Source organism: Acipenser ruthenus, chromosome 25 (genome assembly GCF_902713425.1).
Source record: "Acipenser ruthenus chromosome 25, fAciRut3.2 maternal haplotype, whole genome shotgun sequence".
NCBI classification, from domain to species: domain Eukaryota; kingdom Metazoa; phylum Chordata; class Actinopteri; order Acipenseriformes; family Acipenseridae; genus Acipenser; species Acipenser ruthenus.
The window spans coordinates 4,638,725-4,710,813 of record NC_081213.1 but is presented as its reverse complement, the minus strand read 5'-3'; positions in this window follow the sequence as shown (position 1 = coordinate 4,710,813).

Below are 72,089 nucleotides of genomic sequence, written 5' to 3'. Positions count from 1 at the left end.
ACATTAAACTGCTAACTCATGCAGAATTAATTTTCTTTAATTAAACTCCACAGCAGCTTAGCAGCATGGCATAATTCAGAATATTGTATGTGTATATATACACACATATACATACTGTTAACAAAACACTAACAGTTAACAAAATGAATAGCTTAATTTATGTTTAAATACATTTTATTTTAATAGAGATTGGATGCAGTCTGTGTGCATGCCAGGGAAATACTTATTGATTCTCAAGAGCACTTCAGCAGATCTTCTAAGTGTAACAGTTTCACTCTCTGTGACCTAAGCTGCAGTCATTACGAAAGTTGAAAATCTGATAAGAAAAAAAAAGAGAAACCTTTAATGCAATAGACTGGTTGATGGATTGCCTAGCTGGTACATATACGGGGCAAGCAGGAGAAGTAGAAAATTGCTTGGTTAAATGAGGGTGTTATTGGGCATGTTCACAAGAAATAATTAGCCAAGCATGCATAAAAAGCAAAAATCCATTCATGTCAAGGACCAGACAAAATTATTTTAAAAAATCTATCTATCTATCTATCTATCTATCTATCTATCTATCTATCTATCTATCTATCTATCTGCTCTCCCTGTCGCTGAATTATCAATAATTGACAGATGTAATAGTTTGTATCCATGAATAATAATGTATTTTAATACTGAGATCAAAAGCATTTAGTTCTTAAACTCTTTCACTGTAGTTCTCTCTTCTATTCGGAATGCTGAGTCAATTTTAAAATCTAATATATATATATATATATATATATATATATATATATATATATATATATATATATATATATGACTATCCTTTTATTATCCAGCAGTTTAGAGCTCCTTTTAGTCTGTTATGTTTTTTGTAAAGCACCACGGAATGCTTGTACATTAAGCAACTATATAAATGAAATTAGTATGGTATATATCAAGCAATAAAAAAATAGAAAAATACATACGCAGCACTCCACAGTCGTGTTTATGCTAAAACTGCGTAGCAGCTAGCAGAACTATTAAAAATGAATGTTGTACAATCATCACATCCACTTTCAAACTCTCCTGTTCCAATAACTGTGCAGTCAACAGAGATTGTGCATTGTTGTTTTTTTGTCTGCTAATCTGTGGCTGGTGCAACTATAATGAGAGGACAGTCCTGAATTAAAGGTGGTAGTGAATCACATTTTTGAGTTTATTTAAGAGGGGTGACTCTTTTAAAGAGCCTTGAATCACAGGATGTAGGTCTGCTGCAGCTGCCTAAGATCTAAATTCAAACTTTGCCCCCAACCTCTACAGTATGTACATTTGTTTATACGGATATTTCATAACTAAATGGGGTACGTGTTGAGGTTTTAATTGCTAATCATACAATTATTGGTACGGCTTCATTTGAATTGAACACTACGTACAGGGGTTTATGTATAAACAATTGGGCAGTTTTCTTTGGCATGCATGAAGATATAGATCTAGATATATTTGCAATCTTGTACATAAACCAAACACACTGCAGTATGGTTGTTAATGTTTTGCAACAGTGTTGGCAAGGCATATGTGGAGTTCATCACTTAAAGTATTTTGTTAAACATTATATATATATATATATATATATATATATATATTAATCATGACACATTGTATTATATTTACTGTGACAATGAAAAGGGAATTTCTACACTGTAAATATTTTAAAGTTATGAACATGAGTGCAGTTGAAGGGCAAACGCTGCACGTTCCTCATATGGGCTGTCATTATTCCAAATCCCTGCTTGAGGTAAATCCATTTAAGCTACTCTTATTGCCTTTCCAGCTGCACATATGCATTTGCAAGTCATTAAAATTAAGCTCTGTTAGATAATATTTAATGACCTTATAATTATATCATTATGCTAGTGCTCACCAAGGCAAGCGTATGCACGGGCTGCATAACATACCTGTGACAGTTAATTGGACTGAAACTTGCTGTAAAATGCTTTGATTTACTACAGCATGTTGCACAGTCATTTTAAAAAATAAATTAATTTGCTTGCAATATTATTCCATAGTAACTCACTTAATCAGCTAGCATGTTGACTTTTTTTTACATTCCCCAGTTTTGGTTTGGGGACACAACTTTCCTTCCCTGTTGAAACCTGCACAGCTATGGCCAAAAGTTTTGCATCACCCTATAGAACAAATTTAACAAATTTTACTTAATAAAGTTGAATGAAAGCTGTTGAATAATGTTACGTTAACATATTGATTTACATACCACTTTGAAGTTTTCCATATACAAAAAACTAACCAAAAAAAAAAACGTGACATTTCGAAATCTAGCAATACTGTACATCTGGTACTTTTGTGATATCTTTGTCTTCTTTGATTACATCATGTTGACATTTCTCTTGGTTTTCAAAGTTTCTGTTTAATAGGAGGCAGTGTGGTCCTGTGGTTAAAGTCCAGAGTTTCTAACCATAAGATCACTGGTTCAAATCCTACCTCTGCCACTGACTGACTCACTGTGTGTGACCCTGAGCAAGTCACGTAACCTTGTGCTCCATCCTGTGGATGAGATGTTAAATCAATGTCCTATTGTAAGTGACTCTGCTTATAATGCACAGTTCACAGCCTACCTCTGTAAAGTGCTTTGTGATGGTGGTCCACTGTAAAGATACAAATTATGTTCATAGAGTTTATTTTTTTAATTACAGTATGTCTCAATCCTAAAATTCTAAGTAATGCAGAACTTTTCATCATAGCTGTACACCATTGTCCTTGCATTAGTACAGTACATGTAACTCTAAGCTTCAATGGAGTTGCCAAATAGACATTTTATTTTAGTGGTGGAGGACTTCAACTTTCATATTTATTTTTGTCTTCAAAAATGGCAAAAATGGGAAATACCAACAACCGCTAGTCGAAATGTATGTCGTTGAATTTATTTATCTTCTTTTAGTAACTCTAAATCTAGCATTAGTTTTGTGTTTAATAGCTTATATGTTGAGAAAGACTTCTAGTCGAAACGTTTGTCATTGCATTTCTTTTAGTTTTTCTAAATGTAGTAGTTATGGATGAGTTAACTAACTACCACAGGAGAAACCAGTGCTGGCCATTGCTGGAATTCCTGACAGGGCTCTGAGGCATTGCGTCCTCCAGTATGGAATAATACAACCCTAACTATGCCTATAGGAACAGAAATAAGCCACAGTGGCTTGTCTGCATTCTCCTTGTCTTGCTCTAATTATAATTGATGCTTTCTAAATTAGGGAATAAAGGGGTTAAGATATTCCCATCTATAGCTGTGTTTTCAGGGAGTCGATCCTGAGAGGGAACTATAAAGAACCACTTAAATACTGGTTCAAGTGAATGGATGTCTAAGAAGTACACTTTTGAAAAGCCAAATTAATTTCCTGTACCAAACAATATTGTCCAAACCTAATAATGGGAGCTCTCAATTGGCTAAGACCACTTGACCTTTTGCACAGTCCCACGGTGTTGGAACCACTGCTTGTTGTGTCACTAAGGTCAACTGTTATGAAAAGCTTTCCGAAAGACATTTTTGTTTCTTAATTAAAGGTGGGGTATCGTTTTCGTTTTTGGTCTCCCTTTTTCAGGGACTGTACAATTCGAACCTTGGAAAAAGGCGACCGAAATGCCACATTTCGAGCCACATCAAGGCACATCGGAAACAATAGCGACAGTCCCTTTCCTGCTGCTTTACCGTAAAATGCTTCTTTTTAAAATCGCAGATACCAAGTTTACAATATTGCAATGCTTGTTCAGGAAAACTAAATTATGATTTGAGAATGTAAAGAAAGCAAAATTAATTAAAAGACCTAACGTGTCTAGGGCCCAACTATCGTTTTATTTGCACAAAGTCTTCCTTCATTTCTTAAATGAAGGAAAATCAGATGCATAAGTGCCATTTTCAATACCAGATACACTTCAAAATGCAGGTACATTAAGTAATTACACTATAGTTACTATTCACTGAAACATACGTTTAGCACAGTGGTTGTGAGGTTGGAACATTAACCCAGCCTGTTGCAATATAAAACAGAAACTATAATTTATCCCACTTTATCCCTATTCTGTCTTATTTTATTTATTATGTATTTATTATTTTATCAGTGTGTAAAGGATGACTTGTAATTGAGGAAGAATGTTCAACAGCTTCCAGAACCCTTTTCAGATGTATTGTTATAATCTGTCTCAGAGATATTGGGGTTCCTTGTTTGAAATAAATCATGTATAGTATAGTGTTTTGGTGCTGAAACCGTGATTATCTGATACCTCCCCTTAAATGCATCACACAATTCAGAAAATGAAGACAAGAACTTGAATGCACATGTCTTGCATAATATTATGCAAGACATATGTATTACAAAATACATCAGCAAGATTTGCCAAGTTAAAGTGTACACTCTGGTGTACAAGATGTAGTGTTTCCATCAGGATCACTAAATCATTAAATGAGATGCAACCTAAACAACAACAATAAGAATACACTAGTTTAGATATCTCTGATATTGCATTATCAAATTTACAGTGCTTGCTTGGGGAGGGCTTGTTACCTAGTCTGACTGTCAGAGCCTTGCAGTATAGTTTCTTAACAAGGGTAGTAACACTGCCTGTTCTAGTAAATTCCATTGCAGGTCTTTGCCCCAAGCAGCTTCATTATTTAAAGATCTGAAGATGCTGCAGATCAATGGAATGTTTCAGACTTGGGTGCTGCTGAAATCTAAATTATGTGTGCCACTTCAGCTATGGAGGGAGATACATGTTGGTGTTAAAACAAGCAATTGGGCGACATTGTGAATGCTCTCCTCTCATTTTGCTGCACCTTACGTTTCAGGAATTGTTTGATTTGATGCTGCGTAAGAGGAACTGCCAACTGGAAAGCTACAACAACAAAAAAAAAAACAGAACACACATCTGCCAGCATTAGATTTATTTTACCTCCAGGGGCAAACAAAGTCTTGCATGGGTTCAGCACATGGGCTGTCTTCATAAGGCACAGCATACCTCATACCCATTTATATTCGAACTGGTTCAGAGAAAATGCCATCTGTTATTTCCACAGGACAATATGTGGAAACGATGGTTTGCTAACCACACATAGAGGATACAGTTTAAGGACTTGTGGAGAACGATTAAGATAACAATGCATACGTTTGTAGCAGTGTTCTACAGTACTTCTCTAATGTACATTGTCATGCGGTATTTCTACCTATAATAATGGAGTTCTGCTTTATTTGGGTCACATATGTGAAACTATTTCAACAGATGGGTCACAGCAAGCACTCCAGACTGACAGAAGTTTTCTTTTTCTTTCAGTTCTTGATTATTATCATCTTATTCATGTGAGGAAACTAGGTCACAAATTCAAAATTGTTTGTAAATTACGAGTTGTTAATCACCTACCTGAGGTAAACTTTATTATTATTATTATTATTATTATTATTATTATTATTATTATTATTATTATTATTATTATTATTATTATTATTATTATTTAATTCTACCTGGAAAAAGTAGGTGATAATTACATGCGTGAAATATCATAAATCATATTTAATTCAATTGCTATTGGCGTTCCATTTGAAAAAGCATAATTTCAAACTGAATGTTTATATATATATATATATATATATATATATATATATATATATATATATATATATATATATATATATATATAGTGCTCCCTCGTTATTTCATGAGTCGATAATGCACACTTTGACCCAGTAAATTGCACAAACAGTATTCTTTACTGTTTAAGAACCCTTCACTAATTTATGATCTTGATAGTTCTATTTTTTTATGTGTAAGTCTGGTATAACAAGGACCACTGTATAAGCAGGAGAACTGGACAATCATGGACAAAAAAATGGGGAAACCTGGCTTAGTAATGCTATCCCTAAGGGCCCTGTCTATTCTAGGGTTGTTAATAGAGTTAAATATGAAACATTATCAGAAATATAGATATTGGCCTTACTGTTAATGCAGTATTAGCTATCCAATGCCAAGGTGTTTATTTAAAATCCAGTATTTATTCATAGTCTATTCACACTTTAGTGTTATACACATTTATTTTCACCGGGTTAATTTCTAGTTATAAAATCACATAACCTGGTGTTATATGAAAGGGCCGGAAAAAATGACATTTGATCAAATTGACACTTTTATCGGTTCTGTAATTACCAAGCCTGCTATGAATGCAGAATCCAGGCTTTTTTAATTTCATGATGCACTAAAGTAAGCAAGGAGCTTTATTTTATTATTATTATTATTATTATTATTATTTTTTAATTGCCTACAGTACAAACAAAAGTTCAGAAATACTAAATTTTGACTTACGGCAGGCTAAGACATTGATACAGTCGTCTTCCTTCAATAATGTCACAAAAGGATGGGGCCAAACAAAAAAAAAGACAGAAAAAAAAAACTGCTGGGATATTGTGGTTAAACAATCACATAAAGCTTGTGAACTTGATAGCTCCTCTGCAGGCATTTTCGAAATCCTTGAATCCAACTGTGGAAAAATGTTTATATAAAATCCTCAGCACAGCCTCACAAAAGACGGTGCACCTGTTTACACTTCTTACTTTTCAAATTCTTTCACAAGCGAGTATTTTTTGAGGGCTCTTATTCTGCTGCACTAACTGCCTTTAATTGTGTGTGTGTTTTTTTTAAAGAAACACAAACTAGAAAGAAAGAAAGAAAGAAAGAATGAAAGAAAGAAAGAAAGAAAAGCCAGCCAAAACTGGTGAATCATTCTGAAAACATTCAACAACAATGGGTTCTTAATGAGGGCCACCGTTATCTTAGCAGCGGTTTGGAGGAAGAGGGGAGAAGAAAAAGGAACATTTTTTTTATAAAACTAACTAAGACACGCAATAGAGGAGGAAAGGGCCAGACACCGGTTCTTTGTGTGCAAATTTCCCACCAGAGCTCAGAAACTCCTTACCAGTTAATTAAGGGGGTTTGGAGAACGGATCCGTCCTAACGAGCTGTCCCGTATGAATGGAGGATTTGTCCTAGGCTGAGGCGAGGGTCCAAAAATGTCAACAGCAATTAGTGGCAACAGTGGCAGCTCGGGCCACTCAAACAAACAAGGGGCTGCTGGGTAGGTTGTGCTGTTCACAGAGTTTTAGGTGCAACTGATTGACTGACTGACTGAGGGAGACAAGCTTCTGTGAGAATAAGGTGATGGCACTGAATGAGAAGCTTGTATTTGTTTTCCACAGTACAATGCAAAACTGTACGGCAGTGGTTTGGTTTAAGTAGTATTGTATAGAAGCTGCATCTCCCTTTGATAGAGGGCTGATGTAGGTGCTTGACTGCAGAAATTACTGAATATTTTCAGAAAATGTATGTTTGGCTTTAAACAAAATTTGGTAATATGTGTCTGTTATGTAAATGTAATTAAAAATAAACAAGGATATGATTTAGTATTATAAACCTGTCAGATGAATAGAACGGGGATGCTGTCTTCTGATTGGTTGCTGTAGTGGGCATTAACAGCCAGGAAATGCCCTGCCTGTTGGTCATTATTGTTTAATTAAATTCAATTGAGCTAAACTAGCACCAGCATTAATTAATGATGAATAAGCACCTTTTTTAACCTTACCAACAAGAGTATTGAACGTTTCCTGAGTTGATGCTTGCGTCATATGATCTCAATAGAAAATATGTTAGCTCAAACATAATATTTTTTTAATTAAGGACATTTATTAAGTGGTACATACAATTCCCCAGAATTAAGCCAAACAGGGTGATATTGAATGAGAACACCCTCTTATATCCATCCCCATGCAGCAGTTAACAGGTCTATTGTATGAAGACGCTGCTCCAGAAAAAGGGGCTCGCTTTTTCATGCCAAGGGAGGGCTTGGTTTCTCATGCTCAGTAGGGGCTTGGTTTTCATGCCAAGGCAGGGCTTGGTTTCTCATGCTCAATGGGGGCTTGGTTTTCATGGTTTTCCCGCCAGTTTAACTTGGCACTGGCACTCAAGAACTTCAAACTTCACAGCTGAGTACCCTGTGGAGGGGAACATTCCACTCTGGCTTGCTGGTTTTCTGGTGACCTGCAATCATGGGGAAGTGGAAAACAAATTTATTGCTTTCTTTGTGGTTACCCAGCTAGTCTATAAAACAAGAGAGGCTTACAGCAACTGGATCCATTTCAGACTGTAGATAACAATCAATCGACTGTAGAATCCCACAGTAAAGAGACATATAATTCCCTTGTCAGGGATGGAAATACCACATTAAAAAGTCAGTTTGATAAAAATAATAGTTATATTACTACAACTACTGCTACGACTACTATTACTACTATTTCTACTACTACTGTTATGAAGGAGTAGAATAATAATAATAATAATAATAATAATAATAATAATAATAATAATAATAATAATAATAATAATAATAATAATTACAAAGGCTCAGAAGTTTATGAAAATCATTTCAAATGTTGACCTTAAATTTCTCAGTGATGTACAGTAGATGTCAATGCAATGAAAAAGCAGGTTGCCATGCTTACCAATCACAATCGTTTTAATGTATGTCCACACCAAGTTGATTCACAATTGGATTAGTGGTATTTAAAACCAAAGTGTGACGTACCGATGGGTGTTCAGACATCTCCATTACTGTGTGTCTATTTAAACATATCCAGCTGCAGAGAACACACACAATGAAATATTATTCGGTGATATATGGTCTATTGTAGGTTTATCAGCTATATAAACATTTAAACATTGTAAATATGTGTATATGGATATTAAACTCTTTGACTTTGAGTGCAGCATTTTTGCAGGTTTTGAAAAATAAAAAGAACGCTGGTCTTTATGTCTGTAGTTCTTATTCAAAACAGACCTGCTTAAATCACTCCCTCATATAGCTAAGATATTCTCAGTCATGTCTAACATTGCTAATAGGAATTCATATTTTAAACATTACTGTAACTCATAGGTGGTAGAAATGTAACGAGTATAACTTAATACCATTGATTGAATATATGTTTCTTTTGATCATCCCATTGCATGAAATTATAATTGTATGCTTTTAAACATAGTTTCAACATATTTAATGAGGCTATACCTTAAAACAATGTTTAAAAAGAATATTACACCCTAATTCAGAGCAAACCAATATATTACCTTGTTCTTATGAATAATGTCAGGCTGAATAATTGAAACCACTTCTGTTATATTTTAATATTGAGCTGTCAATTACCTGAGACAAGGACACTCCACTCAAAAGCAGTATTAATACATGCATGCACCTTCTTCGTATAAGAATATGAATAGTAGGTGAGACCTAGAATGTAAAAAAATATTAACAATAAAAAGAACTAGAATTGAATTGGTATCTTTCACTTAAAATGTAACAATGCATGCAGTAGAGTAGATATCAATGCTCTGTTGTTGGAAGGCTGCCAGTGTGTGTGTGCAGTGTCAGTGTTCTGATGGTTAAGGTAAATGTATGCTTGGCTCGGCTCAAGTGTTCATGTGAGCTTGAATGTTTGGAAAGGTTCCAGCCCCTGTCTGTTTGGAATACCCCTAATTCCCCAAATGAGTTTTCAAGACCAATTTACACTCCTGGCTGGCTAGGTATCAAACCATCAGTCAATTTAATAACATTGAAATGAATTCCCCTATTTATTTATTTATTTATTTAAAAAAAAAAAAAAAAATTGCTCATTGTTAACTGCGTAATTTCTTACATAAAGCATAAATATCTTGCAATACATTTGTCTTCAATGTGAGATAAAAGTTAGCATCATTTTTTAAGCCCTGACACAAAAGTCGTTGTTGTGGTTTGCAAACTTTACTGGATGCTTTACTTTGCTAGGAACAAAAATGTGCTACAGTAGAAATAACAATTTGGAGTACAAGGCTAATATAAATGTGAATATATCTGAATACTATGCGAATTCCATTTATGAATAGCCACTCCAGTTGGGGTATGCGTGAGAGGTGAGTTCGATTTAGTGCATTTTAAAGAGTAAGTAGCTTCAGAATACATTTTGTTACTTGTTTGGCAGTCCCCTATCATTTTATGATGTTTGCTGTCATTCTGAGTGGTACTATTGCAATTACACAAACACTGTTCAGAGGCTGCTCCTCAGTTCTAGTTGCCTGTCAGACATGTATTTAAAATAGACTAGGTTAGTGTCTTTATAGAAGTAGGGACCATCTAGTGATCTGCCACATTTGGAATACATTTCCTTTCATTTTGCTAGCAATACACTGCTGTGCACTAGATGGTGCTAGTGTTAACTAACATAAGGACACTGCCTGATCTAGCCTCAGTTATATATATCTATGGCCAGGCAACAGGAACTGAAGAGCAGCTCCTGGACTCAGGTGAAAGTACCTTAAGACTACAGTATTTTAATAATTGCAATAAGAACCACTAAGAATGATTGCAAACAGCATTAACCCTTTACCACCCAGGGTATGTCCCCATGCCTATTCAATGCCTATTTTCTCAATGTCAAATATATTGGCTACTGGGCAGCAAAGGGTTAAAAAGTAACATACAAACTAAGTGTATTATAGACTTCCTTTCACTGTATTTTCATTGGCTGAGTTTTGTTAAAGGGTGGCGGTATGAAGATGCTGTTTGTTATGAAGCCTTAGTCTGGCGCTACCAAAAAATGATTAGAACTGCTTAGTACACATACCTCTGAGCGTCTAGCTGTTGTAGTAGTCTTATATGAAAGATAGATTTTTAATGATTTTCTTTGGATGGAATACTGATGACAGGCCAAAAAAAAGCCTCGTCCTTTGATGGTTAAAAGATATGGCATATGAATATATAGATCTAGGGTCATCAATCCAGATTAGATCTATATCACCCATGCCACCTGAAATGACTTTTCATCTGCCATATGTGGACATTTATTTTTAGCTGAGGGTGGATAAACGTATTCCTACTTTTCAATGACCTGCTCACCCCAAGGCCTTTTACAATTCCCAGCAGTGGTCGACAATTGATTTTGATAAAACTGGCTCATATACCGTACTGGTTAGTTTTACTCTGACCCCTATCAGCCCTGCAAATAGATTTACAACCCACCCCCTGTTCTGTTCTTAAGAAAGATCCCCTATGTTAAATAAAATGTTTTAGAAAAGTCAAAACAACAAAATATGTATTTTTTTAGGAACTGCACTATGCAACACGTCTTTGCTTATAAGTTTGCTTTTCTTATATATAATAGAATAACTGCGGAATGACCATACATTATCAAGGACCAGTATATGTTGCATACACTATGGAATTATTGTGCACTTTTCATCAAAAACCTGCTTAATTTAATAATGGCAGTAATGATCTCAAATGTGCCTATATTAGGAATTACCTGAAAGGCAATACCTCTTATAGGCATCAGCCACAGACCCCTTTGTATGGTACTACATTATTGTTGACCATTATTATGAGATGCTAGCTGAAGAGGCACATAAGTAGTAGTAGTGGGTGTAATTACGATCACAGTACTTATGCCTCACTCTGGGGATGGTGTATTTGCTGCCCATTTTAGGGCACTCAGAACGCCTGCTACTAAATGTCTCTATTAAACCTGGCGTGTAATGGCTCTCTGGAATTGCACATCCTGTGTTAAATGATTGCATGGTAGTGTTTTAAGTAACACTTTACATGAAGTGTTTCTAACTGCACTGCACTGTACTGGAGTAACACATTAATTACACATATGGTTGTGTGGTAAGTATGTTTACTTACAAAATGAAAAACATCAGTATCTTGTAATTACCATGTATTAACACATGTGCTTGTGTATTCACTATATATATAATGTGGATAAGGGATGCAGCAGTCAGGCTTTTGTGTAAGAATCTTGGGGAGGCCTTCATCCAGCAGTGGATTGAAAAAGGCTGAAGAAGATGATGATGATGATCTATCTATATCTATCTATCTATCTATCTATCTATCTATCTATCTATCTATCTATATATATATATATATATATATATATATATATATATATATAATTATTATTATTATTATTATTATTATTTATTTCTTAGCAGACACTCTTATCCAGGGCGACTTACAATTGTTACAAGATATCACATTATACAGATATCACATTATTTATTTTTACATACAATTACCCATTTATACAGTTGGGCTTTTACTGGAGCAATCTAGGTAAAGTATCTTGCTCAAGGGTATTTATATATAAACTCAAATAGATCAATGTTTTGGCCAATGCTTTCACTAGTGTAATTCACAGTCATGAAAGTATTATTGATTTTTAATGTTGCTAAATGCTATAGCAATAGTACATTGGCCAGACACTGTTTACTGAGAAGATCACTGAAAGATGTTGATATAAACACAAATAAAAAAAGATTGTGTGTGTGTTAGGATATCTCTACAACATTAAAATGAAATAGGAGTTACCAGCTGACCACTTCCCCTCCACCCCGGTCCCTCAGTTTTCTTTAGCATTCATTTATTTCCTGTGGTACCCTGACCTGGAAGTAATCTCTCTATACACTTTTTCCCCATAGAATAATAGTCTACAGGAATCTCATACACACCTACACTCACACACCCACTGGAGACAGGGGAAAGAAAGGTTTCAAACACAACAAATGGTTTCCCACACTTTACAAAAAAACAAGGTGGTAACCCAAAGTCCTGTTGCCCCATTTATCAAACTAACAACAGTGGTGTAAATAGAGTCTTGGTGGCACAGTGGGACAATGCACCCAATTTCTCAGGAGGCCTAAATTTGGATCTAGATCACAAAGGAAATACTGTAGGGTGCAAAATAACAACATTATTATTAAGTAGCCAGTTCCTGATGTGGACAGCGGAGAGGTAGAAATAGGAAAAGCAATAGCCAGTACAAGAAAGGTTTTGAGAAAAGATTTTCAGGGGAGCAGAGCAAAGGATCTGGGTGATGCTTGGTGTCTTGGTTGTTGCTGTATCTCTGGAAAGTATAACAACATCCAAAATGTGTTTACCAAATACACTTTTAACTATTAGTTATTACCGCCTATCTAATAGCTGCTCCGAAACAGCTGAATAAATTGATTACTACTTTTATTGAGCAATGGCCATTCATGAAAACATGTGCTTATTAGATTTGATCAAAGGTGACAGACAGTGGGGTGATTGTAATGTAATGAAAATGCAGGTCCTGGGAATGAAAGCAAAGCTTTAACACTGTAATACAACCAAGCTTCTTAGTTGAATTGCAGAGCCATATGTCCACCCCAGCATTAGTTCTTGACTACAGTGCCAGTTGTACCTGTAATAGCACGACAGTCCTTAGAGGTGAAGCCTTTCTCTGTGACAGATCAAGAGCCCAGTGTTTACAAACATACCAACCATTTAAAGGATAGTTGATGATCTGATGAATGTACCGAAATGCAACACATAATATATTTCCTTATATAGCATCAACCTCCAGTTTACAATACAAAATGCACAGGAATCTGATCTAGTACTGACCTTCTTGAAATGGGCACCTCCAGTTGTCCAGCCTGGACACAGGCAATTACTTTGAACTATCCAGATAAGACAATGATGCCAACCTCTGTAGTCCACTTAACAAATCAGCTATTGCATTATCTGCTTGAGAAAGCCATGAACTGTCCATCAGCTGAGAGAAACTAAGATTGTAACAAGAGCACTAGAATGACACTAGAATGATAATGCAAAGGTGCTGTACAATAACATGAGCTGGTCAGCTAATGGATCTGCTGTGGGGTTTTTTTTCAGGGTAATCCTTGTGTTATAATTGTATCCTAATGGTATTTATACATATTTCCCTGCAAGAGAATCATAAACAGTGACTACATTTTGAGTCTGTTTCCCAGTAACTTGATCAGTGACATTTACTGTGAAATGAATCTGGCTGCTGTAATCTTTATGTTGTGGAGTTCGTAAACCAGCAGGGTGTCTGTCCTGAAGGAAGTCAGGAAATGTGTATTCCAATTCATGATCATTGATGGTCAAAAGTAAGCCAGCAGACAGTTCCTGGAATCTGTAGACTGGAATGGCATAAATCAGGTCTTAAGTAGTGCAAAATGGCCATAATTGGGGATTATTATCATTTTCCACCACTTAACACTCACTTTACACCACTTCTACTATCTATTTCATCAGCAGCACTAATTCTAAGATTAAAGGTACTGTCACACAATGATGAAGCATGCCCTAGAGCTTTGAGCAGTTTAAGGTGTATCATCATTCAGCAGACCGTAAAAACAGTTACATATTCTGACGCGTCACAAGTGAAAACGTACAATTGCTGCACATTTATTGTAGCATGTAATTACCCACAATTTATTTTAATAGGAACGCTTTCACAACTTGTTTTGTAGTTTTTAGTAGGAAGCCACCTTTGACCCAAGGGATTACTGGCTGCTGTTTTTATTCCTGAATGAGACCGTTCTGAAGAAGCCAAGAAGATTCATGATGATGTAGACAAATGCTTTGTCTTTTTATCTGTAGTGTATAAGACCAGACAAATGTCTGGTGGTGGTTTCTTGAAATTATAGTGATATTAAGGCTGTCTAATATATATATATATATATATATATATATATATATATATATATATATATATATATATATATATATATATATATATATATATATATACACACACACAAATGTCTGGCTGGCTTCTACAGTAACCTGTAACTTAAGCCTTGACTCAAACAAGTTTTTGGATGGAGGTTATGTCATATGCACTATATCAAGGAAAAATGAATTAAAGTGAAAAAAAACAATACTATATCTTTTATTAACTTGGGGGAAAAAATTCCCCTTTCAGGTATTTTCTTAAGGAGCAAGTACTGCACGGAGTCAGTTACTACCGAGAGCCAGGGTTGGTGTGACAGAAATTGAGGGGGACTGGGTGGCAGATGTGGGCTGCTTGGAGCCCTGTCAGGGAGGAATGATTAATGAATGGCGGCCCCAGCTGAGGCTAACCTTTGGAGAGCTGAGCAGGACATCTGCAGAACTGTCAGCGCTCTGACAAGGACAGAGCTGAACAACCAATTATTTCGCCATCACTAAGGTGGGCTGTCAGCTTAATCCCAGCCATTCACTTAGGCAAGGACAGGCAAATTTCTCCTTTACATAGCTCCACAGCCAAAATAGTTTTAACCCTACGAGCGCCGCTTCTGTCACTGGCTGCGTACGGACAACGCGGAAAAACACATCAGAATTTCTTCAGAAACAAAATTGTGCATCATAATACACTTTATTACAGAATACGAATATATTGAGATTGGTTTCATCATCCATGGGTTTTGATGTGTTTAATTTGTAGAGGTATCATGCCTCATGTTCAGCACACTTGTTTTTATAAACACGGGGTCCAGTGAATTGATTATACTGTACATTTGATCACTTTTATTCCTGGAATGTAGCTCCCAATTTCTAGACACTCCATTGGGATTCCTTGACCTGGAGCGTATTAGAATAGGGGTGAACCATCTTTCCAACTCCGCCTGGGCCTCTGAATTGCAAATTGTCTGACTGGGGATAGGCTGACTACCAGATTAAACAATAACACAGTTTATTGATAATTAAGCAGGGGGTCAAAAACAAGGTCATTTATTTAGCTGGTAACCTGCACTCGTGGGCCTGCTGCTCGTAATTTCCTCTCAAAAGCATTTTTTTGTGTACCAGTATGACTGAGACCTTTATTAGTGTTTATTTTTTATTTTTTAATAGATGCTAAGCTTTAACCAAATAAGTTGTTTAAAAACTGTTTATCTATCATTTAGAAAAATATCAGGTGCAGCATGGTATAGTATATATTTTGACAATAAACAAACAACAAATGAAAAGAAATTTATAACCAGACAATCAATAACCAATTTGACCTTATCGAATATTGAGCAGACAATAATCGACTATGCATTGAGAAGACTTTATTAATTAAAAATAAATGTATAGGACATTTTACTGTAGAGAAGCATTTAATAAAACATATCATGTATGGTAATATTGAAATAATGTCAAATTGAATTCTAAATTATTGGGCAGCAATAGTTCTAAAAACATGATTACTGTATCTCTCAGGTCTATCACAATGTAACTCACTGGATCACTGGTACACTGAAGCAGGTATTATTACTGTGAGTTTGTTTTATTATAATTGTAAGTAAAGAGATTGCAAACCATACAACCGTACTGTACAGTAAGTGTATTTCACAATTGTATTAGTATATGTAATATTATGGGGCCATGTTTAATCCAATTTACTGTGGGGTTCAACATTTTACTTGAACAGTTTTGGAACCCACAATCCCACACTAAAAATCCTGGTATAAATATTACAAGGAGACTCTCATCAAGGGATAATATTTGGATACACTTCAAAATTCATTAACTGTATTTAGTTACACTGTAGTTATCATTTACTAATATTTACTACACCCGTCTCCCGGTGAGACATGTAATTTGTTATTGAATGCATGAAGTACACTTAGTTTACTTTAGTGCCCCAAGCTGATAGGAGTTCTGCTATATAAGGAACTTCCCATTGAAAGTGAAATTACTATATATTTTAAGAAATAGGTTTACTCAGGCTTAAATTCCATAGAGTATGTGAAACTGGGTGGGTAATATATCTAATTATAATCATAATTCATATAAATGCAATAGAAAATATGCTAGTTCATGCATCATTATACATGAATTACTGACACGTGTTAAAAAGGATAACCATTTGGTCAATAATAATACAAGATTTCATCTTGTCTTGTCTTACAGTCCTAGTTTAGTCTTTACTGGTCAAGACAGACACTCATTTGAATCCTTGTTAATCTCTGTATTTGCTTACTGTGCGCCCTGTGACCCAATTTAATAGACAGTTCAGTGTGTGTGGTGATGGGATCATCAGTATGGAATCAATCAAAGGAAAGGTGTAGACTCAGCAAACTTCCGCTGTAAAAGTTGAATAATGAATAAAGTCGACTGAAACAGAGAAGATATTAAGAATGATTTGTTGATGTTTGTCAATGTTTCTTTTAATATTACTACCATTGAGTGTTTTGTAGTCATGGAATAGAAAGTAATAAAACATTAGGTTAATTTTATTATTGGAATCCCCAGTGAAGTTATAGTAACTTTTTCACAGTCAGGAGATAAACCTGCTCTCTCCTGGCTGCATGACTCACATTACACACCAGGCACTCATGCCTTAACCACGACAGCCCCTCAGGGACCCAGGAATAAAACAGCTGCAACGTTAAAACAAAAACCCCAAAGCTAGAAAGAAATAATTGAGTTGCAGTTACATAAATAAACAAATGCAGTGTCTCTCTGTTACAGTGGCTGACACTGTCCTGAAGAGTGGAGACAGCTTGTGGTGGAATGATGCTCAGTTTCAACGGGTACTCTTCATTTCCTCATTTGAATATCTGACTGCACTTTTCATGTACCTCTACTCACTCTGTGTGACTGCTCAGCTCAGTAAAACTATTACAGAGATGGGGTTTCCCAGAGTGACAAGAGAACTACTGCTGCTGTCACACTCTCTTATGTTTGAGGGAGAGAAAAAAAAGAAACTCACAAAGCCTCCTGATAGAAGCTAAGCTGCGCTTCTTTTTACATGACAGTGACAATTGAACAATGTTCTGAGTCTGTGCCGTGTGGCTTGTTGTACAATACAAACAGTCACTGTAATTTCAGGTTCAGCAGGCCACTGAACAGGCCTTGGCCTAATACAAACTGACACTCCGAAACTAACTGAAGAAAGAAAGCAGCATATTGCAGCAGCAGCTCCAATTATTTTTATGGAGCATAAATATTGCTTGTTTAGCATGGTATATGGTTAGGCCTTCACCTAAATACAAATTGTACTCTTGCGACTGTAAGTAAGCCGAAGTTTGTAGCGTATAAAGGAGTTTATGATCTTCTTATGTCAGGAGCTCATATTTTGTGTTATTAATCACATACGGTGGAGTGCCAGACTGATGCGGCATATTGTGCTGGGCCGTTCAAGCTGCAGTAGATGTTATCTCAAATGATTAAATGTTTAGAATAAATTCTAAAGGATCTAGGACTGAATAAGCAAGGAGAGCGACTGTGATTCTTTAACTGTAAACAAGTAGTGAAGAACATTGGTGAGTTTTAATGGCCTCATATAGCCGTGATGATTCCTCAAACGAGAGGCTGCCTGGAACAGTATCTTGTTTGTCTTATGCTGCCCTTATACCAAAGAGCCAGATTGCCTCTCAGAGATTTAAGAGATTTAAAAGTATACATTGTTACTGTTTGGGCAGACATGTTAAATGAGCCTAAAATATGATTAAAACTAAAAAAAAAAACAGATCCATATTAGGCAACACTTTACATTAAGTGTCTCAAATTACTGTGTATTTACACAGTAGCATCTTAAAATACATGTGTACTTACACATAATTACAATGTTATTATGCATTGTTACAATGTACTTAATGTGTACATATTTTAGCAGGATATATGTAAGTACACAATTGTATAAGAAAAGGGTTTGGGTTAGGTTTAGGCTTAGGGTTAGGGATAGGGTTAGGGTTATCAACAATCACTGCAATGCTGAATTAATGAGTTAAGGTCTCAAACTGCTGGTATTTAATTACATCATTGGATATTCACAGATGAGCTTCAGCTATGGGCAATTTAGTGCATGGTTTGACCTCTGCCAGAACCAATTCAACATTCCACATCAGTTCTATAAGCCACAGCATGAGTGTATATACCCCAAACCAGTTTACTTTTTTATTAATCAGGTCATGGCTATTTTTTTAAGTTATAATAAATCCAGTTTACACGTTGTCATTGTATTTAATAAAACTTTATCAGTGTCTGTTTCACTACTGTTAAAAATGAACAGATAAAACAGGTGATGTTGCAGAACAAAATCCATCAACTCACAGTCCAAAACAGATAGGCTCTGCTACTTTTGCATTTGTATTCAAATTCCATTTGTTTAAAAGCATTACCGGCACAGCAGCAATATACAAGCACCGGTATTCCATTACAGATGTTGCTTTACATAACAATACAGTGTATTGATATTACTGGATAAAAAAAAAAAATACTCTGCATAATTGAAACATTAAAAATCAAATATATCTGCAACGACACCAAGCGTGAGGTATTGTTTAAATTAAGCAGCCATCCAGTCTCTTTCATTTAACATATATTTCAATACCAGACTGTGTTTGTTTTAATAGATATAAAAATTAGCCAATTTACATAAGTGACACAATTTTATCGCATAGTCACATTGCAGAAGAATTACCCATGTCATAACAGGTATTCCTTGTCAGTGATTTTAATAACAAAGAAAAGGCATGTTAATTAGGTCTTTAAAAGAATTAACATCATGCCACTTTGAATGCTTTCAGATCCATCACTGGTTTACTGTTCTATAATGGGGACTGGCATCAGTTACATTGAAAACAGAAGACTAGTTCTGACTGCAGGGTTCTCTAGCCGACTGTGTGGTAGAAATACAGCATGTTGCATACTTTTGTAGTCTCATCAGGATTTTTCTTGTACTACTGATGCATAGTCCCGGATGAGTGAAATCTAAAAATGGAAATCAACTTTTTTTTTACCTGATAAAGATTCATACAAGTACTTAAATTAGCTTAAACGATCAGTAGGCTGCTATACAAAGCTTCTTGCCTCCTACTCTGAAAAGCAAACAAACACACTTTGAGTAACAACGGACCCTACTGACGATGCTTTAAGGACTGTCTTAACTAATGTTTTGTTAAGGACTGGTTATTATTATTTTTAAAATTATAATTTTTATTAATTTTAAAGACAATACAATAAATATAAATAAATACAATACAATAAAAATATTTTTTAAAGCCAGTTTGATTAACTAAATTAAGCCTGTAATACAGGAAACAGTTTTGGAAGATTGGTATCATTTTACAAAGCACTGTTAAGAGAATGTTTTTTAAACTCATAAACTCCCTTAAAAAATGCCTTCTTAAAATAGTTCTAATGATTTGTGAAAGAGCCCAATGGAATTACATACTTAATCCAAAACCCTCCAGCAACTGTGTGGACAAATGTATTCTTCTTAAAGTAGTGTAGGGGAGTACATGGTGCAGCGGTCTAATTCACTACTTTCTTTCGCTGTTCGCCTCTGGTGGCCTGCGGCATATGACAAGTGAACTGAGTTTGATGGGCTCAACTTAGGCCCTACAAACAACAATCCACATCATTACTAACCATGCAGTGTGGTGCTAATGAAAGTGTGCTTGAGAGTTGCTCTCCTTGGGAAGTTCTCATGCTAGCACCGGTCTGAAGACAACCCCATTGTCCCTCTTAGGCCCGGCTGTGGTATCTGTTTTATCATAATGACCTCCATCCTGAGATACACCCATGGTGATGGGCTTCCTTTCTGCATTGACTAATAGCTGCTTTTGCTTCCTCCATCATCCCACCTTTGTCTCTAATTGAGGTAGATGGGGTGTAGCGAGGTAGACAGATGTCAAGTATCAAATCACTGGTCTTGCTGAAAAGGTACACTTTTGTTTCCCTTCTCTTGAGCGCTGTGTTCGTGCCACACAAACTGACGTCCATGAGTAGTGACAGAGCTTACTTTTTTCGGTCACTCTGCTTTACTTGTCTCGAGCTGAAAGCTGGTGAACTAACAAGCCAGGGAAAGAAGTTTTAAATGCAGGTTGTTTAGAGAAAGCCCTGAGGTCAAAACTGTGTTTGGTGGAGAAGCACTCAGACTCAATATGTCCCATCAAGCATTTGGCAGCACTTTTTACATGACACAGTGCACAAGCAGGGTAAGGGATAGGCCTTCAGTACAGCCCTTTCAGTCGTCCTGCAAGCTCAGCCATACTGTACAAAAGACTGATAAATTGTTCTGGATCGTATCTCAACGTTTTTTGTTGACTACGCAAGTCACTACTGTGTGGCTATAGGAAATGTCATTAAGTGTTTTCTAAATTGGCTAACTGCCTTATATTATACTACATGATATTAACTAGCGAGCATTTTTTTCAATGGGCTCATCCAGTTGATATTTCCCATATCACACGGCCATGTGATATGGGAAACATGTGCTCATTAATACAGCAACAGAGCGCTACTCCAGTGCGAGCTGTGAAACTTTCAAACAGCTACACATCTCCAGGGCTCTGAAGAAACCCCTTCAGAGCCCTCCACCAAAAAATAAAGGAAATCAAGTTGTAAATTGGAGATTTAAAATCTTTAAAATAGCAATAAAAACACTGTTTTACTGGTACCTAATCACAATAAAACCCTGATTACAGAGTATTACATTGACAGTCAGCTATCAGACTGTATTGCCCTCTAATCAGGTACAATTTCCCATCAGCATGGCCTAATCAAATTAATTAACCAATGCAGCTATACAGTTATAAAGTAATTTAAAAAAAAAAAAACATTAGTTAGTAAAATAATTACCAGGTTGTTCTATGTTATAATTTATGGTGGATTGTTTTACAACACAATTAGAAATGCAAACAAAATAAAGTAGCCATTTTATCCACAAGTATATGCAAAGTAGTGGTAATTATATTAGCCATGTCGTGACTTCCAGATAATGCATTGCTCTACATGCACGCTTCTGATTCCATCATTAGCTTTTGCTCTTGCATGGTCTCTTTAAAATCATGCACAAGACTAAACCTTCACCCTTACGAGAACGCCACCCCAAACTGCAAGAATAAATGGGCGTCGTAGCCAGATCTAATGGTCTGTTATCTGTCAGATAAACCCTCGCTAAAACTCTGGAAACTCCTTCTTTAATGAAGAAAATCACACCAGCACCTTCTGGCTTCGAATTGCATTGTAATAAGGTGTGCAATTGTAATGAGAAGACCCTTATTTCATCTGGTTGAAAATTATATATTAAATACCCAGCTTGCAGTTGGCCACCAATGGGCTGATGAATACTGAAGTGATTTTGAAAACATCCTCTAGTATTTGTGAAAGAGGAGGATCAGCTGGCTGTATTTTATCCAGCATGTTGGGTATTAACTTTACATTAATACTAGAATGTTGGAGTACTGGTTCTTAAAGTGACAGTCTCTTAATAACACAACAGTGTACAGCAATAGAATACACCTCCCAGTTTCTGCTGCATCATTTTTAACATTTTGCAACTTTATTTTTATTTTTAAATCTACAGAGCAATTGCAAGATAAACTATACCCCTGCTGGAACGTTCTTCCAATCACTGTGTCTCCTCTGAGTCATCTACTGTGACCCATACGCAGTCTTTGTATAGGATTACTCAAGTAGATTTTAAAAAGTGTTAATACTGTAAACATTTTTATATTTGTAAATATGATACTATATAATAACTTTAAACAGTGCACATACAGTAATATGTACTGTATTTATACAAGTAGTTTATTACTTGGTTAATCACATTATAATGTATTATTACTGTGCAATATGTGCAATTACAATGTAATGCATGTATATAATGCACATTATGTGTTGTTTCTAGGTAGCATGTGCTTCACACTTTTTAATTTAGTAGAACTTGTAAAGAAACCAAATCAATAGTATTGATTTGAAGAGCTGCAAGGCACCAGTTATCTCTGGTTACAATTTGAAACACTAAATTAAACCATTAGAAATATTTTAACTTTTTGCTTCTGATCGATTGTTCACCAGTGTTATGATTTATAGTGGTCTTCTGCGTGGCAGGATATCGTCTTTTCCCAAGGATACCTATATTTGACCTCCAAACCACTCAACCCTTTATGCTGCAGGGCAATGTTTTCAATGAAATCCACCCTCTGTCCCTAAGCAGTTTATTTGTGTTTTCTGAAGTATTAAAAAATATATAGTTTTTGTATTTTTTCTACTAACGCTTGCTTGAGTATTGATTTATTTATTTTTCTCCAAAAATGAAAGCCTGTATTTGCTTTAGTAATTGGTGTTAAGTAATGACTTTTGCAATTTAGCATGGACTTTTTACATTTTCTACAATACTTGAAAGGTATTTTTAATTCCCCTCGATAGACAAAGTCAAAAGAGGGAGCCTGTCAGTCTGTCTCTGATGCCTGCCAACCAGCGTGATTGACATTACGGGCTTCACAATAGAGACTGCTTTCACAGCCTCCCTGTTGTACATTTTCCTCCTTTTATTCTTGTGGGGGATGGTGTTTGTTTAAAAAAAATAAAATCAGCATTCAAAATCAGGCTTGGAACCTGGCCAATTTCTGAGAAATTATCACCATGTCTTGTTAGTGTTGAATGAGGGGAGGTCTCCGGAGACTCACTTAAGCTGCAATTGCACCTGCAGAACTCACCTCTGCGTTTGAAATCTAAGCATCATCCCAAATTCCATTAGAATTCATACGACAGGCTCTGGGGTTTGCTTGTTGAGTTTGTAAATAAGGCCTTAGAAATATAATTCTTAGTTGGCCTCGCCACAGCGAAACATTTAAATAGGAACCAGATTCATCAACTGTTCTTTGAGAGGGAAGCTTTCATTTAGACCTGGGTTTATAATAACATTGATAAAACAGAAATGGATGTTTTTATTTTAGTATTTTGTCTAAAGATCGCAGTATATGGCAGATATTTAAAGGCAGACCAGTATTAACAAGGCCTTCTCCTTTTTAGTAGTGGAAAATGAAACAATTATTAATTTAATATCATCACAAATCTTCTCGTTACTAGTTTTGTACCATTTTCCCTGAGACAAATTTCATATCGGAATCTTAATAAACCAGGCCCTATGCTGGTGTCTGTTGAAACTCGTATCCCCTTATAAAAAAAAAAAAGAGAAAGAAAGAAAGAAGTGGAAAGAGATGAAATTCATAGACTTCAAAGACAAGTTTCCCAGTTTTAAAGGGAATTATTTATGATAACGACCCTACTTATATTTTATCAAATGTTGTAGTATTAGCATGACCTTATCTGTTATTTTATCTACTGTGGTGACTCTTTCTGGGGTTCTGTGCTAGCTTTCAAGGTATTTGTATTCCGTGTATTCTTCTTCTGATAAACAGCCCACTATGGCCTAGCATTCCATTTTAGCCAGTTCTGTCTCCCTAACACAACATATAGGGTTGTCAGGTATACTTCAAAACACAAGTACAAAACACTGTAGTCACACAAGTACAGTTCTCGCACCATGTATTATATGAATGTAACACTGTTTTCTATGATTAACAGAAAAACACTGCTATAGTAGGGTGCAAACAATGAAGGTATGTGAAGGACCTTAATGGTAAGGCACCTATATACCTATATATCCATTTTCAACATATCCTCCCAAAGGCAACTTGAATGTAAAATACACATAATATAATTGATATTAGAAATATATATATATATATATATAACTGAAGTTGCAAACAATATTCACTGACTGTTGTTAAAACGATCATGTTTGATCTCTCTCCAACAGTGAGTTTATTTGGAATCCTAAATATTATCCATAAGGTTTAACCCATCTCAGCTTGAATTATATTACGCAGTTGTCAGTGTGGCGGCTTACTGCATCAGAGCGCTACAACATTGACCCTTTGTATTAGAGGGATGTGACTTTGCATACTAACACTGATGCCGGGGGGCTTAGATCAATGCTGCCGGGTTCTAGTTCCGGTCATTCAATCTTAGTGAATTTTCTTCAGTCATGAGAACAAAAGAGGAGACATTTGATTCTCACACAGTGCTTACCAGAAAACTAACACAAGGAATGGCATATGCCAGGTCCAAAGGAGCCAATTCTATAAACACACCAGTCATAGCCCATTATGAGAAGGAGAGAAAAGCACTGACATGTATTTCTGTTCTCGTAGTGTACCCTGGACCCCTTGATAACTCAGGAAGGCTGAAGGAATGTCATAGTTAATTAAGCCTGATAGCGGATCAAGTCCATCCAACAAGTCTGCACTTGTACCCTGTTGATGATGGCTACTTTCAAGATGATAAAACACCCACCTGCTGTGTCAGAATTATGCACAAATGGTTTGAGGAGCATGACAATGACTTCAGGCATCTTCCATGGCCCCCACAATCCCAGGATCTGAATCCAGTTGAGCATGTTTGGAATGCACTTGAATAATGCATCCGCCATCACATTACTCTGCATACCTCTCTGCCTTGATTGCGTGAAATAATAATGCCTGAATGGATTAACATCCCTCAAGATACCTTTCTTGCACCTTGTGGAGCCTGTGTCATGTCGTGTCAAGAGTGTGGTCAGGGCAAATTTGTGACCCAACCCAATGTTGAGTACAGGTCCAAATAAAGTGGTCAGGCAGTATATCGATAGTTAAATAACTATAGATGGACTGCAGTTAATTACATGCATATTAATTACATCAAGGTCCGTGGTACATTATAACTTACAAGATTACTGATTAAGTCACCAGAACCTCGCAATGAAAATTATAACTGAGAACAGGGGGAACGGTACTTTGTCTCATCTAGTCCATTCCATTGCAGGACTGTTCCAATCAGCTATTGTATTATTTATTTTATCCTGCAAAAGATTAATTAAACAGTTAGGGAGAGGTATCCCCCACCACCAAGAGCTCTATAACCCAGCATCCTATGGTAATCCATACCATTCTCTACCAACACAGCTAACATAGTGCATGGGAGTAATAATGCATCTGGTATAGCTGTCATCAATAGAGAACAATGATGTAGGCTTATACGAATGCTATTACAAACACTGCACTTGAAATGAGTTGAATGAACTATAAGTACAGTAGGGCTAAATTGTGGTGGATTCTTTAGCCCCAAAGGCTCCATAGCCAGGGGAACCATCCTGCTAATATGCAAACGATTTCAGAGCGATCCCAAACAGACTGCAGATTCACAGACATTGCATGGTCGATAGTGTCAAAAGCAGATGACAGATCAAAAAGAATTAATATTGATTGCAACCCTTTGCTCCTACAGCCTTCAAGGGGTCACTGTTTATATTGGCATGGAGGCAGTCTTGAATGACTGCTTTAGATTAGTCTGCATCTAAACAAGAGGGAGGACAGCAGGTATATTTGTAGGTGTTGGAGAGCTAACGATGTTAACAAGAATTACGCTAAACAGTAATGTGTATTCTATGGGTTAAAATGAGTTCAATAATGTTGCATTATTGCCACTTTAAAGGTATAACTGCCTGAAAAATAAAACTGATGGAATCTAAACCAGGCATGGAAAAGGTCTTTTTAAAACTGATTTAGAAAGGTCACATTATTTCTTAACCTTGAATGATTAAGCCTAACAATAGCCATATGTTGCATCTAACTTAACTTAAAGAAAACACAATTTATCGTAGTAGTTAAAATGGTTCATTGAGAATTATACTTGTATTTGTGTGGGTTCCAGATGTCATAATTTGCCTTAGTTTGGATTTTACTAGGTTAATTACCTATAGAAAACATCAGCCTTACGGAACTAGAGAAAACAAAATTGAATGCCTTGGATCACAGACCTAGATTATAATAATCACCTACCTAATGTTACAGCAACACTAAAGACTTTCTACAACCAATGTTGGTTTCCTTTATCACTTATCTCCCTGCAAATTGAGCTACTGGAAAGTGCCTGGTGTTTCACACTTCATATCCACTTTCAAACTCTTTATCCTAATATTGTCACTTAATCTACAATGTTGATAACCGGTGCTTCAATATCAAATGAATCTACCTACCACTGGGGTTATCAGTGTATACATATTGCTGTTTTAATACCAAGATGTCTCGGGTAATGATGGCCTGTCATTGTTCCTCTCCTGCTTTGAGATGTATTCATTATTACAAATACGTGTCTCTTCTTTGACCATTATCTGCTGCGGAATTAGCCTCGACTGGTCATGAGAATCACAGCAGACTCCTTCAACATCAATGGCATGTTCATCAGGGACATCTCATTGAATCTTGAACTTGAAATGAACCCACTCAAGACATAAATAAAATCTTTCATCTCTCATTCACTTCCTGGCACTGAATTTCATTGCAGTCTAAGGAGCTAAGTGATTCCCAATATAATATATATATATATATATATATAAAAACAGAAAGTGGAAACTTGCAATTAGTCTGTATTTACCACACAAAGACCACAATTCATTTATTGATAGAACGATCCCATTAGTTGTGTTTACCTGTCAACTCGAAGGACACTAATGAGTTGTTTTGCATGGAATAATGAGTACTGTAATGGCTAATGGATGTTTACAGCATCCCTGTGTTTTAGCGTGTGATAATGCTGGTGTGCTAGGTCCCTCTGTGCTTTTAATTGGAGCCATCAGAGATGTCTTTAATTACATATGAACAGGCAATAGAAATCACAGTCAAATCAATACAAGGATGTTGGATTTTTTTAAGGGAGTCCGGAATACTTTGGTTAGTGAATGCTTCTCATATGCTTACTGAAGGTCAACAGACCACCTTAATCGCTAATTTTTAATGAAGGTTGCCACAATCATGTTTAATTTAATTCTAACTTATCATTCATTGACAAGTTTATTATTTTCTTCCATAATTCTGTCTTCTGTGCACCCAGAAACAGCCTTTGTTGGATTTCCAGTTTACTTTCTTGTAAAAGCCCTAACAGTGTACAGGTGTTCCTGAAGCAACTTCAAGCACCAGACATTAAAAAAAAATGAAATGACTGGTGTGGACGAAGCTGAGATATGAACCTCTAACCACTTGGTGGTATCAGGGCTTTGGCCAAAACCCAAAGAATGCAGGCATTTTTCTCACTCAGGTTGGTTGGCAGTGTACCATGTGTAAGCATTAAGGAAGGTAGGTCCCTAACCATATTGGAATGCGACGAGTGTATTAAGTTTCTGTTTTGCTTCCTGAACTATGAAACTGAGCCAATTGAATTTGTTTAACCTGCAAACACTGGAAGCAGTGGCTGTAGTAGTAGCAGGAACATGTCGGAGTGACTTATATAGCATTAACACTACTTCAATAATGCACAATCATCACATGTTGAAAACATGGTTATGATTGAAGAGAATGGAAATCACATGGTGTGTTGATCGTGCATTGTTTAGGTAGATAGAGCATCCAATGGGGAAGAGGTCCTTGCAGCTAAAACTACCTTTGGGAGGTGCAGACAAACTGGACTGTCAATGCGGTATGCTTTCTGATAAATAGAGGGCTTGGGATGATAAACTACACAAGAATGAAGTCACCATTTATACTTTAATGAAAAATTGAAAATGATTGTAGAACACTGCATCTTTAATTAGTTTTGGATTAGATTTATGCATGGTGAGGAATACAACTGATTATACTAGCAGAATTCTGCTCGTGTAATGAATATACACCAACATAGATTGAATACAAGTGTCCTTTATTTTATGTGGTTTGGGAATTCATGTGATCAGCCTTTGACCGGCCAGCAGCAAGCTGAACACTGCCTTGCTAAAAGAGAAACAACTAATAACAAAGTCAATATTTCATTTCTCACTGGCAGGCAACATTTCCATACACCCTTTTCCTCTGCATGGTCATTTTGCAGTTTTACCTTGCATTTCCCATGATTACACGATGCAAATGCAGTAGTTTACCATGGTTTGTAATATACTTTAATGGAATACACTTTGCTATTCTTGTATCATGGTAAACTGAACTTCCCTCCACTCCCTAAGCGGTCCCTCTTAGACAGGGTGGTTGAGAAACTCATACTGCTGTAATTCAGGGATGCCTTGAGCACTCCAGTGTTATCAGTCCTTTTGCAAGCACTAATACCTTTACAGTTATGTCTTATGTAAATGCATCCCTAGCATGCTGCATCTCCCTGTTGCAATCGGTTTCAGTCACAATGGGAAAGACAGCAGATATGAATTAATTTGAAAGCAGGAGGTGATTTGTGTATTTTGTATACAAGGTTTTCGGCAGATTCCCACCCAGGCTATAATTACTGAATTGTCACGTATTCTTCCATAGCAATTAAAATAATTATTGTAATAGTGCTGTCCTGGCTGCCCATGATGGTCCTACTGACAGTGTCACAATAGTCCTAATTATTTGTGTGTGTGTCTCCCCCCCCCACCCCCCCCCGGGTCATGTGACTCATGTTCTGTTCAGTTGCTAGAAAGGATATGACCGCTGCCTCTTGTAAGCCTGTGGAAAGTCAGCATGCAAAATTGTGTTAAGCCCCTATTCACCAGAATAGACAGATTTACAGATAGATAGTGGGTAGGGGAGTATTCAGGGAAGATAAGGTTCGGATTTTCAAGTGCGCTCGTAGCTGGGATTTGATTACTGGCACTGCGCGGAAGCTTTGCCCTGCGTGGTGGAAAGTTATCAAAGACAAAGCCAGCAGATTAATTACCTCTGTAAAACTTCATAATGGAAACCGCACAGCTTGCCCCTCACTTACCGCCAGTAACAACCTTTCCTTTATTCAGTATGCAGATGTTTCCAAGCCCTGCTTATCAGTTAACTACTTTGCCTCACACTAACAAGTTAATTAAAACCTGCTGTCTGGAATCTCAAGGTACAATTACAGTGTAATCTGAACTCTCTTGTGCATCATCGTATCTCTATTAAAAGGGTATTCATTGTAATGATGTTGGGATTTAATTGGTTTCATTGCCAGTGTTGTAAAACATACTGATAAATGAGCTACCAGGTCTATGGATCATTATTTTTCTAAGAGATGAGCTTGTTAGCTGATTATGAATTGTTAACAATATCTACATGTAATATGCTTATCTAATTCATGGACTAGTTCAAGCTTTCAGCCTCACTGTGTGAGTGTGTGTGTGTGTTTAATCAGTGGCACTGTAGTAGTGCCAGCTATTCAGATTTATATATACACCTTTAGTAAAACATAACCTCCATTATGATCAGTGTTGTGTCCTGTTTAGATCTGAGTGTCCTGAATAGATTATATTAATTGTATTAAAGGGATGCTAACCAGTGGTTTTTTAATATATATTTTTTTTTATTCTAAAAAATTGCATTATTCAACCCCGCCCCTTGAAGACAAGTCTACATTCCGGAAATGTGTTTCTTTCTTCTAGAGTGGCCACGTGCTGGACAAATAGCTGTGCTATGAATTTCTTTGCGCATTGATTTTAAGGGGTGGAGTATTGGAGACAATTATACTGGCTAAAACATAATGGAACTGGGATAGGGCTTAAAGTGTGTAATCACTATAAATAAACAAGCTAAATTCATGTAATGATGTACATTGCAGTAACCATTGTGCATCCTTCTTAGCCCATTCCATTCTGGAACCCTATGGACAGTTTTACATCACTGTAGCCTACTTTGGTCTAAATAAATAGGGTATATTTATCAACATACTGTCAATGGCTAAGTCCAACATATATTGAGTTTATGTATCTTTTAGGTTCAATTTCCCCAGAAACTCCAATTAACCTGAAGGATTTGTAATCATCTTGTTGTGCTCTTCTCCAACATTTTTCATAGAGCTAATATTAAAGAGAAGATACAATCCATCTTGTTTTTAATGGTCACAGATAAACAGGGGGTTGACTTTGACAGAAAGGAATTATGTAAGACTGGCTATATACTTATTTTCAGATATTCCAAAGGCGAAAAGAGTTGCTATCAACTACTGCAGGCATGACAGCTCCCAAGTACATCTTTTATATAGCAAAGCCCTACTATTAAGTTAAGAAAGATTTTAGGCTGAAAACTTTGAGTTACACCTGTAGCCACAGTATAAAGAGAAACAAAGAGAGTCTTTTTTCTAAGCCAAGTCGAAGACTCTGGACCATGGCGGCTTGCTTCTCCTATAAATCCCTCCTCCAAAATGTATTCAAACCTCAAGGAATCTCACCTAGATGTTACTGAGGAAACTTCTCCCTCCACCTTCCCAGCCTCCACTTTATTTGCAGGCAGTCCCTCTGATGGTATTTATGGGGGGTTAAGGGAGCTGACCGGTGGCTTTGTCATGGTCCACCCTGCTGACCTGGCCTCTTTTGTTTCTTTTTTAGAGGGTGGTGGCATCCTTCTCCCTTTTAGATGTGGGACCAGCAGACAAATCCATGAGCACTAACATCACCAAGAAGAAGAAGAAACCATGATCCAGACATTGACACTTTCATGAGCACCACATTTCATAAAAAAAACAACAACAACAACAATATGGACACAAGCATCATTTCAAACTTGCTACAACCACAGTAGTTAGAAGAAGGTTATTAATGTCATCTACAAATTCTGTTATAGCACACAAAGCGAAACAAAAATAAAAACACGAATCAGCTTTTTTAAAATGATGTTTTTGGTAAGACAGTGACAGGATCAGTGAAGCCAGCCAAAAGTATTTTTGAAACTGTGAAGAACTAAACCTTTAAATAATATATCTGGAAAGCCTTGCTTTGTTAATATTTATGAAAGATGATAATACAATATTAAAAGCACACTGAATAAAAAATAAATAAATCCATACCATGCTGTTTTTTAAACTATTATTAGGGACTGTGCAGAAGGTTTTACACTGCAAAACATGAATATAAAAAAATGCATGATTCTGAATCTCTATTCTTTACTCATGTATTAGAAAAATACACAACAGAAAATATGTTTTGTTTTATGTTAATTGAAGAGGCTTACACAAAACTCTATTGACAGTTAACATGCCCTTCAAAGTGTTCTCCCTGGTTCAGCACTTCTGTCAAGTCTTAGGCAGTCATTTCATTTCACCTTTATTTATATGCTTGACTACTCAGAACATTACCTAACACCGTAGGCTCCAATAATGGAAAGAAGGTCAAATGTAACATAGTAGATACCCCAGATGTCAATTTTGGTTCTTTACATAAAATAGCTCAAGAATGCATTTTATTTGTATGGTTTAAACACATTTGAGGAAGCAGAGTTCAAATTTCTTGATATTTGAAACACTTTTAATTTTACTAGGCTCTCGTTGCTCAAACGACTTGCATTTTTATGCTTGTTGATTGGATAAAAAAAAAAGTATTCCTAGGGTATCATATCCATTTCCTTGAGTCGATCGGTCTTTAGAATGCATAGAGCAAAAAAAATCCCTTAAATCTTACATAATATGTTTTATTATCGCTTCATAGAGCTCACATCTTCCTATATGAAAGATACAAACTTCCTGTTAAACATTTACATTTTTAATGATTAAAAAAAACCGTTTTGTGATCTTTTAAAAACATTGGATCAACAGAACCTAGAACCACTCAACAGAACGTCATAGCAAGGTGAAAAAACACCTGCTTTTAAATGAAGTGACATCTTCAACACAGCTTCATAGGTGGAAACATCCAGCCCTTTATTACATTACATTTTAAAAACATGTGGATTTAGCTCCAGATATTGGGAAGTATCATAAAATAGGTGGTATAGTATTGGAAGTTGGGGTCCTGGTTGTTTGCACATGGTCTCTTTAAGAAGGAGTCGGAGGGAGCTTTGAAGAGCCATGGCCTCGATTCCAGTTCCTCTGCTGGCTCTAGCTCGGAGGCATTCTCTTTCTTGCTCCTGTTCCATGGTGTAATGCTTGTGCTCTCAAAGCTGGTGGAAGTGTGACTGAAGCCTGGGGATCACATGGGGTACACCACTCAGAATAAAGACAAAGTCAACAGGAATGGGAACAGGAGCATGCAAGTAAAGGTTACACTCCCATCTCCTGATCGCATTATCCTTTCACTGGAACACAGGTTTATCCCACATTTCAGCATGACATTCCGATAAGCGTGGTTGGAGTCTAAAACATGAAACGTGGCTAAACAAGGATTCAATTCCAAGAAAGCTCCTTAGTTTCTAGTTTTTACACTAATGTAATCTAGCTAGTCACAGTCCACAATACACGGCTCTCAAGATGCTTTCATATTTCTGCCGGATTTGTGGAAACAACAAGCACTTTTTTCCCCCCCAAAGCCTTACTGACACCACAACGGTTTTTGAGTAGTATTTATCACCTTCTTGGTGTTTGTCGTAAGTCAATAAGGCCAGCTGCCGTTCACAAACAATGATTATTAATTAATAGACAATTGGTAATTATCTCTTTGACTATGGGTGATTATTGTGTTGTGTTTTCTGGCTTCCCACATTTGCATACACTTATCATCCTGGTCAATAGTTATTGAGCTACTCATGAGTGTAAAATGTACGATTTGTTTAGAACTTTCACAGGTTGATCAATACCACCTGCTAGGAGAACCCCTGCTGTTCAATCTCAATCATAGCAAAAAAATCAACAACACACACTGCAACTAAATAACAAAAGAGTTTAATATTTATCAGGTTGTCCGTAGTATGACCACAGCATTTCCCAGTTGCTAGAATCAAGGACCTTCAGAGTCACTAAATACTATCCAGACAGTTACTGTGCGTTTGAATATCCAAAGTTAGATATGTGTTCAACTATTTGAAACAAAAAAAGCATAACATTCCCTGTAAAGCTACAAACCAAACTTTAATTCTTTAAAATAAATAATTACGATAAAATACACAATACAATTTTCACATGACTTGGAGAAACTAAACATGAAAGGAATACAACTTTTTTATTTGTGCAAAAACTAGCAAAGGAACAGGTAAATTATTTGCCTGAGCAAGTCCTTGCCAGTTTTATTTTCCTTATTAATTTTTTTTCTCGCTCCGAAAATGTGCTATTGCCCTTGCATTTTAGTTAAAGTAATTAATGTCAATCTGTCAAGCTATAAGGAAAATTCAAGGTAAGAACAAGTAATATATAATAAATAAGAGAATATCCATGAACGTTGATTGACTACCAAGGATATTCCACAGCGTCGTGGATTTCCATGGTTAGCTGTAGCATCCCTTGGCCCCTCAGACAGTCATTGTCATACCTGATCTAACAAGTACAATGCGGACTGAATGGTAAACTAGATTACCATAAAAATGTATGCAATTGATCGTGTCGAAGTCTTGCTCAAATAAAACCACTCAAAAAACAAAGCAGGCACTTTGAAATTATGGGGAAGTGGAGTTCAGAAGTTCCGGCAAGTTCGCTGGGCTTTTTAAAACAGTTCACAGCATCGTCCAAGGTCACAGTCTGCAATATGTGGCTGTCAAGATGATTTCATATGCGATTTATATTTCGGACGGATTTGTGGAAACAGCAGGCCCTTTATTTCACCCCAAAGCCATACAGTTTTTAGTGTTTTTTATCACCTTCTCATGTTTGTCGTAAGTCAATAAGGTCTCTTGCCATTCACAAACAATGATTATTAATGAATAGACCGTTGGTAATTATCCCTTTGACGTTAGGCGATTATTGTGTTGTTTTTTCAGGCTTTTCACATTTGCATACACTGGCACTCAGAACAATTGTCAATATCATAAAAAGGTAAGGGGAAGGAATAACAAAAATAATAATAATAATAATAATAATAATAATAATAATAATAATAATAATAATAATAATAATAATAATAATAATACATTTGAATGACAAAACTGTAACATGGCTACTAACAAGCCTCTAATTACTCATTCCTTTCAGAAAAGAATTGCTTTTGAATCTAGCCCACAGACACAAACCATTGTTACAGCATAAATACCAACTCTATTTATTTGTTTACTTACCAGGGGTGTCAGGATATTACTCACTAAGACCACTGTAAGCAAATCCAGTTGTGATTTAATGAAGTATTTATTACTCTTGATCTTAACATAGGGCAGACTCAGTCTTTACAGGGTACAATAATCTGTGGAAAAGAATGTAAAGCTGAATCAGGGTTCATTTTTCAGAAGCTGTCCGGAAACATACCAAACAGAAAAATATTTCTGTGCCTACATTCAAATGTTTTGATGATCCTATACCAAACCGTTAAAAATAAACATAAATATAAAGTTTAGGATAGTTTATGACTTGCAGCTCATTATCAGAGGGCAAACAAAAAGAGAAGGGTTCTAGAGATGGCATCAGAAATGGCAGTTTATGGGGTTCCCGAGTGGCGCATCCAGTAAAGGCGCTCTATAGCCTGCAAGTCGCGAGTTCGAATTTAGGCTATTCCTTTGCCGATCGAGGACGGGAGCTCCCAAGGGGCGGCGCACAATTGGCCGAGCGTCGCCCGGGGGGGAGGGAGGGTTAGGTCGGTCAGGGTGTCCTCGGCTCACCGCGCATCAGCGACCCCTGTAGTCTGGCCGGGCGCCTGTGGGCTTGCCTGTAGCTGCCCGAGAGCTGCGTTGTCCTCCGACGCTGTAGCTGCAGTGTGAAAACAAGCGGTCAGCGGTCAGCTTGACGGCACACGCTTTGGAGGACAGCGTGTGTTCATCTTCGCCCTCCCGAGTCAGTGCAGGGGTGGTAGCGGTGAGCCTACCGTAATAAATAATTGGCCATTCCAAATTGGGAGAAAATAATAAAAATAATTGGCAACGACTAAATTTTAGAAAAAAAAAAAAAAAAAAGAAATGGCAGTTTATCATCATTATAAGCTTGAGTTTTTATTAATTAATATTATTATTAATGGGAGTATTACGATTCTTCTTCTTAAGAATTGTATTACACTAAGCATATGTTATTATTTATAATGTATACATTAAAAAAAAAAAAAACAGAATCTTTTGATTTTTGTACAGTTTATTGTAGGCATTATATGTATTGTCCACATATTATTTTTAAACCTTGATTAAACTGTTAAATAAACAGAGTTTAAGATCTTCAACTGAATTCCAAAAATAATAATTCACATTAAAAAAACTCAATTGAGGTGCCTTTTGAATACAGTAACAGGGTAAATAAGGATTTGGAGGGACGTTTACAGCTCACTGTTGTCAATGCTGGCGACTGGAAGAAGAACAAAGACTAAATAATGCCTTCAAGACTTCACAGAACCAAAAAGGAGGCTTCTTTCAGAGGACGGTAAAATAAAACAAATCTTTGTTTACTTCCAAACCTCCCTGAAATTATCAGTGCATAAAATGATGAACCGTGCTTAGGCGACCAATGGACAGCTGAAAAACCCCACAGCCTTCTGGCTCAAAGGAAATTTGCCTCCTTATTTATGTGCAAATTTGCTTTTAGCCCCTACTAGGGTGGCAGGCATGCTGAACCTCTCTATTCTTGGCTTTAGCAGATTATCTCCATTCCCCTTAGTTGCAGAATTAAGCCCAGCTGTCCCGACCCCTTTGTCATTGAGACTTTTCATCTCATTTGGATTTCCACCACCCCCCACTGGGCCCCCATTGTATCACTCACTTTTACTGGGAAAAGACACAGAGAGGAGCAAAAGGACTAAACAACTTACACCGAATCGATGAAAGTACCCCACGTGGGGGCTGAAAGCTAATCGATAGACTTTTTTTTTCCTGCTGACTCTTACAAATCTGGTATGAGACCTGAATTAGGCAGAGAGAAAGAGTGTGAAGACACACCAGGGCCAACCCTTGATCGCCTTAACGTTTCCCTAGAGAAAAAAAAATGGCTGTCATTTCATTCTCCCACCTCCTCTGCGCCCTTCCAGCCCCACAACACAGCAGCACACATTTATTCTAAGACTGACAACATTTTTTCACCCAGTGGATCAAAGCAACGCCAGCTTACCCTTTAAGGCCATTCTGGAACTACCAACCAGATATTTTATTATTTATTTATTTAACCAGGAGATTTACCCATTGAGAGCAAATAAGACCAGTATCTATTTGTTAATGTGGACTGGAGGAGAAGCATTGGCAGGAGGGTCTAAGCAATTCTTTAATACGATCTTTAAAACCAGAGAAGGAAAGATTATCAAATATCATCTTAATTCATTGATGGAAAAATGACAAATATCAGCGCCATAAAATTAGATAATCGCCTATTCCATGTATTTAAACTTCTCTCAGTCATGGTGGCTTCCATGCCAGTAACCAATGGGTCATTAAAAATGTTATTATGACATATGTGACTGGAAGTGGTGGGATCCTGTCAGGTTAAGTGGTTCATCTGTTTTTGTATATGTGGTTTATTATTTTTTATCTTTACCTTATTATATTATTTTTATAAGTTACCAACCGTATTTAATACAATAAAGCCTGCTGCTCTGGCTTCATTTAAAAGTAAAACACTGCCAAAATGTTTGGAGTGGTCTACTCATGTGTTCCATACTCTTTTATTCCAGCCTAGCCCCCTCCCTCTTCCTCTCTCTCTCCTTTCCCCTCTACCTTTTCCTCTCCCCCTCCCTCTCCCCCCACCCCTCCCTACTCCTCTCCTTGTCCCACTTCCTCCCCCTCTTCCCCTCCCTCTCCCTCCCTCAGCCTCACCCCCACCCTCTCGCCCTCCCCCTCTGCCCCTCTCCCTCCACCCCATGTCTCTCCTCGACCTTGTTTGTCAATGCAGCTCTGTGATCAGCCAGCTGATGTGCGTCCTTCGTGAACCAGATGACAAATCCAATTCCTCCCCACAACACACACTGCACCTAAGATGGGGGAAAAATCAACTCTTGCCACTTTCTAACACAGACCCACGTTCAATAATATACATTCCAAATACATTGAAGTAAGCAATAATGGAGCGCTGCTGTAGTCAATTATATTGCTATTCTAACATCACTTCACACGACGGTCTGCCGTACTGTAAATGTGATTATCCCAAATGCTTGCTGAATACCTTTTTACGAATTTAAACAACAACAAAAGTATAGGTGTTCTCTTGACAAGTTTCATTTCCTCTGAGCTGTCTTGCACTAAGTCCAACAATGTTTATTTAATATTAATATGGTCACATTATTTTAATAAAAAACCAGCAGCACAATGCTGTCTTATAAATTCAAGTGCACCTTAATATGATTATCCAGAATTGCATAAAAGTCTATAAATAAACCAATATAGACCAATTAAACACCTATTAAATAGGCTGGTAAACCAGTGCATGAAAAGCAAGGAAATAAAATGCCAATTAACTCTTTAAATAGGCATAAAAACATGCCCTGACAGTGGGACTATTGACAAGCTTCAGTCATCGAAAAAAAAAAAAAAACGGGGTAAACGAAGAGCAGGACAATTGTTTTTGTTTCCATTAACCCTTAACCCTGCATGTAAGAGCCCAAACTGGGGCTCAAGCCTTGCAGGAGAACAAAGCCTGGGCAAAGTTGAACGACTGCCCATACCGAGAGGAAGTGGCTGGCGCTGCCATGGTAATGTGATCTTGTACTGTCTGCCTGAAACAAAGGGCATCTTTTGTTCTGTTTTCTACCCCTGGGAGTGTGTGAAACCCCCTGCTGTTACACCATGGAGGAAGTGAAAGCTGTACACTGGAAGCAGACCAAAGGGGCACAGGGTCCCCCGTTCAGCGCTAGAGCGCTGGCAAGGCGAGCACGCACCTAGCCTGCAATTCTAAAGAAGTCTTTAGCAGAGGAAAATAAATAGTTTTAAGCGCTAGTCTGGGGGACGAAAGAAACACTAGAGATAAGTATGGAGCGCCTGAGAACAACAGGTCCTCTCTGGAATTTTAGATGGCTGCAATCTAGCTAAATGTACTGTGTTAATATAAGAAATGGGCTGCTATTCTCCCTTTCTGCTCCCCCACAGCATTGACAGCTGGTGACGCTTTTTAACAAGTGCCTGTTCATTATGAATGATATTATTGTTATGGTTGAAGATGAAAAGGTGATATTGAAATTGTAAGGCCCTTTTATTTTATCAAATTTCCCAGGAACGTATCTGTTAGTAACATAATTAAAACAGGGTTGTTTTTACATACGTGTATCCAAAGCAGGGCACTGTTTTAAATAGAGTATGTAACCTGGACATTAGTGCAAAAGTGTACCCGAACATTAACCACAAAACACTGACTGCAGATTAACTTCTGTGTTTCAGGAAAGCCATGGCATAAACCGAGAATGCAACTGAGGTTTCACTTGAGTCCAAGAAGAGGGAGTTTGTCTGATTTTACAAATGGTTCTTGCCCCTAGGCCCAAGCCTCAGCTCTGTACTGAGGCTCTACTCTGAAAACTCCCTTTGCAGTAATAAAGCTTCCCTCCCTTCACTGTGGGTGTTCCAGGCAAATTAGTCTTAAACCTTTAAAAGCACAGTCTGACGTTTCAGTCAGGATTGTAATGACCGTTTGAAACGCTCCATTCCCACAGCCACTTCACTGAGGACTATACCAGGGTGAAGAGTCACTCTGTGAGCTGAATCGAAAAGGGATTTAAGAATGTTTTTTAAGCTGATCTGCCTGGTAGTCTGTGGTTCTATAAAGCACATAGAGCAAACACATTAATTCCAGTACATAACATTTAAGTCACTGTCGATTCTCCAGGTTCACATTTTCCTGTAGAAAAGATGTACACATTAGCTCTGCTTCTATAATGACCTGCGTTTTCAACGTCTGTAATCTTGAAGTTAAAGTAGAATGTCGGAACACTTTGGTAGTTTGGAATGGGATATCCAAATAGTAGTACATTTTGTTATTAGCAGATAAAAAAAAATATATTTAAAGTCAGATACACTTTTAGTAATGTGTGTATCATTTAAAATAAAATGCTAGAATTCTGAAGTGATTGCAATACATATTAGTGCACGTATTACTGGAATTATTTAGTTAGCTGTATGCACTTAGTGGTAGTGTGCATGCTTGTGAATTAACACTGGTATATATTTTCTGTTATTACTTTTAAACTTTTCCTACTCTTTTAACATGCTTTCACTGTCCTTTACTAACTGGACCATGGTTAACCATGGTGTACTATAGTAAACATTTCTTAGAAACATTTATTAAGGTATATCATGGTATTCGCATGGTCCAGTATAGTAAAGCACAGTGAAAGCATGTTAAAACCATGGGAAAAGTAAAGTAAAACCATGGGAAAAGTGTGAAAACACTATGAGAAATTCACCATGGTAAACTTTCATAAGGGTTCCTCTGTGGGCTGCGGCTGGACTCACTGATAGACAGTGGGATAGAACACAGCTAAAGAATACAAATAAATAGACACGGTTTTCACCTGCAAGGCAAAGTAAATTTAACCTCTGCACAATACCTATTTTGAAAGAAATTCTTACCATTTAGAGGAACAAATAAATGAAACTGTCAGCTGCAAGTTGGATGCGGACTTTGTTGTTGGCAACTGGACAGCATTGTTAAATGAGGCGTAAAGCAGTGGTGGAATCCTGTCAGGAAAGGGTCTACTTGCTGCGAGGATGCAGCCTAACATGGCAAGAGAAACTTGCCCCTAGTATCGTCTGTCAGGACTCATGACCACTACTTCCAGAGCCTACAGATACGAACAAAGTAGCAACCTTTTACTGGAGATTTGTATCATGGAAAAGAACGTTCTTAGACTAGTTTTTCCATCAATCAATCTTTTTATTTTTATTACTTCAGAGATTTAGGGCCCTATTTTGAAGATGTACTTGCTCCTTCCTGCAAATACGCTGTTTCTAGTTAGTTGTATACTGTTACAAGTTTTATGAACTTCCTTAATAATGACTTGCTTTATATAAAAGGCGCCTCTTTTTATTCCTGTTGATATTTCTCTTAGTTTTCAAAGTTTCTGTTTAATAAGTTGCAAGCAAAAATAAAGTGGTGGCTGTTTACTTTTTTTGTGCAATCACTTAGAATGAAGTTTATTTGTGGAGAAACACATCATTTTTAACTGCTACTGTGCTCCAGGGCCATGTACTGTTTTGAACTAGAGATATATTTTTAGACTTTACTCTTTAAGAATTACAGAGCAGTGAAAAGGTAAATGATATCCAGTATCCTCTACCATGATTTTCACATGTGACACATTTAAACTCTTTTCAAACTCTCCTATATACCAGCCAAAACAGTATCAGCAGCGTGGCTTTCTCTTTTGTAAATTATCATGTTGTTCATGTCACATTTTGTGATATTGTAGCAGCCAATTTCAGTTTCTAATTATTTCTAAATAAAAAAAAAAAATCTTATTAAAAAACATAATTAAAAAACGTTTATTAAAATAATATTATCTACAAACAAAAACGATTACTACAATTTGCCTTGGGCTGCATATACATCACATTCTCAGTAAAGAAGACACTATGCAAATGCTAGTACATGAAGCCTAGTACTTCCTGGAATTCTACATTTTCTGAAGCACATGCTCATACCACAAAAAAAGTAATTAATTAATTTATGCTTACTCTAAAATTCTCTTGCTTTTTGGGGTTTTCTTTGACTTTAATATGTGTTGCACAAGAAGTTTAGTGGAAGAATACATTTACTTTACCTGAGTAAAAATATCAGGGGAGTCTGGAGAAGTTTAGCAAAATTCTGAATTTTAAGTTTCGTCCTTCAGGAGAACAAGTGCAGAACCTGTGTACTAATAAACAACATTCCTGCGCAGTTTCAGAACAGACCCAAATTATAGTTCCCTTAACAAGCTGGTCTCCTTTTACAACTCAGACACAACTTAGAAAACCATTATACTACCAGTATGCATTTGTACAAACTTTTAACACTTATCACACAGTATTCAGTACAGGAGGTGAAATACAAAGTAAATGTGTGAACTGTACTTTCTTCATAGCACAGACTTGTATATTGTAATGGGAAGTCATGGCATTTTATATCCAAAGATACTAATGTATTCTGATTGGATCTAGATGCTCTGGGGCATGATTCTAAGCTGTCCAAAACTGTAACTGTCTCAGGCACAAGAATGTGTTATCTTGGTCCAGTAAGCAGTAGGGATTATATTGAGGACACAGGCAATTGGATAACAAATGCAGCCTCTCCCCCTCTCCTCCAACCCTCCTCCTCTTTCTCAATACAGTACGTGCTCTATTGTTTTTAGTGGTAAGCAAATCTGGAGCTACTGGAGGAAATCATCCTCCCTTTTCTTTTTCTCTCCATTGGTGTAAGTTCAAGCAGTATCAGATAAACAGGTAAATCCACTAAGTCCAGCTACTACCTTATTCAAGTGCTGAGGTTGTTTCACAGGTATAGGTAGCCTATAAAATATAAACTTGCTAAATTGATTTATATCGTAGAAAAAAAAATAAAAATAAAGATTTGGTTCTTGGGTGACCACCACTGAACTTAATAAAAGATACTCAACATTTGTTCTGTAATCATTCTTCACCGCTCAAGACATGTTCAGATTAACTTGCTTTCTAATTCACCATCACTGTACTGAACAGTACACAAAACTATGGTAGCTCATTTACATTAAAGAAAACTATAAGTGGCACACTGAAAGTGATAGATTGACGCAACCATATTCATATTCAGCAGAATTGCTTTGCTCAGATCCAGTCCGCTCTGAAGAAACACGAAGCCTAAATTACCCTGTCATCAATGCAGATGATTATACTGTCAGGTCAGGGTTAAATCACCCCTGTCTGCCCATGCTGACCCAGTAATAAATACAAAACATCCGTCTCCAGTCCTGTTACTTTCTCATTTTTTATTTTAATCAAATGCAAAGATCAGATGGGTCAAGCCTGTTACACTTGTCACAGTCTCGCTCCTTTTCTTAAAACGTAGACGTTACATTTGGCTTGAAACACACAAGCATGTGGATCAAGGCCCTTTAGCTGAGTATCACTGGGCCTGCAATAACAGCCAAATTGCACTGTGGGTAATTTAGCTAATATAAGACATTTCCTTGAGGGTGTTAAGGAAAAGTGCTGCAGATTATCCCCTAATTAGTTCTGATATATCCCCTCTGAACACTGTCCCATTTCATCATACGATTTCAATGTCTTAATGTTAGGTGATAACTACCTCCACAACATATGCCATTACTCATTAAGGAACCTTCTCAAGATAATGTCTGCAGCTTAATGACTTGTAAAAGATGGTTAACACTCACAGTTTTGCTCTTTTACTCCAAGAAGCATATGATCAAAGTTTGCCTTGGGAGATTGCTTGAACATTGCCAAGATCATTACTAAAGGGAACACTGCTGACTTGTACCCTCCATACCTTCTGTTAGGTAAATGCTTTAGTTAGCTGATCAGAAATCAAACACATTTGTTTACAAAAAAAAAAAAAACAACATCATCAGATTTGCCTTTTACCAGTGCAGCAGTTTCAGTGCATGAATTCATATTTTTGATCAAGGGGTTGTCAGACGAAAGAAAATGTTGGAATCAGCTGCATTTGAAGGTTTTATTAAATTTGCCCTACAACCTACCTTTGTAATTTACCCAAATCCAACCTGCATTCAATACTACACTATAAAATCAAGGTACAGGGCTTGGATGGGAACCAGAACAGTGCTGTATCAAGTTAGAAGCAAGGTTTTTGAGATGATCTGAGGCAGGGTTTCCCAATCCTTGTCCTGGGGACCCCCTGATCAGGGGTTCTCAACTCCAGTCCTGGGACCCCCAATGTCTTCTGGCTTTCATTCCAGCTGAGATCTCAATCACTTAACTAAACCTTTAATTGAACTAATTTGCTTAATTAGACCTTTTTTTAACTTGTTTTCAGCTCTTAAACAGTTGCACATTTCATGTTAGCTATAACATGTTATAGGTAACTTGAATCTTAAACAGTAGCAGATCTCAAGTTAACTATAACATGTTATAGGTAACGTGAGCACTGCAACTGTTTAAGAGTTAAAAAAACAATTAAAAAGGTATAATTAAGCAAATTAGTTCAATTAAGGGTTTAGTTAAGTGATTGAGAGCTGAATTGGTATGAAGACCAGAAGACACTAGGGGTTCCCAGGACCGGAGTTGAGAACCCCTGATCTAGGGGATACATGACTATTTATTTTTGATTTAAAAGCAAGTTGTGAAAATCTGCAGCATAACTGTCACTTTTGTGAAACTGCAGTGATCTTGGATATGGAACACCCGCAAACTGGGAGCACATCAGATCTGCTGTCTTACTGCCCTACTGTGACGTGTAACTGAGAGATGCATCTTTCATATATTACAGAATAGGGATTGCATGGAATATAAAAAATGTGTGTGCTACATATGGTAGGTGGTTCTATGTTTTTGCCTAAACCCTGTTTTAAGAGAGAAGAATAGTTCATTTTGGACACATCTACAGTGTAGTCATAGTAGTAGTTGTAATAATAATAATAATAATAATAATAATAATAATAATAATAATAATAATAATAATAAAAATAATCCATGAAATTGAAAATGATCATCATTTTCATTAAATTCAAATTCATTAAAAACTTCACAAAGAGACCTATGTACACTTGAATAATAAAACAGGGAAAACTTTTCTTTTTGGTTAATTCAATAATTAATGCAATTCATAAAAGGTCCTAATAAACCTTTAAATTTAATTACTGAGGAGAAAAAATAAATAATAAATAAATACATCTCAAATTATTTATGGCCCGGTAGTTTATAAAGTTACATTGAGTGCTAAAAAGCAATTTTTCTTTTCTTTTAAAAAAGCAAACATCATTATTTTGTATTTCTTGCCTGCACGTACGGTACATTTCAACCAGCCATCACCGTTGATTGAAGGCTAATGAAAAAGCTGTCCTGCCTCAGTTTATTCCTTGTATCCATTAAGAATAATTAGGGTTGAACAATTTTGATGCCTGTAACCTGCGCAAGTGTTGCTAATGGCATTATAAATTGCTCCTTGTCCTAAGACTGCGCGGCGGCCGCTTAATTCAAAAGCACTCTGTCAACAGTGCTGATTTGTGTGGCTAATGAGTGCGTTTAAAACAACAGGCTCGACTCGTGCATCCTAATGTCGATAAGAGAACTCGGGTCGATAAAGAGGCTTGTCCGTAATAATTAGCAACGACAAATGCTCGGGATTAGAGCGATCGCCGCATTAATGGCTAAGCTTTCAACAATTTCTGAAGGCTCATTCACTTTCTAAGGTGTGTTCCACCGAAAGTTGATTTCAGAAAAAAAGGTCAATTAATGTAAAACCATAAACGCAAGCCAACTTATCCTAAATAGCAGGGTTTGTGAGAGTGTTTTAACTCTTGAACTGCTGGACTTTGGCTAGTAGCTGAATTGTTATGGGACAAATTCAGTTAAAGTAGGACGTGCCTTATATCTTTAATATATATATATATATATATATATATATATATATATATATATATATATATATATATATATATATATAAACCAATTAGCTAAGCTCATGACAAAAACATAATGCAATTTTTAATATTTCCAAAAGTTAAACATCTTTGTAAGAAGGATTGAAGTATATGTACCGGTATGCATTTCAAAGGTCACCATATATCACGTTTTACATTCAGTATTACATAACTTGATTAGTTATTTATTTTCATGTGGTTATTATGCATTTACTGTAGAACTGTTTTTAGAATGTTCACAGGCTTCTGAACAGGGATACATCCAGTGACAGAAAATGTATTATTAAGCAGTGTAAAGACCTGATCTTCAAATGATATTAATCCAAATAACATAGGCAACTCAGGATTTTTTTTATTTATGTATTGGTCCAGCAGCTTGACTATTTGTAAAATGTGAGCATTATTATTATATTCTAGTAGGCCTTCAGCAAATGGAGCTGTGAGATAGAAAATTAGCATACAGACATTTAAATCATAATTTACTCATAAAACAAAGCAACATAAAACTATGCATGACCAAATGCATTTTACAGACATTGGACAACAAACACCGGCCATATGTAAATAGGATGTTTCTAAAATTTATTGAAAATATACCCCCTTATCAATAGAATATAGAAAGACATCTACATGTAGATATGTTAATTTGAATCCTTTCCATGATGTAGTTTCTATAAGACTAAGAGAAAGGGTGACAATGCCAGGGACTTTAAAAGCTGTTACATTTCAGAGTAAATGTACACTGACATGATTAATTGAGCATTACAAATTGCAAACTCTAAACCTTACATCCTTTCCTGGCTGTTAGTTCTCTCCTCAATGACATGCAGTGGCTACCACCCTACAAATTGCTTGATGGGCAGTTAAACGTTAAGGTCGGAGGTTAAATGAACATGGTTGTTTATGAGGATGCAGTGTGAATCTATTTGCATTTTAATATTCTCTCTCCGAAAGACACAAAAACCCATTTAGCGGATGACTTTTTAAAAAAATCCCATTATCAAGTTATTTATGTAATGTGCGGCCAGCTGACCCTTGACCTTGTTTTGTTAAACATGAACTGGACATGAATCTGAGGGGCCTTAAAGCCTATTAGCTGTTGTTTTTAATAGCCTTAAATGTCATGAAATTCAATCACCTCCAAGCTACTCTTTCCCTTCTTTAGTTTTATTATTGTCCACACTCTTGTTAGCCTTTAGGGAATATTAATTTGACCCCAAAGCTGAATGAATCTATCGATCTATCGATCTATCTATCGATAGCATGTGTGTACAATGGTAATAGCTGTCTTCCTCCTCAAGCTACCAGGGTAGCAGTATGTTAAGGTTCATGACTGTCACTAAGTGAACCCTCTCCAACTACAGGAGTACCAGTTAGAATTACATGGCAATGTAGTTCACTTTGCTTACACTTCACTGCTCCACCTTTATATTTTACCAGCTTTGAGAGATGCAGCCCCAAACTTGCACGCATGCAGATGTAGTTGTCCTGCATTGTTTGGTACCAGGGCCACGCACTGATTCTATGCAACAAGTCTGCAAGGTGTTTAAATCATTTCTCAGCCATTACTGCCTCTAATTCCTTCAGGGCTGTTGGGGGCAGGAAGTCTGTTCTCTGGAATGGCCCATGGACTCATCAATTGTGAGACTTATGAAACATGAGTAATGGGCAGGCTTGGTGACTAAAAAGTACTTGGAACAGAGATGCAGCTTTTTTTAGATTACAGATCAGATGTCAGGGAAGCCTTTTGCAAAACAAATGAATGTATATAAGTGTGTGCTACATATTGCAGGTGTTTTTCTTTTGTTTTCTGGATGTCCTCTCAGCCTTCCACAAACATGTTTAGGTTTTACACTAAAACATTATTCTTGGGTAAATGTGTATTTCACTCTCCCATAGTTTATATTCTGTGTACTTTGCTAACCGGACACTGTTGGCTTACCAGTTTGTTTACGTTATCTAAGGTAATTTTGGCTGTAGACACACAAGCTTCTTGAAGCTTTTTGCCGCTTTGTAAACTAAACAGCTATCTTATCCTCTTGCTGCTACGGTACCTGCAACAGTATTGGGTCTGAACTATTCATATACATTGTAAGCTTAACTAGAAAGAAAAACAACAGTCCCTTTGTGGCTCACCTTGTAAAGGCATAACCATGTGGTGTACAGATTAGTTATTTATTCGGAGTAATAATTGTAATCTTTACTACAGTAAAAATGTCTGGTCTTATATTCATTTCTGTTTTTGATCATTATTTTCATCAAAAATCAATAATAACCCTTTGAATAAAAAATGTCAGTAAATGTTGTACATATGATAATTCTGATAATTGAATCTGGTTTCTACAGCTGCTATGGGTGTATATTTCATTATGCTGTTATGGTTCATATTGCAGTTTAGTTTGAATTACGGCTCTTCAGATTAGTGACAGTGTGCTGTTTGTATACAGGGCATTGGAAGCATGTAATAAATGTTCAAATTAATTTATACACCTTTTGTTGGTTCATGATTGATCTCTTATAGCATTCAGGGTAAACTAAACAGGAGCTGAAAAAAAGAGAAACTAAAAGAGCAGTATCTACAGTGCTTTAGAATGTCTTTAAATGAATAGATGTTTGCTTGATCCTGCTGAATGCATTGTTAATGCAAAGTGTAGTCTTTGTTGAATAAGCAATGTAAAACAATACAGGAAAGGTTGAAGTGAAAAGTTTTGCGTGTGCCACTTTGTGCCTTCACTGGTTAAATCAACTTAATTAAATGAACACTCTTGACTAATGTAATGCAGTCTCATTCACACATACTGGGAACTGAATGGGAATAGAGTTTTTTAATGTTGACCAGCCAAAGACGTGTTTGTTTAGAATTAACTAAATGACCTTGTGATTGGCGCTCGTGTTTGACGTGGATCAACACCGTGGCCTAACTTTTCAGCATACTAAGAATACCAAATAATTGATTTTTTTTTTTCACATGCATGAAATTTGATCTAGTAAAAGGAATCACATGAAAAGGTTATTGGATTTGTTTCGAATTAGCGTGAATGTTGTGGATATTTTGAAGCTGTTTCTATAATGTGCACAACAAGTGCTGAATCTGTAACACAACCTACTTTTTGTTTGTATATATGTGTGTTTCTTTATATAAAACACTAGAAAAAAAAAACTGCTACTTGCTGAAAACCAATCACTTCCTTTGCTGTAGGTCACACGCTCTCAGCTACACCGCTGGAGTAAAATTGACCTGACATGACTCAATACCAAGAAGCAGCAGCATCTTTGAATCAATTTATTTGATATAGTGATAAGGCTTTAGTTTAGGGATTCGTTATAAGTGGTTATTACTATCTATTATGTATAATAGTATATACAATTCTTATAACATGTTATTGCAAAATATTATTTCAAATAAGTATTGCCATTCAGTGTTGTTATTTTCATTGTTTTATTTTTATAATGTAGAATGCCCAGCTGTTTTACTGCCTCTTTCTTCCTCAATTTATGGATCTGGCGACTTTGCACAGCCACCACTCGCCTTGCATGTGCTTTAAGCAGGTGAGCCACTCAGGGACCCCCAGTGTTAGCATGTCTAATCATAATCCCTATAGATTAAAAGCATAATTAATAACATGTTTATAGACTATATAGTCATTCATAGCGGGTGCCTAATCTAAAGAGCTAACGATGCATATCGCAATAAACTGCATATATAAAAATCAAAAAACGACAACAAATAAAATGAAAGGGCAGAGGAGGGGGGCAGCAAATATGTTACTAGTCTTAATAAGAGGAGAGAAAATACATTTTGTAATAGCTCTCCTTTAAAGGCTTTCTAAAATGCTAAAAGTTTTTTTAAGGGGAAATGGTAGACTCTGAACTCCATATGGTTTAGTGAATTAGGCGTTATGCATGTCTTGATCTTTGAAATGCTCCACAGCTCAGCTATAAACTAATGTGTTATGCAATCCCTCCAATATTCAACCAGCATGCAACCTCCGTCATAAACCAGTCAGCAGGTTTATGGTCTTAGGGGGTGGGTTGGGAGGGGGGGGGGAGTGTCTGCCCCATACAGGGAACCTTGCTAGGAACATGCAAGCATGATACCAGCATTGGGTATCTAATGAGTTATTTTTCTGTCTGACAGATCTTAGAAGTGTAGTGGGTAATCATGCTCACTCAAGAAAATTGCATGTTGGAACATAACTAGTGTGTTTTTCAGAATTGCGTTTTATTGCAGGTAAAAGTGCAGGCGTTATAAATGCACTGATTCCCACTTCATGGTTCAAAAGACCTTTAACGTTCTCGGAATTATCCAGATTTATTGCTGTTGTTGCATCTAACAGTGTCAGAACCAGACCCCAGGGTACAACACCATTGCATTCAAGAGGCACTAAACTTATACAGAATCATATAGAAAAAAGGAAACATCTATATGTTTTATTATAAGCCATCTGAGGGCATGAAAGCAGCTCAATTTTTAAAGCTGCATAAAAATGGAATATGAATATGAGTACTTTTTGGATAGTTATTTTTGGCTGACGATGCAGTTCTAGGTAAAGATGTGTATTGAAGCCATTTAAACAAAGCATTAGTGTTTCACTATCTCATTCACTTCTTCTGATCCCAGAGATTTCCAATGCAGGGGTGTACATATTGAAATTGAACATGTGTGTGGTTGACTAACTGCCTCTTTCTGCAGTTTGTTTTAACCCTTGTTCTATAATCTCACAGATGGGCACATAGGCTAATATATAAAACTAAATAAGTTACTATAGTCACAGAAACAGTATATATTTGCTCACTAATACCCTACAGGATTACGACATTTTAGATTACAAGATGTCTTCATGTAACACACTTTAAGAAATGTTGGAAAGTGCAGAATTTCCACAGAAATAAAATGGTATGCATTTTTATTTGATAATAAAGTATTTCATAAGTCTTAAGGGTATAAAAAAACAGTAATACCTTATTCAGGTGACTTCCAATACAATTTCATATAGAGGTAATGTAACTTTAAAATAATAAACATGGCATTCGTAAGAGAATTGTAAGAGAATGTGGTTTTGTATGTGGTCACTTTTATAAAGTGTTAAAGGTTTCTTACAAATGCCTTAGTTCTTATAATACTGTATTGATATGTTAATATTAGTATATATATATATATATATATATATATATATATATATATATATATATATATATATATATGTGTGTGTGTCAAAATGTTACTGTTATTTCTTGATTATTATCATTAAAGAGTCAATCATCTACTATCTTAACTTATTATTTTATGGTGCTTTGAACTTTTTTGAGCTTGCCTGGAAAATCCTGAAAAAGTGCTGGGACTGAATAGCCTTCCTCTCTCCATTCTCTGTCTCTATACATGTGGGGTAGATGGGGTTGGCACAGATTTAACATGTTTAATTTTCACATGATTTGAATTGAATGAGGAAGTTGTTCAGCCCTGCGGAAAGACAGCTTTAGAGAAAAATGATAATAACTTAATATTGGAGCAACGTAACTCAGAACCACACAGAATGGTTGCGAACACCATATGATAGTAAGGGAATGTAAAAAAGCAATTAAAATGAACTAGTTATCCAAAATTGTTGAATTTCAAAGGATGGGTAATATTATCCTAATCCTTTAACTGAAACCTTTTATTAATTTTTTTTTTTTTTTTTTTAAATGTAATCTCTTCAGGAAGCCCAGTTAATGCAGTTCCAGTGCACTGTAAAAACACCAGTTGTAATTTTCTATACCCTCTCTAAGGTATTCCAACTAGCAAACTCAGGTGCCTTCTTTGAGGGGGAAAAAAAAGACATCATCTAATGAAGTGAGACCGGGTACGAAGCTAAAAGTGCTGTAGAAAATACGTTCCCAGCGCTCACAAATCATGCTCCGAGCTGTGTCCTCTAACAAAGTTGGTCTTTTAGAGAATGAAAGAAAAAGCTTACAGTGAAAAGTGTCAAGTCTGGCTGCAATCTCCAAAGGACACAGGACTCAAGAGGCTGAGGCATTTTAAAGAACAAACGTCTATTCCTGAAACTTTAGCACCTGCTTTATTTAAACCCTGTGTTTTAAGAGGGTCTGTAAATGTTGTTTAAGGTTATCAAACTCCAAAGCCCGATCATCAATTTTTGCATCATTTTTTCTACTGTTCTCTATATGATCTTTCAATCAGTGCAAGCGGTCCTTATTGCAATTAGTCAAATATTGTGTTTAATACATTTTTTGTATAAATGTACTTGGACCTGAATTCATGAACAGTTCTCCAGCTTAGTTGCCAGACATGTGTAAAACAGACTAGATCGGCAACGTGTCTGTAAAAGCCATCTAGAATATCATGTACATGTACTACGTATAGACTGCAAAACAAAATGATACTTGATTTACTGCAGTAGGTGGCTCTTAAACCTAAACCAACATCTAGCCTGTGTTTCATTATATCTATAGTGAAATTTGGTCACTGGAACGCAAGAGCTGTCCCTGAATTCAGGTCAAGTCACCTTAACACAGTGTGACTGGAAATATCACAAATAGGGCTGATTGACAACAGGCAGTTGTGGAAATTGTGGACGGTCCATCAAACATATGTCAAAATCCTGCACAGCGACTCCTACATGGTTGAAGAAGATGGCACCTGTTACAAACAAAACCCACTAGCCACCATAATTTGTAGATGTGTATATTTTTCATGTAATTAAAAAAAAAAATAAGCCTAACATTGTTGTACTAGGCTTTTCCAAGCCGGCACTTAAAATTCAAGCGCTTGTTGTTTATACTATATTTATTACACTCGTCCATATTTATGATAAGCAGTCTGGGGTATTTCTCCTTACTCCAATGGAGACGAAGTGCATTATCTGTTAATAATGTATAAGAACGAAAAGAATTTGGTCTCTCAGCTCTGACCCAGACAGATCCAGACTTCTATTATTTATAATTTACACACACCTTCCAGCTCATTTTTATTTAAATATTTAATGTATGAGTTGTAGTGAAATCCCGTGATTTTTGACTAATAAAATAAAAAATATATATCCACGTTTATTAGGTATGCGATGCACAGGCAATTTTACCATTTGCATGTTTGTCTGAAGGATTTGGCAATGGGTCTTGGTCTCTAAAGGGTTCAGTCCTCAAGGGAATGTCTGTTTGTGTGTTTTCAAAGGAGCAGTGCACAGCGTCTTTGTGTCTGTTGGGGTCCTAGGCATCCACACTGCTTGGCACCCCAAGATTGCCTCCCCCTGCCATCGCTTGTCAACCCTCATCAGAATCACATTTGAACAGGTAAATAACACCATTTCATTTCAAGGGGTCTCATTCAAAGAAAAGAACCATATCTTGAATGCATCTGGCCCTTTTTTTACTCTTGGTATAGCACTGTATGAATAATACAATTTTTTTACAAATATATTAGATGTGTTTCACAAGGTCCTGACCTTTTTAGCATACATTCCTAAGAGATGTTCAGTATTTTATGGATTTTTCTTTCTTTCATGTAGCTACCTTTCAATTAAAACTGAAAATACAATATATAATTATACTGCCAGCAAACATATTTGTTCTAAATACAGTTGGAAAGTTTTGCATTTAACATGAAGTACAGTCAAACCTGCTTTATGCCACTCCTGTTAATGTCACCCTCCTCTTATTGAAAGTCACCAAACGTTGCTCTTTCTGTTGTTGTTGCTGGATGAATTTCGTGGGTTGAAGCTCTAAATCTATTGTGTGTTCTATAAATGTTAAGCGTAATCGCAGTTATTTTTGCTCTGTGAAAACTGGTCAATTGTTTTCTTCTGTATCATTATTTCCACAGATTTCACGCCTTTTGACCTTTAAAAGGTTTAAGGCTGGCTTGGTGATGAGCCAAAGAAATGTTGTAATCTCTGCTGAATGTGTCTTAAGAAAAAGCACAGCCAAAAGGTTGGCTTAACTAATGAACCCAGTTTTAAAAGAAGCAGAAAATGCACATGTGAAGTAGCCCCTCAACCCTAAAGAAAGCCCTCTCTCCTAAAGCATATTGGAACGGAGTTGCGGGCAGCCGCAGTGTGTTCCCCATGTTACACCTGCTCTGTAGATTGAGAGAGGCATTCACTCTCCTGTGTGATTGAGTCACTTTTCACACCCAGGTGCTTCATTTAATGCCAACATTCTTTTAGAAAGAAACACAAAAGGTCCCTCGACAATTCACAATTTTGTTGTAAATTACTTTTGCAAAGGATTTGGAGTTGTTTATATATATATATATATATATATATATATATATATATATATATATATATATATATATATATATATATATAGCTTTAGTCACCCTGTGTTTTGAGTATCTCAAAATCTTCAGCTTGTTTTCTCCATTTCTTTCTTTTCCATACGTGTCAGACTGAAGCAAATGTTCTTTTAGAGGGAAAACAAAGCTGTCACGTTTCATTATTCTACATCACTTTGTGACACAGTGACCCATATTGTCTTCTATACCATATGCATTTGTAAGCAAAACTTGAACAACGCTGATATAACAGGAGTACTTTTGACATTCCACCCCCGGAACATTTAGGATAGTTTAAAAGAGCATCAGGTCTGTAAAACGAGAATGTAATAGACAATGACACAGGAAAGTACTTAAGGGTTCGGCAAAAAATGCAATGCCTACATCACGCTTCTGTGTGTAACTGGGCTGTCCTGTACATGTTTATGGGTTTTTTCAATGGCATGTATCCTGTAATATATACAGTCTGTATCTCCTTGTTAAAAGTCAGTTTCAGTCACAATGGATATGTATTCAGGTTTTTTTTCTCATAGTAAAAACATAACAAAGTGTAATAAAGCATATTAGCATATTAAAGTTAAGCACTGATCCTATAGCTGGTTTAGTTTACTTTACTTTACTTTTCTCCTTGCTCTCTCTGGCTCTAACACACACATTCCTCCTCTCGAACACCCACCCCAAACACAGAAAAACATCAGGTTATAAACATGTGCACCTAACAATAATTATAACACTTCAACAATAATTCAATAAACGGCTCTAGCCACATTCTCACAAGTTTTTGGCAGGGATAGGAATTAAACCCATCCCTGCCAACCACCACCAACACACAAACCACACAATGCATTTAAATACAACAAATATAATATATCTAATTATTATTATTATTATTATTATTATTATTATTATTATTATTATTATTATTATTATTATTATTATTATTTATTTCTTAGCAGACGCCCTTGTCCAGGGTGACTTACAGTCGTTATCAAATAATTATGTGCAGGGCTCTCATCTGCCCTGCTACAGGATATAACACAGTTTGATAGATGGCTAGTTTTCCGCTTGCTCTTGGTTGAGAGGTGCTTCCGTCTTCAAGACTTCAAAAAGTATTAATGTTTAAAGAAATTCAGAGTCAAGAGTGAAGATGTTTTTATTTTTTTATTTAACATCTTCAAACTGTTACACCATGTGGAATATAAAGCTGAGATAATATCACATTATGAAAAAAAAGCCTTTCTTCTACATGACAACTGTTAGTTTCAAGTTTTGAATTACATGTAATCAATAGTTACAGGCAGGTCAGTTGTTGGACAATAAAAAACATTTGTATTTTTATTGGCATTTCATACTTTGCTGAAATATGTAAATAAAAGAATTCCTTGTCTCTTTAACCTCAATTAATTAGCCTTTAGTCTTGTACTGTCAAAGTCACATTATTCTAAAATCATTTTTTAATTTAAGCAGTAACAAAACTTTTTGCAGCTAATCTGACCTCAGCTACACCCAGGTCATCTTTCTCCCCCCTAACTAACACTGGCATCTCCATTCACTCCCAAACTGGGTAGGGAAACTGCAGTGCTTTTTAATGTTGTGTCACAGACAATAGGCAAAACCAAGGACCAGTAGAAATCTTACCTGATGCAGCCAGCTGAGAGCCATGCATAAGAGCTTTTTATACACCCCAAAAATCTATTATATATTGTTATAGGGCATGCTACATGTGTGAAGGATAAAAACAAATCTATTTTTAGCAGAGAAAGACATCCAGTATGGATGCAACCAAAATGATATGACAGACCAGCATAGCCTGCCTTCTCTATGGATCCATTTCATATAATTAAAGACGCTTAAATTAAGTGGGTCTTTGGAAAGTGGCTTTCAGCAGGGTAAATGCCTCAAGGAGTCTCTATGCTTTAGCACAGAAGGGACTCTGGCATTTGCGGATCAATATCATCTCTCTTATTAATATCAAAAGCGGATTACTTTGTTTTTTGTCTGGCTGCATTCCAAGCCATGGGCCTAGCCATCTCTTGGCCATTTACCAGGACCATAATTTACTTTTGTGAGTTTTTAAGGTATTGTTTTGTCAGGGCCAATCACAACTGAGTAACAAATGATTCCCAGGACCAGCAGTCCTCTCTAAGTGGCATATGTGGCGAAATTAATTTTTTAAACTTTCATGTCAATTACTCCCGTCCTTGAGTTACGGGAGGGGATAAAAGGAGCACAGGCTCCGAACAGCAAGAGTGATGTCCACCGGATGAGGTAACGACAAACACAAGCAGAGGCAGGGAACCAAATTAGACATTACACTATCTTTAATTGATACATTGAATTAAACAATGCCAGAGCCAAAACAACAAATATTTGACCACTTAGTAAAAGCAGGATTGATTTTTAAGATGTACGGCATTTACCTCATAGTGCTTGCCACCCTGGGGATTTTCAAAGTGAAGAGATGGAGCTGAAGCAGAAAAATGAACGTTTCTCTTTTTTAAGGACTTGCTTCAGAAACATACAGTACAGAAGGTGTTGGAATGTATACTACAAGCTTCCAAAGCTACCAGTAGATTGTTTTGTATTATATTATAATAATAATAAGGGGCTCACAATTGATCAAATATACTGTCGTGTTCAACATTTTACCTCAGTCTTTGGATCCCACAATCCCACGCTGTTGGCCTTGTGTTTTTTATTGATTTAAACAGTTCCTAAAAGTAAAAGGTTTAGGCTCACCAATATTCATAACAAGATAACCCATACTTGAAGACCAATATAACACGCCTAACCAAGAACAAAGACTGGGACCCCTTACATCATCAATGATTAAAGCAGACTCACCCTCAGCAGCTATGCAGGCTTACCTGTTAACAATTGCATAGTTATACGTCGTCTGAGTTAAGTACTGCTGTTAAAACATTTGTCAGTCTGGTGGAAAAAAAAACGGTGGATTACTATTATAGTCCAAAAGCCATAACTATTACATTAGTATATTTAGTCTTGCATACAGTATATTGCACAGTATGTTATTATTGCTCATCTTGCAGAACTCTCTTGAAATACGTTTTTCGTTTTAATGTATCGGTTTAAATATTTAAACAAAAGCAATACTAATATTACCTGACAGCTAATATAGGGAGAGTTCAAGCTTCACTGTGCAGCCCCACCAGTTTTATCCTACCCTGCCCTGAAGGGACCTAACCTTGGTTTCTCTTCAGAGCTTGACAACCAAAGGGCCAATTAACGCTACTATTTGTAAACAAAAAAATGCCACTGTTATTATTTGGAAAAGCCTGACTCTACAGGCACTTTCAATGTTATGATTTACCCTCAGTTTAACACTGAAAAGCAGGACTGAAAATATATCTGAAAAGCTTCTCTATGCGGGATCAACATTTTTATACTCATATCAATTCACAGGTATCAAGGGCACTGCTGTGAGAGAAGGGTTTTTTTGTGCATTATACAGTCAAACCCTTAATATCACTCCTATTCATGTAATGGGAGTCAATAGGGATAAATCCTAAAATATAACTTTGGTTATCATACGCTACTTAAAAATGTAATAGTGATACAACTGATTTCCACCCTGCCTATGTTACAAAACAACAAAAGCTGCCCAGGATTAGAAAGTCGCTGTATAGCATTGAAATGTCATGAAATGTAAAGTAAAACAATATATCTTGCATAACAATGTGTACGTTTATAGCTTCCTGTTGTTTTTTACAATTACCTTGTGATGTGCATGTACAGCAGGCTGTACTGACTGAAAATATACTGTATTAATGAACCTTGTAATCAATACACTACCGAGTGCTCAATTTCCACAGTCAAACAGGCATACTTGTATCAACACTTCCTGTGTGTTTTTAATGCTTATTTTGCCAGGTTAACTCCAGATAAAGTTGACTCCGCTTATTGTCTTTTTTTTTCAGGCGCATTAAATGATATTAAAAGGGTTTGACTGTTTATTAAGCAAGCAACTCTATCAAATAAATACACAACTAAATAAATAAACCACACAGAGGTTGGATGCTTTTCACATGCTTCGTTTATTTATTTATTTATTTATTTTACATGTAATTCCTCATGATGCCTGTCTTGTATAATTCTTACAACGTTAGCCTCCCAAATGTATAAATGTAATACATTCACATTTTAAATTGATAAAAGAATACCGGGCAAAATAATTGGCCAATGTTATCGTTTTTAAAAACGAGTATATTATAACTAATAATAAAAAAATAGGTCTTGTATAGTGCATCGTTAAGATAATAATCTAAAAAGCTCTGGATTTCAAACAGTTATAAACCAGACTCCAGGCTACCTCATGTCATGTTGATAGTGAAAGAAACTTATTGCAAAAATCCTTGTCAGTGGTGGTGAATATAGGCAAGGATGTAATTAGGGACCAAATAAGTTTAGAAACACAATTCCAGCTAAATATTCCAAAATTGCGATTCTTGCAATATGCTGTTCTGTAATGCATTTAAAAGGACACTTGCTTACCTCACTTCCAGTCAGCTTATATTGATCATACATCATTGAACGATAATGGGGATGCTTAATAATGCAGCGTGTATGTATACAGGACTGGCTCTAAAGGAGTCATTAGCTTAAATGTTTTTTTCTTTGCTTGTTTTCAATAGAGTTCATCAATTTGATTGGAGCTCCAATCCTTGCCTAAACTGTTATGTAGCTGGAGTGTAAAGAGCGAAAGGGAAGCCCAAGGTTAAGAAGTCTTTTCATCCAGGCAGAGGGCACGCAATGCTTTCCAGTATACAAATGACCTCTTGTTTGATGCTGAAATGCTGAGAGTTGGTCCAGGTTGCCTTTTCAATCATTTCCATGTACAGCCTTGAGATCGCTAGAGTAACAAGGTTCTTTCAGCCCTGATGGGAATCTTCACCTAAGCTGTGATGTGGTTCGAACTGAGAACCTGAGAAAAAAATCCTGATGTTACAACAATTTAAACACCTTCATGGTTAGAGGACTAAGGTTTCAAAATCACCTTACCTCTTATTAGCACTAACAACATTATCACAGCCACCTCTTGTCTTGTGTTGAAGATGTTTTTGGTGAATTCAATTTGGGATATGCAGATATTTTAAAGGAAACAGTACTGATTCCTCCTAGTATCTTCACTGCAGTGGTCTTTGCACTATACAACTTGAAAGAAACTCAGTCAAACATTTCATTTTGGACCTGAACTGAAGAAAGCACTCCCCAAAACGTTTGTCTACAGTACTTGATTACATTTCATATCAGTTTGACCTTGGAGGTGTTTTTAAGATGGATTTTCTGTTTTAATGATCTAAACAGGGGGCAGATCTAGATGCTGCCTCCCTATATATAAAACTTTTATTTAATTTTTGCATGCAGTAAGTTTAACAAGTGGATCGATAAATCAATCTTGGGGGGGAAAGACACCAGCAGGATTAAAAAAGAGCAGCTGTATTAAGATCTGCCACAGTTTAGATTATTATAAGAGACCTTACATCAAATGTACTTTACAGGGATGCAGCAGTTTATCTGTTGCATTTGAGATATCCGCCTAAGAGAACCAGACGAGTCCCTGTACCACCAAGGGGAGCAGTAGCAATGTTAATTGGTTACCAGTGTTTTAATTGAGTTTTTTTGGTGTGCAATGAAAATATAAGCCACTGGAAATTGTTGAGCTTCAGCATATTCAGCCTCACTGACTATGTGGCAGAAATTAGCAAAAAATGAAAATCTTCCCACTCTGTATAGCACATGCTTAATGTCAGCATGATTTACCGTTTTGCCTGATTTAAAACAAAACAAAAACCATGCCGACATAGAATACCTCCAGAGTTCACCTTTTGCTAAATCATTTCGATTTGTGATAATTATTATTATTATTATTATTATTATTATTATTATTATTATTATTATTATTATTATTATTTATTTCTTAGCAGACGCCCTTATCCAGGGCGACTTACAATCGTAAGCAAATACATTTCAAGTGTTACAATACAAGTAATACAATAAGAGCAAGAAATACAATAACTTTTGTTCAAGTGTGACAAACCACAATTCAATAATACAGCAGATAATAGTGATAGTTACATCAGGATATGATTAAATAGTGATAGTTACATCAGGATATGATGAAATACAAAATACTACAGGTTAAACACTTGGCAGATTACAGTATTCTGAAGTACAGGATTAAATGCAGTAAAATAGGGGGCAGATAAGAGCAAAATAAAGCACATTTAAATGAAGGGTGATAGTGTCCCAGGATACAAACAGAGGAGTTCTACAGGTGCTGTTTGAAGAGGTGAGTCTTAAGGAGGCGCCGGAATGTGGTCAGGGACTGGGCAGTCCTGACATCTGTAGGAAGGTCATTCCACCACTGCGGAGCAAGGGTGGAGGAGTAGCGGGCTCTGGAGGCAGGGGAGCATAGCGGAGGTAGAGCCAGTCTTCTAGTGCAGGCGGAGCGGAGAGGTCGAGTGGGGGTGTAGGGAGAGATGAGGGTCTGGAGGTAGCTGGGTGCAGTCTGGTCAAGGCATCTGTAGGCTAGTACAAGAGTCTTGAACTGGATGCGAGCGGTGATCGGGAGCCAGTGGAGCGAGCGGAGTAGTGGAGTAGCGTGGGCGAAGCGAGGCAGAGAGAACACCAGGCGGGCAGCAGAGTTCTGGATGAGCTGGAGCGGACGGGTGGCGGACGCAGGGAGGCCAGCCAGGAGGGAGTTGCAGTAGTCTAGGCGGGAGAGTACCAGGGCCTGGACCAGGAGCTGGGTAGCATAGTTGGTGAGGAAGGGTCGGATTCTTCGGATGTTGCTCAGGAAGAATCGGCAAGTGCGTGCCAGAGTGGAGATGTGCTGGGAATAAGAGAGGCAGGGGTCCAGGGTGACTCCAAGGTTCTTAGCGGAGGAAGAGGGAGAGAGTGTGGTAGATTCCAGAGGAACAGAGATAGAGAGATCAGAGGAGGGGGAGGAGGAGGGAAAGAAAAGGAGGTCAGATTTAGATAGGTTGAGTTTGAGGTGATGCGAGTGCATCCAGGAGGAAATAGCAGACAGACAGGTAGAGATACGGGAGGAGATGGTGGAGTCAGAGGTGGGGAAGGAGAGGAAAATCTGAGCATCATCAGCATATAAATGGTATGAGAAACCATAGGATGCGATGAGGGGGCCCAGGGAGCGGGTGTAGAGAGAGAACAGGTGAGGACCCAAGACTGACCCTTGGGGGACTCCAGTTAAGAGAGGGTGAGGTGTGGAGGTTGCTCCACGCCAGGTTACCTGGTAAGTGCGGTTGGAGAGGTAGGAGGAGAAGGTGAGGTCCAGTTGACGGCCAGCTTTGTGGGTAGGAGGGGACGGAGAGAGACAGAAGTCGAAGGAGTGAAGGAGAGGGAGGAATCCAGCAGAGTGGCTGGGGTTGGAGAGATGGATGTTGAAGTCACCCAACAGGACAGTCGGGGTAGACAGAGAGGGGAGAGAGGAGAGTAGATAGTCGAGTTCATCCAGAAAGTGAGTGAGAGGCCCAGGGGGGCGGTACAGAACAATGAGCAGGAGTTGACAGGGAGAGGTTAGTTGGACTGCATGAAATTCAAAGGTATTGACAGAGAGTGAGGTGAGATCGGAGGGGACAGAAAAGAGTAAGGAGGGAGAGAGGAGAAGACCCGTCCCACCTCCCCGTCCAGTGAGATGCGGGGTATGGGACAGGACGTAGAGAGAGGACAGGGCAGCAGGAGTAACAGTCTTATCAGGGGACAGCCAGGTTTCAGTGAGAGCAAGGAAATCAAGCGAGAGATGGGAGGCAAAGGCAGATATGAAATCAGCTTTGTTAGCAGAAGAGTGACAGTTCCAGAGTGCACCAGAGAGTGTGCGGGAGGGGGGGAGAGGCAGAGAAATGAGGTTAGAGGGATTGGAGGAGCAGCAGCGGAGGGAGGGCAGAGGACGAGGACGGGAGGACAGAACAGGGATGTGAGAGACAGTCATAGCAGGACAAGCAAGACAAAAGGCACAGTAGGAGCAGTAGGGTGGAGGGTACAGACCTGACTAGTAGGTAGCTTCTTCTAGAGCCCCATTTCTTTATTAGAGGAACAAAGGAAAGGATAAATGTCGTTTGAGTCTTATCGACTGTACCAAAGAATTGCACAGCGCTGCATAACTGCATTAGTCCAGAGAAATAAATGTGTCTAATAATGTTTTCATCCTCTTTGCAGCGCTCAAACGTTTTATGAAATTGTAAATTATCACGCTAGAATATTACGGTTATACATTAACAAACCATGCATAGTTTTGTCACATATCCTGATGTTTGCCCTGTGGCAATGCGCCCCGCCCCTGTGTGCATTTGTGTGTTTTGTGTTGTATGCGTGTGTGTGTTAATGTTGGTGTATAGATTGGTACACGGGATATAAACGGGTCTGTGTTTCACGTGTATTTAAAAAGTGTAGATTTGTATTTAGGCACGAGGAGAGCACAAATCACTTCACGTGCTGGTTAAATGTAATATGTGAGCACGGGGTTGCACAGAATTAATTCACGTGCTGGGATTCAAGTGAATAATTAATTAGTAAGTGAATCCCAGCACAATAGTATATATAGACGCACATTTCTTGCACTCGGGGTTAGGTGTTCAGAGAGTGGAGAACGGGTGAGAGAGAAGGAGTAAAATAAGATCGGAAATATAAGTGTGTTGTTTGTACTCACCGTGTTTGTTCGTCTGTCCTGCACCGTCTGTTTAGTGTTTAGTCGTTTTGTCTGTCTGTTTATTTTGGCGTCAAGTGCCGTGTCCTGTTTTGTATTCCGTTGTTTAAACCTTTTATTTTGTTATTAAACGCTGAGTGCAGCCATTGCACTCAGCTCATCACAACCACCGTCTCTGTGTCTGTATTCCTTCCTGCTTCCGGTCTGACGCCACCCACTCTGGCCGTCTTTGTGACACGTGGTGTCATCGTGGGATAGCCGCGCCTCCAAGCGTCAGACCAGGAGGGGTCTGGATTACAAAAAAAAAAAAAAAAGCAAGAAGAGGGATGGGGAGAAAGAGCTGCAGGAAGCAGCGGTCACCCCAACCAGCAGTAGCCACCCCACTGCCACCGGGTTCCCCACCGTCCCGAGAAATATGGGACTGGTTGGTGCACCCCGAGGGGAAAATGGAAGGCTGGAGAGACGGCTGCCGGGACCTGGAGGACCTCCTCGGGGGCCTCGAGGACCAAGGCTGGTGCATGGCCTGTGGGGTCCAAGGACACACGGTGGCGATCTGCCCCTTCCAAGGTGAGGAGGAGGAGGAACAGCAGCCCGGGTGTTACTGCTGTGCTGAGCCTGGGCATTCCCGCACCAACTGCCCCTGGTACCCCCTCGGACAGCTACCCCAACGATGCCCCATCTGCGGAGGTGAGCACTTCGTGGCCCACTGCCCTGTCCATCAGGAGAGGGAGGAGCAGAGGTCGCCTCAGTCTCCACCACCAGCAGGGGGAGGTAGACTGCTGCTCCCACCGCCCCAACCACAACTGCAACAGCGGCCAGAGGAGCCAGAGAACCTGTTCCCCTGGTGCACCTGGTGCGGAGAGGTGGATCACCGCTGGAGGGACTGCTCCGAGGTGCCACCGAGCTGGTGCGGGCGATGTGAGGAAGGGGGACATGACTGGTCAGGATGCCCCTATGCCAGCTCGCCAGTGCCCAAGCGGAAGGAGCCCGAACGTCCTACGCCTGAGTGGGAGGAGCCCGAACGTCCTACGCCTGAGTGGGAGGAGCCCGAACGTCCTACGCCTGAGTGGGAGGAGCCCGAACGTCCTACGCCTGAGTGGGGGGAGCCCGAACGTCCACAGCCCAAGAGGGGGGAGTCGGTGCGTCCACAGCCCAAAAGGGAGGAGTCGGTGCGTCCACAGCCCAAAAGGGAGGAGTCGGTGCGTCCACAGCCCAAAGCGAGGCAAGTCGGGGCTTCCACAGCTCTGGGACCCAAGCCACCAGCAGAGGGAAAATGCCTGCTGGTTCAGCCCCAAGAGCCGGAAGGGGAGGGGTTACAGGCCCAACCCCCTGGAAATTTTTGGGGGGGAGAGGGGCAGGAGGCTGGTGTCCCCCAGCAGCCTCTATTCATGCTGCTGAAGGCAGCACGGCGCGCACCAGCCCAGCCGCCACAGCGGAGGGAGCCAGCGCCGCCAGGAGCAGAGGAGCTGCCTCTGCCTCCGCCACCTCCACCGCTTCCTCCACTAGGAGCAGAGGAGCAGGAGCTGCCTCTGCCTCCACCACCACCAGGAGCAGAGGAGCAGGAGCTGCCACTGCCTCCACCACCGCCAGGAGCAGAGGAGCAGGAGCTGCCTCTGCCTCCACCACTTCCAGGAGCAGAGGAGCAGGAGCTGCCTCTGCCTCCACCACCGCCAGGAGCAGAGGAGCAGGAGCTGCCTCTGCCTCCACCACTTCCAGGAGCAGAGGAGCAGGAGCTGCCTCTGCCTCCACCACCTCCAGGAGCAGAGGAGCAGGAGGTGCCTCTGCCTCCACCACCTCCAGGAGCAGAGGAGCAGGAGCTGCCTCTGCCTCCACCACCGCCAGGAGCAGAGGAGCTGGAGCTGCCTCTGCCTCCGCCACCGCCAGGAGCAGAGGAGCTGGAGCTGCCTCTGCCTCCACCATCTTCACCGGCAGGAGCAGAGGAGCTGGAGCTGCCTCTGCCTCCGCCACCGCCCGGAGCAGAGGAGCAGGAGCTGCCTCTGCTGCCCGTACCTCCGCAGGGAGTACGGTGGCCGGAGCCCCAGAAAGGGGGGCTGCCGGCCACGAAGGGGGAGGAGGTCTGGAGACCACCAACCCCAGCAGCAGTTTCGCTGCCGGAGATCGTGGGGGAGGTCCGGAGACCTGCTCCCACTGCAGCTTCTTCGCTGCCGGCAGTACTGTGGTCAGAGCCCCACCAAAGGGAGCTACCGGCTACAAAGAAGGGGGACGAGGTCTGGAGACCACTTTCCCCAGCAGCAGTTTCGCTGCAGGAGTTCTTGTGGCCGGAGCCCCACAGGAGGGAGCTGCCGGCTACGAAGAAGGGGGAGGTCGGGGGACCACCTGCCCCCGCAGCTTTTTCGCTGCAGGACGGGACCAACAGGCTGTCAGCCGTGCCACTACCGGCAGGGGTGCTGACAGCATGGCCAGCCATGGGCCCACTGAAGCCTCCCTTCCCAGCCCGAGACTTTGTCCTGGACTGCTGGGTTTTTAAGGGGGGAGGTGGCCGTTGAGGCCATGTGTGCTGCGCACAAGGGGGGGTATATGTGGCAATGCGCCCCGCCCCTGTGTGCATTTGTGTGTTTTGTGTTGTATGCGTGTGTGTGTTAATGTTGGTGTATAGATTGGTACACGGGATATAAACGGGTCTGTGTTTCACGTGTATTTAAAAAGTGTAGATTTGTATTTAGGCACGAGGAGAGCACAAATCACTTCACGTGCTGGTTAAATGTAATATGTGAGCACGGGGTTGCACAGAATTAATTCACGTGCTGGGATTCAAGTGAATAATTAATTAGTAAGTGAATCCCAGCACAATAGTATATATAGACGCACATTTCTTGCACTCGGGGTTAGGTGTTCAGAGAGTGGAGAACGGGTGAGAGAGAAGGAGTAAAATAAGATCGGAAATATAAGTGTGTTGTTTGTACTCACCGTGTTTGTTCGTCTGTCCTGCACCGTCTGTTAAGTGTTTAGTCGTTTTGTCTGTCTGTTTATTTTGGCGTCAAGTGCCGTGTCCTGTTTTGTATTCCGTTGTTTAAACCTTTTATTTTGTTATTAAACGCTGAGTGCAGCCATTGCACTCAGCTCATCACAACCACCGTCTCTGTGTCTGTATTCCTTCCTGCTTCCGGTCTGACGCCACCCACTCTGGCCGTCTTTGTGACATGCCCATATTTAAAAAAAAAAAGAAATCAAGCATTGACAAATTCATCATACACCACTAATGTGTCCTCAAAAGACTGATAAAAGGTCTCACCCCAGCGATAACATATGAATATTTAAAGTATTATTAAATATTCATAGGGTGTTGTGTTCTTTTCTATTTTTTTTTTTGTTTCCATTGAGTATTCTGCGGTTCAAATTATTATGCATAAATGGTTACATGCACTGGCTACAGAAGGTTAATGTCTTTTAACATTCAGCATGCAACAGTCAGGTTCACAGCTTGTTTCACACCCCATATTGATCTCTTTAAAATGGGGGGATGCAGTGTGGGTGCTAATGTGTATGACCATTTAAGATTAGTGCTCAGGCGAGAAAGTGTTTTAAAGTTAAGGTCTCTGCAAATATATTTCCTTCGCCCCAAAAGTGAGAACACATTCCAAGCAAAGTCTAACGTTATAGAAATTAAAAAAACTCAAACGATGCAATTTTTCTGTGTGAAAATATCAGCATTTACAGCACTCGCAGTCTGTGTTTGGGTTCTATTTTGTGCCATTTGTATCGCACCTGAAAGTCAGTATGCCTTAAGTTCATTGGTTATGTTTCAAGAATGTCTAAACATATTGAATGGGGTTGATAATCTGTAGCAAAATCTGTTTCTTGTTGGCCTAAACAGACATCATGTTTTAGACTGTTCCTCCTCGTGAAGAATCAGTAATTTGTGTTGTATTGGATACAGAAGAACATAGATATCGAGTGTCTGCAATCAACACTTCATTAAAGTCCAGTGCTTTGGCCATTGTGACGAAAACTAACAGAGCGATGCAGTTCTTTTACAGTGCAGAATACAAATTACGGATTCCATTTACATAGCTTAATAATGTTTAGACCATTTGTTGAAGTTATGCTGTACTGTTGAAGTGTCTCAAGGAATATTTTCAATTATAATGTCTTTTAGCACTGAAAACCATGATCCTGTTATAGCACTATATATACCTATCTATCGAGTGTACAGCATACAGTGCTGTATATCAGCAATATGTGGTGCATGTATATTAAATGTGCTTTAGGATATTTTTCAAAACAGTTAATACTGGAGGACAGATAACACTTTCTTAAACTGCTTGTTAAACGTGTGAAGGCATTCAAAAGATGCCTCAGGACAGCCCTGCTGCAAGTATTTATAAGCCATCAAGATGATTAACTAGAAAGAAAGCATAAAAGAGGCTGATGCTGCCATCTCCCCTAAGGGAAAGGGGCTTTCGTCTTCATGTTTCTCAGCCCTACATCTTGGAAATCCAATCTGAACTTGTTTGCATCAGGGTTGCATGTACTAGAGAACATCCTCACAGAACTGCTGTAATTCATTCACAATGTTCAGAGGACCACTGACAACATTGTTGCGTTACCTGTGGTATACTATGTACAAATTGATTTATTTATACGTGATAAAAGCTGTCCCACAAACCCACATTAAACTATATATGTATATATATATATACTGTATATACAGTATATATATACATGCAGTGCCCCCTCTTTATTTAGCTATCTGACTTCCACATCTAGAAAGTGTGAAACACTAAAAACAGTGATTTTCTGTAATAGTACAATTTACTGTCAACTTGGCCTTACCACCAATTAACTAAATTAGTGAAATATCAAGAGAGCTCTATACTAAAACACTGTCTCCTTGTTCACTGTTTACTACATTCTTCCCAGTTTATCATTATGTGCACTGCAGTACCTCAGAAACCAGACGTTGTTTGCTTTCCTGGTTGTTTACGTTGCCTAAAGGTAAGGAAGACAGCGATTCCTCCCTTTTTGAAGCCTTTCCTCCATCTCTACACTCTCTGAATTAAGCAGCAGGAGGTACTGACTATCACCTGAAGGTGTTGCTTTATCTCAGGGCAGAGAACACTGCAAATGAAAGAAACACGTTTAGGTTATGTTTGATACAATTTACAGGAAATGTTTACACATAATAGAGCTGATATTTCCAACGTTTAAAAAGGTAACAAACGTGTTGGCACCATATAGAGGATTATAGCTTTAAATATGATTGGACTTAAACACTTCACATTCTAGCAGGTTTTCATTATGTCGAAGGAAATCATTAGAAGGTCATTAAATGATTCCATAAATATATATATATATATATATATATATATATATATATATATATATATATATATATATATATATATATATACACACTGTATATCACAGCAATAACATTTTTTATAAAAAATAATAAAAAAAAAACTTCCACTGTGCTTTTTGTGTCAAATAAGCACCTTGGAATCTTTAGAATGATCAAATTAAATATTTGACACATTTCCATTCTTTCATAGTGCTCTTTGATAGCACGGTCCTTCTATTATAGTGATCCTAAATAACTGCCTGTCTGTCTAGAAAAAAAAGGCGTCTTAGTACACAGCACTGAAGGCTTTCAAAATCCATTTTCCTACCTCTTATTAGTGGTAGAAAAACACAAACTGCCCCCCCCCCTCCCTTTGCCTAATTTAATGAAGATATGGCTTTAAAAAAAAAATACAACACAATAATTAAAGTCACTGTTTCTTCCTAGTACCTAATCATTTCTCGTCCAGTGGTGTATCTGCAATAACACCATGTGACCTACATCTCAGGAAGTTGCTACCAGGAATCAATAGGGCTGTTTTAAAAAACAAATCAACATATCTTGAAAAAAGCCAAGGAAGAGCACAGACCAGCACATCAGAATGTGGGGAAGTCATTCTGTATTAATGCTAAAGGAAAGAGCATTGGTTTTAAAGGCTTGGACAGTTTAATATACATTTTTGAGCTCCATAATGGTTTGGTGTGAATTACAATGCAGCATTCTGACATCAGTTCCATTTGATTCATCAATATTTTTTTTTTCGTCAAAAAAAAAAAAATGACAATAAGGCGTTGGGTTCAAATCCATAAAGTGGAAAGATCTTCAGTCCATTTGGGGTCTTGTAATACTTCCACTTGGATCCCATTTTGTCAGCTTGATGGATCAGACCCAAGCAGCCTGCATATTAGACAGCATTCAGATCAAGCTAATCTCTTTAAGAGACATCATAAGGGGCATGAATAAAACATACAAATAGCTTAGCCACATATGTAGTGTACGGTTACAGAAATATGAATGCATTGCATCGTTTTATCAAAAGCTTAAGTAACGAGGGGGGTGTGACCTGGCTTTTGGTTTCCTCAAATGGCTCTTTTCTTGCTCAGCACTGTTTTAGACCTGGTTGCAATACAAATGTAACTATCTCACTGGAATCCCATGGAGTTCTGTCTAACCTTGAAATATACATAGATATATACAGATATAAATCTGAATAGCTAAACAGCTTGCCAGGGTTCAACGTAAATATCCATTCTGTGTAAAAAATGGATTTATAGGTTTTTTGGTTACACTCTAAAATAATGGCTGCAAATTCCTGTGTACAGTATGCCAGTACAATGGCTGCTATTCCTGAGGTGTTTCAATTGAATTCATTATGAATTTGTGCCTGTTTTTATATCTTCAGTACTGTAAAAATCATTACAGAATAACAGCAGAAACTGCTGTTTAGATGTTACTCCCTTGCGATCCTATGAATGATGTAACAACACTTAGCTCAAAGTGTAGTATAGCTATCTATCTATCTATCTATCTATCTATCTATCTATCTCTCTTGCATTTATATAGCGCCCTTCATGTGTTCACATCACAGAGTGCTTCACATAAAAAGAAGAAGGGACAGTTCTAACAGTTCAAGACAGCTCTAAACAGATGGGTTTTCAGTAGCCGACCAAAAGAAAAAGTATACAAGTTAATAAACATTCAGAATCTTTATATATTAGCTGCTTCGCTTCCCCTGGGTGATCGGACATCACTGCACCGGTTCCCAGGGGAAGACCTCTGTCCACTGCTGCATCCTTCAGTGCCCCGGCCTACGCTCCGGTCGCCCCTGTCAGCCTGTTGGGGTCCCTCGTCGCCGGTGCGTGGTCCTTACCTGGCTGGGCCGGGACGTGGACCGATCCACCCTCAAGTCCGCCCGTGGAAGAGGGCGAAAATTGATATTTGTGGACTCGATGGTGGGTGGTTGTGTTTTAGGGGAGGGGGTGGCCTTGGAATGGCCGATCAGTGTTGCACACTTGAGGGCGAGGATGTGTAACACAGCAGGGAGGGGGTTATTATCCTCCCTGCATAAAACATGTGCAAATGCACATTGGTTTGATGTCATTGTTTTGTATTATTGTTTAATTATATTTGTTAATTGTTTTATTGTTAATTATCACCTGCACCTGGCTATGATTGTAAATTAGAGCCAGGTGCAGGGTTTATAAGGAGAGCAGTCAGTCTGCTCTAGGCTGCTAAGGAGAAGGAGGCAGAAAGGAGTGCTCTGCTTCCTGGCAGTCGTGAGGTACATAAGTATGCTGCATTAAACCTGTGTGGTTTTTGTTTAAGGTGTTTGGCAGGTAAACGGTTTAACCGTCCTGTGAGTGAGTCACGGACCTGCCTGTCTAGTTAGTGCTCGTAAAGAGCTAAGTGTTTGTTTTGTTTATTTTGGTTTTTGTGACTATTAAAAAAATAGCGCAACAGCGCTTTTAAAAATCAAGTTTTGTGTGTGGCTGGGTCATTTAAAGTGCTGAAAAAGAATCCGAAGGACTAAAACCCTTCACATATATATATATATATATATATATATATATATATATATATATATATATATATATATATATATATATATACACATACATATACAATATGTTTCATTATGCAGGTGGCATTAGGAAATAAAGAAATACAAAAGAAAGAAATGGTAAATTCAACGATGAACGGCTTTCTCAATGTCTTAAATCAAGTATATTGACGAAACTATTAATCAGTGGCCACTAGAGTTGCACAATATAAATATGAGCACCCTGACTCTAGACCCACTCTGTTCTCATTGCACTTTAATCAGCACAACCCCAGTTTCAAACAGCATGCCTGTGTATCAGTCATAAACTCTACCAAAACATTGCAAGAAGGAAAAGGGGGACCTCCTTGACAGGGCTTAACTAATCAGACAGCCCATTCGGAATACACCAAATAACACAATTAGACCAGAAATATTTCTCGCTTCAGGAGTGACCAAACCATCAATTCTATCCTATCCTTTCTTTTATTTCTCAATATATTTTTTACTACCTTCTGCCTTTTCTTACCCAGAAAAAAAAATCCATGTTTGACTTTTTTTCTTGCCTTTTGTCATTGAAAATAAGGAATAAGGAAATCAAACTGAAACTCTATGAAATTATGGTTCGTTCCTTTACTGAAACAAATGTATCTACAGTGGTTTATTTAAAAAAATAAATAAAGTAAAATAATAATATTACATTTTTAAATAAAAACAGATCAAGCAAAAAGGGGCCTTTCTTTCCAAATCAGGTCTGCTTACAGTTTGAGTTTTTCCTAGCAACAGAAGCCTTAAAGTAGCCCAACCTCATTTGTCATCCAGGGACCAAGTGCTGCTCGGTGGCAAGATGGACATGTTTAGTTAATACTAAGCAGGGTCAAGTGGCTGTCATGGGCTGTGCACCGAAGGGACTTAACCTGTGTCCCTGGCTGCTGGACACAGTGCAACTTGAAAAGGTCATCTCTCCAGGCGCAGGTGGCTGTGTGCTCTTTGCCCGTGTCTTTCGCTCCCAAGGTCTGGCACAAACAGACTCACTAATCTACAAAGCTCCTTTGTAGCACTGGTTGATTTTTTCACGATAGGCTGTGTCATGTTACCCGTACCTATGGGGTTCTACATTGGCAGCAGTGTGGAGTAGCGGTCAGGGCTCTGGACTCTTGACCGGAGGGTCGTGGGTTCAATCCCAGGTGAGGGGACACTGCTGCTGTACCCTTGAGCAAGGTACTTTACCTAGATTGCTCCAGTAAAAACCCAACTGTATAAATGGGTAATTGTATGTAAAATAATGTGATATCTTGTAACAATTGTGAGTCGCCCTGGATAAGGGCGTCTGCTAAGAAATAAATAATAATTGGATAATCTGATTTAGCTTGTGCACGATCTGCACTTAAAGTTTAGGCTGCTGCCTCTGTCATTTCCGTCATTGCAGATTGGATTGTTACAGGGACAATCAAAATAAAAAACGACAGCGGTGACTCATGATATTTCGCCAACAGCATACAGTAATACACAAATACAGATTTAAAAATATGGACTGTGTGGGTATCTATCTATCTATCTATCTATCTATCTATCTATCTATCTATCTTTCTATCTATCTATCTATCTATCTATCTATCTATCTATCTATCTATCTCTATCTATATACAGTATATAGAACGTCTTCTATAAGATATCTGACGCCAGTTTAAAAATGGTTCCTAATATCTCTTTATTAATCTACTCAGTCAGTAAAAAGCAGCCATTCCTACACCCCTCCTCCCCTCTTTGTCTCCCCTGCCTTTTTGTTTATGTGCTAATCCTGCCCTACATGGGGCCTCAATTTCATTGCAACACTGTGTATTTCATTCGCCATCATTCGAGTAGTTATAGCGTGTGCTGTGCTCGCTAATGCCACCTCATTTCTAGCCTCACTTTCACCAGTACACAAGGGACTGCGAGTCCAGAATTATTTGTTGTATTCACAGAGGCCTCTTGCAGATTTAAATGCACGGGAGAACACTCCAATTGTTCTACCCCTGGTTCAGTGCCGGTTGGGGTATTGCACCCCAGTGATGAGCAATACAAGTAATCAGAAGTAGGGTGCTAGCACACGTGCCTCAGTAGATGGACCTAATTTAGACAAAATGTCATGAAAAATGTAGCCAACTCTCAAGCTCCATTCCATTACAAACACATTATGGCACAGCACATTATTTACAGGCTGTGACCCCCCCTGACGTGAACTGAAATGCGACAACCTCCTGGTGGGGAAAACAGAAAAGGATGCTTGTTATTTATTTAGCCGTCACCAGATACATAACTGTGTACTGTACCAAACTAAACGCTCACCTGCTTCAGATAGGTCAGCCTTGTTCTACATCTTTGAGTCTGAGTGATGC